Here is a 72089-nt window from a genome sequence, read left to right as displayed (position 1 = left end):
TTAGTACAGTGCGTCCTGCTCACAGTGTACAGCTAGATCCGTTCCTGTTATCTTCCTACTGACAGGCAGGCTTGTCTGGTTACAGTATATAAAGCTACCTGAAGAAAATTACAGGTGTTCTATTTGATCCTATTAGTACCACGGTCAGGCAGCTAGACTATTTACATTTAGTACAGTGCGTCCTGCTCACAGTGTACAGCTAGATCCGTTCCTGTTATCTTCCTACTGACAGGCAGGCTTGTCTGGTTACAGTATATAAAGCTACCTGAAGAAAATTACAGGTGTTCTATTTGATCCTATTAGTACCACGGTCAGGCAGCTAGACTATTTACATTTAGTACAGTGCGTCCTGCTCACAGTGTACAGCTAGATCCGTTCCTGTTATCTTCCTAATGACAGGCAGGCTTGTCTGGTTACAGTATATAAAGCTACCTGAAGAAAATTACAGGTGTTCTATTTGATCCTATTAGTACCACGGTCAGGCAGCTAGACTATTTACATTTAGTACAGTGCGTCCTGCTCACAGTGTTCAGCTAGATCCGTTCCTCTTATCTTCCTACTGACAGGCAGGCTTGTCTGGTTACAGTATATAAAGCTACTTGAAGAAAATTACAGGTGTTCTATCCCAGCTTAGTGCAGCTACAGGCCATTAGTATGTCTGGAAGGCCAAGAAGGAGAGGCAGACAGTCACAAGCCAATAAGAGAGGGCAAGCAGGCTCTGTGTCTAGTGCTGGTCGTGGAGACGGTGCATCCTCATCAGCACGTGGCCATGGGACACGCTTGGCCTTTTTTTCGGCAGCTGGCCATGTTGAGCCGCAACATGCGGAAGACTTGGTCGAGTGGATGACCAAGCCGTCCTCATCCTCCTCATCCTCTCTCACCCATGCCCAGGGTGCTTTGTCTGGCAAAGCAGCGGCCTCTTCCCTCAGCTCAATGTCATCAGTGACTCCTTCCCTAGCTCCACCATGTCCTCATGAGGATTCCCTCGAACTGTTTGACCACAGTGTTGGGTACATGCTCCAGGAGGATGCCCAGCGTTTGGAAGGCTCTGATGACGATACTGAGCTCGATGAAGGCAGTAACATGAGCGCGGACAGAGGGGGTGCCCAAGAAGGACAGCAATCTGGCAGTCATGCTCCCCCTGCTGCAGCATACTGCCAGGTTTGCTCCAGTGATGAGGAGGGAGGGGATGATGAGGTCACTGACTCAACGTGGGTGCCTGATAGAAGAGAGGAGGAGGAGGAGGAGGAGGAGGAGGAGGAGGAGGAGGAGGAGGCGGCAGCACATCACCAACGAGGCAGGATGCCCTCCAGGGGCCAGCCTAAGGGCAGCACATTGACTGCATCACACCCCAAAGCTCCACATGTGCAGGGCGCTGCAGTCTCTGCGCGTTATTCAAAAAGTTCTTTGGTGTGGGCCTTTTTTGAGACGAGTGCATCAGATCGCACCGCTGCTATTTGCAACATATGTCTCAAGCGTATCTCGCGTGGCCAAAATATCTCCCGCTTGGGTACCACATGCTTGACCAGACATATGTTGACCTGCCATGCAGTTCGTTGGCAAGCGTATCTAAAAGACCCACACCAAAGAACAAAGAGGATCTCTCCTTGCTCCTCATCAGCTGAGATTTCCAACCCCACTAGACCTTCAGTCCTCTCTGAGACCTGCAGTGAGAGGAATGAAGGTGTAGAATTAGGTGTGTCACAGCCAAGTACTTGTGGGCAATCTGCTTTTGGTACACCGACGTCAGATTGTACCAGGCAAATTTCCCTGCCCCAGCTGCTGCACCGCCGAAAGAAGTTTGCTCCCAGCCATCCACATGCCCAGCGGTTGAATGCTAGCTTGGCAAAATTGCTAGCACTTCAACTGCTGCCTTTTCAGTTGGTAGACTCTGCCCCCTTCCGTGAGTTTGTGGAATGTGCGGTTCCTCAGTGGCAGGTACCCAAACGCCACTTTTTCTCACGGAAGGCGATTCCGGCTCTCTACCGGCATGTGGAAGGCAATGTCCATGCCTCGCTGGACAGGGCGGTCAGCGGTAAGGTGCATATTACCGCTGACTCATGGTCCAGCAGGCATGGACAGGGACGTTACCTAAGTTTCACGGCGCATTGGGTGACTCTGCTGGCAGCTGGGAAGGATGCAGGACAAGGTGCAGTAGTGTTGGAGGTTGTTCCGCCACCACGCCTCCAAAATGCTGATTGTGACACACCTCTCTCCTCCACCCCCTCCTCTTCTTCTTCCTCCATGGCCTCTTCCTCGGAACCAGCGGTGCTCCGTAGGCGTTCAAGGGGCTACGCAAGTACGCAGGCCAAAAGATGCCATGCGGTGCTTGAGCTGGTGTGCTTGGGGGACAGGAGCCACACTGGGGCAGAGGTTCTGTCAGCTCTGCAGGGGCAGGTTCAGAGGTGGTTGACGCCACGCCAACTTAAGGCAGGAATGGTGGTTTGCGACAATGGCACCAACCTCCTCTCTGCCCTCCGACAGGGACAAATGACCCATGTGCCCTGTTTGGCTCACGTCCTTAACTTGGTGGTGCAGCGGTTCTTGGGCAGGTACCCGGGCTTACAGGATGTCCTGAGGCAGGCCAGGAAAGTCTGTGTGCATTTCCGCCGGTCATATAATGCCAGTGCTCGGCTGACGGACCTCCAAAAGGAGTTTAACCTGCCCAAGAACCGCCTAATCTGTGACATGCCCACCAGGTGGAACTCAACGTTGGCCATGCTGCAGCGGCTGCACACGCAGCAGAGGGCCATAAATGAGTACCTGTGCGACTATGGCACCAGGACAGGGTCAGGGGAGCTTGGTTTTTTTTCCCCACGCCAGTGGGCCATGATCAGGGATGCATGCACTGTCCTGTCACCATTCGAGGAGGCCACGAGGATGGTGAGCAGTGACAGTGCATGCATCAGTGACACTGTCCCCCTTGTCCACCTGTTGGAGCACACGCTGCGTGGAATAATGGACAGGGCACTTGAGGCAGAACAGAGGCAGGAAGAGGAGGACTTCCTTAGCTCTCAAGGCCCCCTTTATCCAGACAGTGTTCCTGCGTGCCCACCGATCACACAGGAAGAGGACGAGGAGGAAGAGGAGGAGGAGGAAGATTGTGTCAGTATGGAGGTGGAGCCTGGCACTCAGCATCAGCAGCAGTCTTTAAGGGATCAGTCCCAAGAAACACATGGACTTGTACGTGGCTGGGAGGAGGTGGCTGCGGACCATGTCGTTCTTAGTGACCCAGAGGACTCCGGACCGAATGCCTCAGCAAACCTACGCTGCATGGCCTCCCTGATCCTGCAAAGCCTGCGTAAGGATCCTCGTATTCGTGGTATCAAGGAGAAGGACCAATACTGGCTGGCAACCCTCCTTGATCCACGTTACAAGGGTAAGGTTGCGGACCTTATCTTGCCATCGCAGAGGGAGCAGAGGATGAAACATCTTCGGGAGGCCTTGCAGAAAGGTCTGTGCAACGCGTTCCCAGAGACTGGGAGGTTACAAACTCCTGTTTCTGGACAACGTGTTGCTGAGGCTTCGGTCAGTCAAAGAAGGAGCGGTGGAGAAGGTGGCCGTCTGACCGATGCGTTCAGACAATTTTTTGGTCCGCAGCCCCAAGGTATGATCGGTTCCAGCAACCATCGCCAGCGTCTGTTTTACATGGTGCAGGAATACCTAGGGGCAAGATCAGACTTGGACACCTTTCCCACCGAAAATCCTCTGGGTTACTGGGTCTTGAGGATGGATCACTGGCCAGAGCTTGCACAGTATGCAATTGAGCTACTGGCCTGTCCTGCATCCAGCGTTCTTTCGGAACGCACATTCAGTGCTGCTGGAGGCGTGGTAACCGATCACAGGGTGCGTCTGTCCACCGACTCGGTCGATCGGCTGACCTTCATAAAAATGAATGAGTCTTGGATCACCACCAGCTACCAAGCACCTGATGCTGATGTAACCGAATAATTTTTTTTGAAATCTCAGATCCCTTCAAAGACTGCCTATGCTGATGCTGAGTGACTATCCCTGAGTAATTATCCTCTTCCTCCTCAATCATCACGCTGATAGCTTGTTGCAGTGTTGTGGCACCAGCACCAGTGCCTAAGGCCCAATTTTTCTGCCCCTGTCTAACAGGGGCGTGTAATTACAATTTTTGATGCAATACTTTGCAGCAGGGCTCGTTCCTGCGTTCCAACTAGAGTGTCTGTGAGGGGTTGCAGTGTTGTGGCACCAGCACCAGTGCCTAAGGCCCAATTTTTCTGCCCCTGTCTAACAGGGGCGTGTAATTACAATTTTTGAAGCAATAATTTGCAGCAGGGCTCGTTCCTGCGTTCCAACTAGAGTGTCTGTGAGGGGTTGCAGTGTTGTGGCACCAGCACCAGTGCCTAAGGCCCAATTTTTCTGCCCCTGTCTAACAGGGGCGTGTAATTACAATTTTTGAAGCAATAATTTGCAGCAGGGCTCGTTCCTGCGTTCCAACTAGAGTGTCTGTGAGGGGTTGCAGTGTTGTGGCACCAGCACCAGTGCCTAAGGCCTAATTTTTCAGCTCCTGTTCAACAGGGGCATGTAATTACAATTCTTGATCTAATATTTCACAGCAGGGCCCTGTGAGGGCTTACAGTGTTGTGGCCACAGCAACACCTAAGGCCCAAATTTCTGCTGAGTATATAGGGCAGGACCCTACTTTCAAACATCTAACTTACAAACGACTCCTACTTGCAAACGGAAGGAGACAACAGGAAGTGAGATGAAATCTACCCCTAGGAAGGGAAATTCTCTCCTGTAAGAGTTAATATGGGAAAACAAGTTCTCCTTTCCACTGATGCTTTCCAATCCTTGTTCCACAAAAAAACCCAAATTTTCAAAAAACATTTTTCATTGGGACAAAAAAGTGAGGTGAAATCTTCTGAAGAGGAGGAAAGACAGCAAAACAAATGTCACAGGGGTGATAACCCTTCCCTATGTTTTCCAAAAAGCTTAGAAAAGATTTTTTGGCTGGAGCTAAACACGTTAAAAATGTTCAAAATTACAAACAGATTCTACTTAACAACAAACCTACAGTCCCTGTCTTGTTTGCACCGCCTGTATACTGCTGTTCAGAGTATATAGGGCCTGGTGGCCCCACACCTTTCCTTATTTTAATTTGGGTGCGGGGTTCCCCTTAATATCCATACAAGACCCAAAGGGACTGGTAATGGACTGGGGGGTACCCATGCCGTTTGTCTCACTGATTTTCATCCATATTGCCATGACCCGACATGACATTAAACCCGCAAGCAGTTTTAAATGAGATTTTTTCCTTTAAAAATGACATTTGGTGCAGGGACTGTTCTAAACATGGGAAACACGCGTCACTTTACAGGCATACTATAGACACCCCCCAGGTACGATATTTAAAGGAATATTTCACTTTTTTTTTTTTACTTTAAGCATCATTAAAATCACTGCTCCCGAAAAAACGGCCGTTTTTAAAAGTTTTTTTTGCATTGATACATGTCCCCTGGGGTAGGACCCGGGTCCCCAAACCCTTTTTAGGACAATACCATGCAAATTAGCCTTTAAAATGAGCACTTTTGATTTCGAACGTTCGAGTCCCATAGACGTCAATGGGGTTCTAACGTTCGTGCGAACTTTCGGTCCGTTCGCGGGTTCTGGTGCGAACCGAACCGGGGGGTGTTCGGCTCATCCCTACTGGCTGACCACTCCCAAAAGAAATCCCAAAAGCAGAAGAGGTGGGAGGAGGAGGATCAGTGGTGGTGTGTTTTCACTTTAGCAGTAGGTTTTCCCAGAATTGACACAGAGTTTAGAAGTCGGCTGGATAATTCAGGGTTCAGGAGCTTTAAAATGGAGCTGCTTGTCTAGTGGCCAACCGGACAGCCATACTACCCAAGAGACTTCAAGATTTCAGACAGCTACTCTCATCTACCAGTTTTAAAGATCCACAGCCCTCTTCCTCTTGATACGATCTGTCAGTATGTCCAGTTCTCTATATATCAGTTCCAGTATTAACTGTTGTGTAGCTTCCTTATTAACTTCTGTAGTGCTGGTGTTGCGTTGTAGTGTTTTCTCTCATTCATATATTAATCAATCCTATGCAGTGCTATTGGTCGGTGTATACAAATATATGTGCTTACAACTAAAAAAATAAATACATATTATACAATAAAAAGTGATATAGGAATGTGGTGGTAATGGCGCTGCTAGATATTAGTGTAATGGATTAAAGTGACATGTGCTCGTAAGCCTAACAATAAATGTAAACCAATGTGCAAACCCAAGACAACAAATACCTGTATGTGCTTTGAACGGTTTGGAGCACCTGCACCTATAAATATATTTACTTACCAGGCACAGGAGAGAAGAAAGTCACAAGTCACTTGATTTGTTGTGAAGGACTATCATTTATTATTAATTTTGAATACACTGCCATTCACTTTTCACTTTATTTTTATTATTATTTTTGTAATTTTCTCAGTTCATGGACATTTATTTTATGTTGGTTCATTAATTTATAATGTTTATATAGTATATAATAACAGCAATGGTATCACATTATGAAATTTGAACTGCACCAGTCACTTTTTGACAACACAGGTCACGCTTATATGATGATCCATACATATCCTTTTTTTTTTTCCAAGTAGCGGTAGCCACTTTTTATTATTGGATCATACCACTCACCAAGTTCACAGCACATGTCACTTTACATGTGCAATTCTACTGCAGAGTAGTTCCATATCAATTTTAGCACATATTTGTTGTCTTCGGTTTGCACATTGGTTTACATTTATTTGTATGCTTATGAGCACATGTCACTTTAATCCGTTACACTAATATCTAGCAGCGCCATTACCACCACATTCCTATATTACTTTTTTTTTTTTTAATAAAAGTTTTTTATTTTATTCCGTAAGAAAAGGATGTACATAGGAAGTACAGTACAAGAGAGTCAATAAAGTCACATTTTCAACAACAGAATGGGTTTACAGTCTTAGGATACAATTTGGTGGAACAGCCTGAGAAGACTCTATCATGAACTAAACTTGTGCATAAAACATAAAATCGTTAGGTGGAGGGTCTCTCTTACATTCTCACCTCCCCCTCCGCCCCACTACAGGGAGCCAAGCATGGGAGGTAGCTTAAGCGTTCACTTCAGGTCAAAAATGTGAAGGTATTGCAACCTAAGACAGCATATGTATTGACAGCAGACTAAACATGGGCAGGGACGGGGGTGAGAGGTGTTGTAAAGGTTCCAGTTGAAACCATGGCAATCAACCAACATAAGGGAAAGGGGAAGGGTAAAACCATATATAAAGAAGTAAAAAGAAAGAAGTAGGTTGGGTAAAAAAGGGGGGGCATAGTTTTGAGTGTGAAGGCGGAGAGGCGTGGGAGCAGAAGGAAGGACAGTGGAGCATTCTCGTGTGACTCCGCTCCCCAACCACCCCAAAATCCTCCAGTTCGTTAAGGAGGTCCAGGTTCACTTTTACGGGATCATTTTCATTTTATGGGACATATTGGTGGTATCTATCTGATGTTGTAAAGTGGTTCCAACATGTCCAAGTGACTGTAAATTTGTACATCCTATCTTGAGAGATATGGATTAATTCTTCCATGTTTTTTATGTTCGAGACCCTCGCCAGCCATTCTCTGGTTGTCGTTGTATTTTTAGAGAGCCAGTGATTTGGTATGCAAAGCTTAGCTGCATTCACCATATGCATGGCTAGCGATTTGTAGTAATTTTTTTTTTACTAGGGTTGTATGATGTAGGAGGAATTGTGCGGGTGAGTAATCTAAGGTAAATGTAGTAACATGGGTTATAATGCTGTGGACCTCTCTCCAAAAGGGTTGTATTTTTTTGCAATCCCACCAGATGTGGAGGATGGTACCCTCCGATTTTTCGCATCTCCAGCATGTGTTGGGAATGGTGGGGGAAAATTTATGAAGGTGGGACGGAGTCCTGTACCATCTAGTAGTTATTTTGTAACAATTCTCTTGGATGGCAACATTCATTGAACCTTTGTGACCGTATTCATATACAGCGTTCCAATCCTCCCTGGGTAGAGGTGTTGGCAGGTCCCTATTCCAAGCTAACTGTGAAAGAGGTGGCTCGTGGTTGGTCTCCTCCAAAAGGAGGGCGTATAGGAGGGATATGAGGTATCTCTGTGGTGTTTTAAGATGGCAAAGGTCTTCAAAAGGTGTGAGTTGTCTCGTCCAGTTGGTTTGGAGTGTATGGGTCCAGAGGAAGTGCCGCATTTGCCTAAAGGTCCAGAAGTTGAAAGAGATGGTCTTAGAGATTGTGTTTACTTTCTCAAGGGTGATAGGTGACCCACCCGAGAAAAACTGGAGGGCCAGGACATCTTCATAAGGCCATTCCTGATGTAAAAATTGTTGGGATTCACCTGGGGGGAAAGCCGGGTTTCCTCTTAAAGTAGTTAGAGGTCCTGGGATGGGTGCGAGTGTCCCATATTGTGATGCTTTTTTAAAGGCCAAAAGAGAGGGGTAAATGAGCAGATGAGACGAGATGTGAGATGGCCAGTGTTTGGGGAGAATCCAGGGGAGCAAATGAAGAGGAGTGGGTGTAAAAGAAATTTCAAGATGTATCCATTTCTTTTTAAGCGTGTGGATATTCCAGTCTGCTATTCTGGTAAGGTGGCACGCCATATAATATTTATTTAGGTCTGGGAGCCCGATGCCACCTTTGGTTTTGTGAAGTGTTAGCCGGGAGTATTTGATACGCGGTGGGGAGTTCTTCCATATAAAAGCGGAACAAGCTTTCTGGAAGCTCAAAAAGAAAATTGGCGGTAGGTGTATCGGTATGGATTGAATTAAGTATAAAATGCGTGGGAGAATGATCATTTTAATTAAAGCTGACCGGTCAAACCAAGAGACATTCAATCCCATCCAGTCCCTCAGGTGGTTTTGTGCCTTGAGGAGGGCAGTGTGAAAGTTTTTCATGTAAAGATCTGAAAGACCGGATGGGATTCTAATACCGAGGTACGTGATCACCTCCTTCTCCCACTTAAAGGGAAAGGAGTCTTGGCAGTGGAGTATTTCTTGCTGAGGAAGGGATATGTTTAAGGCTTGAGATTTCATATGGTTGATTTAAATATTGGACAGTGCACCAAAGATAGCAATATCTTTAAGAAGGTTGGGCAATGAGATTCAAGGGGATGTTAGGGAGAGTAGGATAAAAAATATTTTACAGCGCACACATACAAGAATGACATTTCCTGCAAGGCTAGTTAAAAACACCTGAACATATTCAAAAAATACGGGGGTTTGGTCACACTATATGGTCATATAGTGCTAAGCCCACTTACTGCGACAAAGTACCCCGAATCAGTGGGTCCTACTCTAGTAATAGAATGGAAGATCCTTTGTCTCAACCATGGGAGCTAAACTCCTCTATGTGGTAGAACTTTATTATTAAAGCATTAAAGGGAGCAACCTATTGGTTAGCATCTTCGCATAAAGCTTGATGTCCACATTTAGAGGGAGATTGGTCTGTAGCTAGCTACTTGTGTGGGGTCTTGCCCTTCCTTAGGGATAACAGATATATGGGCTGACAGCATTTTATCAGAAGATATAAGGGGGTCTGCTGATGCATTAAAAGTAGAGAGAAGAATAGGGGAGAGAACATCTGCAAACAGTTTATAATATTGGAGAGTAAAGCCGTCCGGGCCTGAGCTCTTACCCGGTTTCATTTGTTTAATAGCAGTTTCCAATTATATTCCCGAGAGAGGGTCATCCATCTCCTGAACCTGTTGGGGGGGTTAAAGTTTTGGGGCCATAATGGGATAGAAATTCTCTAATGTTTTTGGTGCGAGACTCGGCAGGGATCTGGTTTGTATGGCTTGTGCGTAGATTATAAAGATTTGAGTAAAATTTCTCAAAGTCGCTCGCGATATCTTCATTCCTGGCCAGAAGCACTCCCCGCGCATCGTGTACATGGTGAATTATAGAGGAGAAGAAATGGGTGAGACCTCGTGAGCTGCCAAAAGACTATAAACTACCGTGAACTAAAAACTGAAAAAGCTGCCTGCACTTCCCATACTTCTCCACAATGTGAAAAAACAAATGTATAAAAATGTGCCATGCTACTCCTAACCAACAATCAATACAACCTAAGCTGTAAAATAATCTGGATAATATGTGTAACATAAAACAGTGAATTACAAAATAATCCAATCATAATATAAAGTGTTCGTAAAATAATAATCCAATCATAATGTAAAGTGCTCGTGCTCCGTGAATCACACACAGTCCATAATGATATAAATATAATCAACACAGTCCATATAAAGTGATAAGGTGTCTTCATGCAATGTGCACTCCTCCCCCTTCAGTTGTACTCTCACCTGAAGGGCTTAGAAGATTTAGCAGATATTCTGGACCATCCTTCTATCTCCTATAAGTATACTGGCTGCTGTGTGCTGGTACTCCTCCCTGGTCACCTCCTGCTCCTGATAATAGCCCAGCTTTAAGAGGATACCAGTTTTCTCCTGCTCCATTCCAATAAGCCTCTTAGCATATGCCACATAGGAAGAATGATAGAGGCATACAATAGTGTGATACCATCTAAAAAATGTTTAATCTTAAAAAACTCAAAGTTCATACAACTCACATTTACATAGTAACAGAATGCTTCTAAAGTGCTGTAATGCTGTGGTGGTGAGGGGGGGATAGGGTCACCTGAATCCCGGATCTGCAGCCCCGGTTTCTCAGCGTGTATGCACTTTGAGTTTTTTAAGATTAAACATTTTTTAGATGGTATCACACTATTGTATGCCTCTATCATTCTTCCTATGTGGCATATGCAAGAGGCTTATTGGAAGTGACCAGAAGAAAACTGGTATCCTCTTAAAGCTGGGCTATTATCAGGAGCAGGTGGTGACCAGGGAGGAGTACCAGCACACAGCAGCCAGTATACTTATAGGAGATAGCAGGATGGTCCAGGATATCTGCTGAAAACATCTTTTGGCTTATTTTCTAAGCCCTTAAGGTGAGGGTACAACTGAAGGGGGAGGAGTGCACATTGCATGAAGACACCTTATCACTTTATATGGACTGTGTTGATTATATTTATATCATTATGGACTGTGTGTGATTCACGGAGCACAAGCACTTTACATTATGATTGGATTATTATTTTACGAGCACTTTATATTATGATTGGATTATTTTGTAATTCACTGTTTTATGTTACACATATCATCCAGATTATTTTACAGCTTAGGTTGTATGAATTATAGAGGAGGGTTTGGAAGCTTGGACCGAGCGGGCAAGTAAGTGACCGCTTTTGTCGCCATGCTCTTAGAAGATCCTCTGACCAAGAATGTAGCACCATTTAATGAGCTTACTTAATTCCTATAGGAGCATGGAACGAGAATAGATCAGTTCTTGAAGGGTAGACTGTGCTAGATTTAATTTATGAGCTAATTCTAGTGATTTGATAGTCTGTGTTAAGGCACTCATCTTTGCTTGGGATTCCTTTTTAGTATTTGCAGCTAAGGCCAGTAGTTCTCCGCGGATCACACATTTATGTGCTTCCCAGAGGGAGATAGGGGACACCTCTGAGCTATCATTTTCTGCAAAGTATTGGCGGATGCGTGTTAGACATGTGCACACTGAAATATTTTGTTTCGGAATTTTGTTTTCGTCCGAAAAATAAATTTATTTAGTTACTCCCAAAATTCATTTTTATTTATTTAATTTTCCGTTAAAAATTGCATTTGTCCGAAAATCCAAATTAATTAAGGTCAAATCTGTCATTGAAGGCTTATGGTGTCTGTCAAATGTTCAAAGAAGATTTGAAGGAGCAGCTAAACTTTATGTGTACATTTCTGGTCAAATTTTCCACCTACAAGCTAGCTGTAGTAGAATTCTAATGTTGTATGATTAGTAATAATTATATTTATTCATTATTTTACTAGTCAACCAACATTAGAATTTTTCTATAGCCTATGGGCGGATGCATTTGACCGGAAATGTACGATTGCAGCGTAGTACAGTTTAGCTTCTTAGAGCTTTCGACAGATCCCATAAGCCAAAGATTCAACGTTTGTATGTTTTTCGTTGCTTTGTCCAATCTTCATCGTTCATGTTGAATGGTCTACTCTACCCCAACAGTCAGCCAACTTTCACATTCGTTTCTCAATCTCCAAGTGCAATGGCGGGCGCGGCATCTGACGTTGTGTCAGATATTGATATGGCATTATAATATAGAATCTATAATAATAAATCCCCCCCCACAACACAGGCAGCCTCTGAGGCTATCACAACACTAGCAACACTAGTATCACTATCAAGTTTACAACACTAACACAATAGCAGCAGATTATTATGAAAAAGTTAAGTTGAACTGTGGCTTGCTTCACTATTATTCTGCTGCTGTGCTTATGCTTAATTGCTAAATAATTCAGGTTCTCTAACAAACGGACCAGCTAAGATTGACTGACTTCTGAAATGATTCAGTGTGTGTGTCTCTCTCTGCTAGCAAATCGTAAGTGAAAGTAAGTTGGCTGTACGTGTGTATTTAGTTCTAGCTATTTTACTGCCCCTCCTCTTTGGTTATAATCGGCCAATAACATTCATCATCATCATTATTTTTATTTTACTTCCCCCACCCAATTCCAGCAGCGATCTTTTCTCTCTATGTCAAATCTTTTTCTCTCTATGTCGAATCTTTTCTCTCTATGTAGAATAATCTTGGACTAATAGAGTTAAGGTTAGGCACATTCGACCACAGGTTCGATAGACACAGATTGTTATTGTCAGCGTCATGTCGAATCTCCTATCAATATCGAACTGTTGTCGCAACGAAAACAAACATAAAGCATTTGTTTATATCGGATCTTTCAGTTTTTGTATTCTGCACTTTCGTTATCGTTTGTTAAAACGATAAAGAAAATACCTGAAATTCGGACGAAAATGCATTCGAACGAAAACGAATGCACATGTCTAATGCATGTACGAAAGCGCTCAATAGTCGCAGGGTCTTTCAAAAGGGAGGGGTTTAAACGCCAGATTTTTGTTTTCGTGCAGGTCTCAGGGAAGGAAAGGGTGATTGTGATCGGGTGATGATCCAAGAGAAACATGGGTTTGATCGTGGAATATTAAAAGCATGGTAGGTCTGTTTGAGAAAGGAAGAAGTAGTCAATCCTAGAGTATTTCTGGAAAGGGGCGGAGTAAAAAGTGTAGTCTTTGGTAGAGAGAGCCAGAGTACACCAAGCGTCATGCAGGGTAAGTTTCTGGAGTTCCAATTTAATCTGGTGTAGGGCTTTAAAGGTTAAGCTAGAGGAGACCGTGAAGGCATCTAGTACAGGATTCAAAGGGACATTGAAGTCTCCTTCGAGAATTACTATACCCTTCCAAAAAAAGGATAGAAGTTCACAGGTTTTCCTGAAAAAAGTGACATGGTGCTCATTGGGGCAGTAGATGTTGGCTAGTGTTATTGGTTTGGTAGCATAGGTGCCCCTAAAAAAGATGAATCTTCCTTCAGGGTCAATGAGGGAATCAGACAGATGAAAGTCTGCGTGTTTGGATACTAGGATAGAGACCCCTTTGGTATTGGACTGAGGGTTTGTGGCATGGAAAGCAGATTGGTATATGTGATTGGACAATTTAGGTATAGAATCTGACCGAAAGTGTGTTTCTTGTAGATAAATGAAGTGTCCCTTGGGTTTCGTGAGAGAGGACAGCATTTGTGACCTTTTTCCCAGGAGATTAAGGCCTTTTGCATTTAGCAATAGACATTTCAAGGTTAAGGGGGCGTGACGAGAGATTTACTCTGCATATTTATTGATTAGTAGAAGGGATGTCCCAATATAAATTGTTGGGTGTCTAAAGGGAAGTGGACCAGAGTTGGGGAGGAGGACAGCCAAGTGGGGGCGGAGGCACACGAGAAAGACGCCTAGTGTAAGGAACAAGATAGGAAGGGGGAGGAAGGGGATATGCAGGGACCTTTGGGGGTGGGGGTGAGAAGAGATGTGAGCTAGCGGGGAATAAAGGTAGTCAGGAGAAAAGAAGAAAAAAAAAATGGGGGGGCAGCGTAGAAGATACTGAGATATGAGGGTAGGGAAATACCAGAGGTGATAGCAGGCAAGCTGCTTCACCTATATAGGGAGATGCTGGTGGCTTCAGCTTAGGTCCAAAAGGACCGCTGTGTGGGGACAAAAGGAGGGAGGAAGACCACGGGGCCTCCACGAGGGAGAAAGAGATAGATGTGTGTATGTAGTGGGGGACCATCTAGGTAAGATGACCTTTAACCAATTATTCTCCAAAGTATAAAACACATAAAACTTAAACGCTAATAATGATTCAGCCATCAGAACACATTGACTAATCAGAATATTTCAACAAGATATAACTTTAACCAAATAAGGTAGAAAGCTCATTGCCTTTAAATCCAGTAAGAGTGTTCAATTGTATCTCATAATGGTGAGCTAAGAGAGAACATGTGAACTAGAACGGGGAGGAGGGGGGAGAGGGGAGAGGGGAGGAGGGGCAGAGGAAGAGGAGGAGGGATAGGAGAAGGGAAGGAAGGGAGGGAAAGGGGGGAGAGAAGGGGGGAGAGAAGGGGGGAGGGGACAGGGGGGAATGAGGGGGAGGGGAAGGCAGCAGGGGGAGAAGAGAGGGAGGGTATTGGTAAAGGATGTGGGAAAGAGTGGATGGGAAGAGCAGGGACCGGAATAGCCCAGGACAATATAATGCACTACCGTCTTGATATGAATAGTAGAAGAAACTTTTCTCTTCCCCGTCCCCCAACCCAATATCTCGGGAGCCAGGGGTGTCATAATAACAAAGGATCACTGCAATCAGTGAATTTACGTGAGCTCAGATTTGCAGTATCGATTATATGATAAATATTTGGGGTACCTCCCCCTGACAATGACACTCCCCCCGGGAGGACAAGATATCGCATACTCCTAATATCTGTTGAGAACCCCAGACATGGGCAAAGTACATTATAAGCTATTAGACATACAAACTGCTTATGACGTGGTTGCAGAAAGATAATTGCATCTGTGACGTGTAACAGGACATCATATGGGTTGACCAATAAAGCCCATCGGTCATGTTCTGTATAGGCGGTTGGATGGGGTTGATATCTTCTGAGATAGGTGTATGCTGCTAAAAATGTGACTGTTAATGTTCCATATTATAATAGCAGATGGCAAGCAGGCCTTATGGAGAAGGTGCATTATCCACAGAAGCTAAGTTAGCTAAATCTGCTATAGGGGAGCATCTCAGGGGCTTGGAATAAAAGTCAAAGCCGATGAAACCATGCCGTGAGCTTTGATTAAATGGGAATCTACAGAGTGTCCGTGAGCTTGCAGAAAGTCAGGCTGTGTTTCACGCAAAGTTCAGGAGGACACATACAACTTGGGTGAGTAGGAACAATAGGTTAGCTTACCACAGAAATGTGGGTCAGATCACAACGGTACAAACCTTGGTGCAGGTCAAAGCTTCAGGGCTTGTTTGGTGCCAGTTTGCAGTCAAAGTATGTAAGATCTTGCTGCGAGTTCCCATCAAGGTGGAATTGTGAATAGCAAGCTTCCCGGGGGATCGTAGGTAATAGATGTAGGTGGCGTGGGGAAGCGTCTGTGAGGAAGGTTCGTCCTGGGCTACAGAACAGACTAAACCAGAGGAGAAGGAGTAGAGGGGTAGAGAAGTCAGAGGGTAACACTGGGGGTAAGGATAACAGGTGATGAAAGCACTTACATGTGTATGTTAGTCCGTGGCTGTGTGGAGAAAGGGCTCTCTAAACAGCAGGGCGGTCTCTCCTTGTGGATGGCGAAGAGGGCGAGCCCAGGCTGCGCTGGTAAAGGTCTCGACGGGATGAGGGAGGATTTGGTGAGTGTTGGTCTCCTCTTTGTTTGCGGGTTCACTGGCATTGAGCTCTCGGTGATGGGTTGAGAGAGACTGGGAGCCACGGTTCCTTTTGGTTCCTTTTTATTGTAGCGTTGGTAGATTTGCGATCTACCATCTGATAGGTAAATTTAGTAAATTGTTCGTTAGGGGAAGTTAGATTTGCCTCTGTTCCAGCTTGGCTGACGTTGCATGTGTTTCCATACTGGGCCGGTGGGTGTCGTTGTTACTATCGGCTAGTGTTGGAAAGGTAACGTGTCAAAGCGTATGGATGCTCTTCTGTCCCGGAGACAATTCGGTGGAGGTGGTCCTCTGAGTGGGATTCTGGGAGAGGGTATTTATGGGACAGACGCCATGTTTTAGGGTTGGCTCTCCTGGCCAACAGGTATGCGTTAGAGTGCTACCTTGTGGTCCTCCGTCCCGGAGGCCCGCGTCGCTGCAGCGCATGGGTGGGCCCAGAAGCATGTCTGGGGCCTACCACAGCAGTTGAGGAATGGTCCTGAGCTGTCTATCCAGAGTGAAGAAGCTGGACAACCGAGGAGATCCCAGGGGAGGACCCGTCATGGAAGGATCATGCAGAGTGCTGGTCTGGAGAGGGGCCTGGTGACTCGGTTGGAGGACGTATCCTAAAGTAACTTTACAGCATAGTGTTGACGGGTTTGGCTTAAAGGTTCAAGCACTGTGACTGACATTCACCGCAAAACCAATACATCCTGTGGCAGAGGATCATACGGGTTCATCCCAAGCAAGTCTGTGGCAGAGACTTTTGTTTGTGCTACATACTGGTTGCTAGGCAAGTGAGAGAGGCCTATCCAGGCAAGCAAAGAGTGTGTCCCACAAGGGGAGTGCATTCTACTATAATATTCAACCCTAAAGGACATTTGTCAAGAATCCTACAGAGAGGTATTTGAGCTTCCCTGCAATTTCCCTTCTGCCTCTTTCCTGCTACTTCCTTCGTTAACTGTTCAATAAAGCATTGAAAACGTACTCAAGTGTTGGTGCTTGTATCGTCCAGAAGTAAACTCAACGGAACCCTAGACCCGGTGTCGGTGAAACAGAGGGAATGAGAGTGAAGGTAACAAGCCCGCTTAAACCAGCAGCTCCGCCGAGAGTTATTGGTACATTATTATTATTATTATTTATTATTAATTTGTTTCATTCCATTTGTTTAGATGCGACATTTGTTATTTCAGATAATTTGTAACTTCAGATAAATTTCTCTGCCACAATTGCACTAATACGGCTACAATCACATCAAGCATGAAGATGTACAGACATTACTTGATTCTGATGTTGGATCTGAGGTAGAGGAAGGGAGTAACATGAGCCTACAGTGAGGGGAGAACATTGATAAACAACTAATTGGCATATGTTCCCCTAGCCACATTGTATTGCCAACATGGCTCCAGTGATGATGAGCATGGAGGGGATGATGATGATGTGACTTGGGTGCTGGCTAGAGCAGAGGAGGAAAGTGAGGGGGAGGTACAACCCAAACGAGGCATGATGTCCTCCAGGGGCAGCCATCATTGAAGAGTAGAAAGCAGCCACCCAATTCCATCAGATTGTGGAGCTGTTATCTCCCTGCTCACTTCCAACAGCTCAACTGTGTAGGCCTTTTTTACCACATGTGCAACCGATTGCACTATTGCAATTTGAAATCTCTGCCATAAGCAGATCAAGCATGGCAAAAACACCAGCCATTTGGGTACACATGCTTGACAAGGCATTTAACCTCCCACCACTCAGCCCGTTGGCAAGAGCACCTGAAAGCCACACACAAACGAAACAATTCTCCTCCTCCTCACTCCTCACCTTTCATGTCTACACCCACTATATGTCATGACCTCTCAGTATCCTCCACTGACAGGGATTATGGTATAGCACAGGGTGTCACAGGTCCTTGCAACACATCTGTCAGCAGCACACCACCAGTTGTAGAGTATAGCAGGCAAATTTCTCTGCCCCAGCTGCTGCATCGAAAAAAAAATTTACATTCCCTGACACCCACATGCCCAGTGTCTGTGTTGCATCTAATGTATTTTTATGTATATAATATACATAGAGATGTATGTATATACTGCAAGTGTACACTTGTAGAACAGATGTCCTGGTATGATTACACAAGATGTCCTCTCTACTTCCATTTTTTACACATGTGTTCTGGTCAACTCTAAATATATGTATGTGTTTAGCTTAAACTTTTGACATGGTTTACCTATGGCATGTCTATTACAAAAGAGCCCTCTAGTGGTTGAATTTGAGAATTTTACTATATTTGACATCAGTGTAGGGCAAAAAAAATGCGCCCAGGTGGGATTGTTTTATCAAAAACTTTCCAAATAAAAGCATAGAACACAAACTGAGAGCAGGACTCACCAAGGAAGGTCTTTGCCAGAACCTGAAGATGAACAGATGGCACAAAAGAACAGGAATGGAAGGGAATGTGGAAGTGAAGACCAGAGGTGAAGAGAAAACCAGGCTAGTTATCTCTAGGAAACAAATGTGGGTGGACCTAATAAAGACAGGAATACCTAAAGATGAGATAGATGGGATTTCTACTGCAGAATTGCTGAAGAGGTGGAAACAGTTAATGAGGATTACTGTCAGGGTTAAAAGCAACACTCCTAGTGAAGATAACAGCCAGAGTCAATGGCTTGGTATTTTGGACAGCTATTTTATCTAAGAGAAATTCCCAAAACATGGCCTGTTGGGGAGATTGAGGTTGAGAACCACTGATTTAGAGGAAACAGAACAGACCCCTCCAGTAAGCCCCAAACCAATTTCCAATATTACACATGAACAAAAACCCAAATCCCTTTATCCTGGGGAGGAGTTAGATAGACTCAGAAAAGGGAACTGGGAGGTTACTTATAAAGGGAAGGTGGGTCTCCTGTAATAGCAGTGAGGACGGTTACAGCAGGAGACTGATGCCCATATGCACCTGTCACTGTATGTGGGGGAAGTCATCTTCTCCTACACATCTGATGACTTGTGGATACTGGAGCTGAAGTTAAACTTTTGCAAGGAAATCCTTCCTATCACAAAAGAGAAGTGATTTATGTAGAAGGTTTGGGACGGCAAACCACACTAGCAGTTAGGACACGGGTCAAATTGGCTATTGGCAAGGGACCAGGATTGTGGACTTTTTTGTGACACTTTTTTGTGAATTGGCAGGGGTACAATGTACCCGTTACCTATTCATATAGGGGGGGAAGGATCTGGGGGTCCCCTTGTTAAAGGGGCCTTCCAGATTCCGATAATCCTCCTGCAGACCCACACAACCACTGGGCAAGGGTTGTGGGGATGAGGCCCCTGTTCCCATCAACATGGGGACAAGGTGCTTTTGGGGGCTACTCCAAAGCATCCTCCCCATGTTGAGGGCATGTGGCCTGGTATGGTTCAGGAGGAGGGCCGCTCTCTTGTCCCCCCTCTTTTCCTGCAGTCTGCCAGGTTGCGTGCTCAGATAAGGGTCTGGTATGAATTTTGGGGGGACCCCTATGCAATTTTTAAAAAAAAAATTGGCGCAGGGTTCCCCTTAAAATCCATACCAGACCTGAAGGGTTTGGTATGGATTTTAGGGGGACCCCTACACCATTTTTAAAAAAAATTGGCACAGGGCTCCCCTCAATATCCATACCAGACCTGAAGGGCCTGGTATGGATTTTGGGGGGGACCCCCACACAATTTTTTTTATATTTTGGTTTGGGGTTCCCCTTAATATTCATACCAGACCCAAAGGGTCTGGTAATTGACTGTTTTAAATGACTTTTTATCCTTTAGAAACGTAATTTTGCTGTGGTACTGTTCTAAACACGGGAAAAATGTGCCACTTTACAGGCATACCATAGACACCCCCCCAGGCACAATATTTAAAGGAATATTTCATTTTTATTGTTTCACATTAGGCATAAATAAAATCACTGCTCCTGAAAAAACTGCCATTTTTAAAACTTTTTTTGCATTGATACATGTCCCCTGGGGCAGGACCCGGGTCCTCAAACACTTTTTATGACAATAACTTGCATTTAAGCCTTTAAAATGAGCACTTTTGGTTTTTCATGTTAGTGTCCCATAGACTTTAATGGTGTTTTGCGGATTTCGAATTTACCGCGAACATCGCATAATGTTCGCTATTCAGCGAACACCCATATGTTTGAGTCGAACTTACATTCGACTCGAACATCGGGCTCATTCCTAACCATATGAAAGGATGGTGGGGGGTTGGAGCACATATTCCACAGCTGGAATGCAGAATTCAGTATTTAAGCAAGGTTCCTGAAAGAAAAGGGCTTAACTGGTACCAAGTTACTGCTTCCCATGACATAGAAACCAAAAATGACATATCTGAAGCTGAAGCCTATCTAGAAATGAGAGGGAATCTGGCAGGAAGGTTTGAAGTTATATTTGCATTGGCATATGAGCTTCAGGACAGTGGCTGGGACTCTGGTTAGTAGATACTTCTCATCAAGAGTGGAAAGTGAGGCTCTATAACATCAAATATTCCAAAATAAACAGCAATGATCATCATCTTATCAGTATATTTCCTTTCCTCCCTATTGATGTTCTTTGGGAGGATCAGAAGTGGATACAGGCAGGTGGCAAAGTGTTGGTCAGAGATCCAGGCAAGAAGTCAGTTAGAGGAGAAATTGTAGCAGAAGGGCCAGGGTCTACTGCTTATGTATTGTTGGAAGGCACTGATGATCTGCTTTGCTTCCCACTTCACAGACTGTCTCTGATTTGATCCATAGGAAGGCCGGAGAAAGAACAAGGCCTTTGATGTTGGATATGTTACAAGCCTGGAATTGCTTCTAATGGACTTTTGCTATAGACTGAAACATCTTCTTGGTGGCGGAAAATGGGAGGGGAGGGGGGCACACTCTTGGCTAATGAAGGTTTAAAATTAATGATGTTAAAAATGAAGTAATTTTTTCTTTTTTTTTATGAGGAGTCTGGGAGAGTCAAGGATGGAATGTGTTGCATCTAGTGTATTTTTATGTATATAACTACATATATATATATATATATATATATATATATATATATATATATATATATATATATATATATATATATATTCTTGTGACTTTTCCACACTCACACTCAGGGGGTGTTTGTTCAGCAGTTTTTCTTCAAGTGGACACTTGTCAAACAGATGTCCTGGTGTGATTACACAAGATGTCCTCTCTGCTTCTATTGATTATACAGGTGTTCTGGTCAACTCTAAATATATGTATGTGTCACTGTCTAGCTTGAATTTTTTGACATGGTTGACCTATGACATGTCTGATTCAAAAGAGTCATGGGCAGAAAAGGATACACCCAGGTGGGATTGTCTTCTCAAAATCTTTCCAAATAAATGCCAGGAACACAAACTGAGATCAGGACTCTATACACCAAGGAAGTCTTCGGGTCTTTGCCAGTACCTGAAGATGCTTTTCGCCCGATCTCCTGCAATCACCTGGGGTCCTCATTGCAAAGGGGATCGTGAAGTACCTTTAAGAGGAATTAAGTAACCTTTTCGTGTATTCTTATTGTATACAGACTGTAGTTTTGCTAGGAAGTAGGTAGTTTTCTTGTTATAGGTATATCTGTCAGTCTTGTATTGTATTCCTAATATTGTAATAGTTTTGTATGTAAAGAATTTTTGTATAGTAAAAGCACATTTATACACTGCAGAAGTCCGAGCTTCCTTGCTTATGCCGCAAAGTAACCTTAATAGATAAATGCAAGCATAACAGCGTCTAAATTCCAGCATGTCCAAATAAAGAAAGCTTGCAGAGAAAATCTATTTAAATGTTATTTTTTTTCTTTATAAATGTCAGTTCTGCTGCAGCAGGTTCTATGCATGGTACAAATGTTCCCCTTTACAGGCAGAGTAAGGGGACCCCCCCGCCACTATATTTAACCACTTGCTGACCAGGTCAGCTCTCCTGCACAAACTGCTGTAGCTGTATGGCGGCTTGTGCAGGCGCGATAGCGGGTGGGTGTGCACCACCAGCGGTGCTAACTCACACCTGCAGCGCATTGCGGGAGCGTGGCCGCCGGTCAGGCGGGCTCGATATCTGCTGGCCACCTGCGATCACGGTGAGGAGAGCAGGGAACTGCCTCTAAACAAGGTGATTCCCCGTTCTGCCAGATGACATGACAGAGATCTACTGTTCCCAGTGATCTGCCAGCCCATCCCCCCTACAGTTATAACTGCCAGCCCATCCCCCCTACAGTTATAACACACCCAGGGAACACACTTAACCCCTTGATCACCCCCTACTGTTAACCCCTTCCCTGCCAGTGTCATTTTTACATTGATCAGTGCATTTTTATAGCACTGCCACTAATCAATGTAATAATGTCATTACTAGTAAAAACATTTAAAAAAAGTCCCTAAATCTATCCCATAGTTTGTAGAGGCATTTGTAGATGCACACGTATGTAGAAGAATATAGAAGAATATATATCAACCTAAACTGATGAATAAATTAGTTTTTTTATATTTTTTTTGGACATGTATAATAGCAAAAACACATCAGGTCCAACACCACACTCAATACTCTCCTCCTTCTGCCCAGTTACCACCGATGAAGTTGATAAACTCCTCTCCATGGCCCACCTCACCACCTGTCCCCTGGACCCTGTCTCCTCACAATTACTGCGACCACCACCATCCAACTGTATCCTAAACTCCCTAACCCACATCTCCAACCTCTCCTTTTCCTCAGGCACCTTTCCTTCCCTGCTCAAACATGCACTGGTTACCCCCATACTTAAAAAACCCTCACTAGACCCCATCTGTTTGAATAACTTAAGACCCATCTCCCTGCTCCCATTTGCCTCCAAGCTCATCGAACACCTTGTCCATGACCGAATGAGCCGCTACCTCACGGACAACAACCTTCTTGACCCCCTACAATCTGACTTCCATCCACAACATTCTACTAAAACTCACCAATGACCTACTAACTGCTAAAACCAATGGCCATTACTCCATACTTATACTCTTAGACCTCTCTGCTGCCTTCCACACAGTTGACCACCTGCTTCTCCTCAGCAAACTACACTCCCTTGGCCTCTGTGATTCTGCTTTATCCTGGTTCTCCTCCTACCTATCTCAGCTCACTTTCAGTGTCACTTACAACTCCATCTCCTCTGCTCCTCTTCCTCTCTCTGTTGGGATACCCCAAGGCTCTGTCCTTGGGCCCCTCCTATTCTCGTGCTATACTTGACACCCAGATCTATCTCTCCACTCCTCAACTCACCCCCTCGGTCTCCTCACGGATCTCAAACTTACTGAATGACATATCGGTATGGATGTCACACCACTTTCTCAAACTCTATCTTTATAAAACCAAGCTTGTAATATTTCCTCCTTCCCAGTCCCCCCCCATGACTTTACCATTAAGATCAACGGCACAACCATTGGTCCTTCCACACATGAGAGGGTACTGAGCGTAATCCTTGACTCTGACCTCTCCTTCAGCCCCCACATCCAATCACTGGCTAAATCCTGCTGCCTTATTCTCCACAACATCTCCAGAATTCGACACTTCCTGACTAATGACACCACAAAGCAACTTATTCACTCCTTGATTATTTCCTGCCTTGACTACTGCAACTCTCTCCTTAATGGCCTACCCTTACGCAGGCTATTATGAATGCTGCTAGATCAATACACCTCACTAATCGATCTGTGACTGCTGCCCTTCTCTGCCAATCCCTTCACTGGCTACCCCTACCCCACCATATAAAATTCAAAATGCTAACCACAACATACATGGCCATCCACAACATTGCCCCCAGCTACATCACCAACCTCATCTGCAGATATCGCCCAAATCGTCCCCTCTGCTCCTCCCAGGACCTCCTGCTCTCTAGCTCCCTTGTTACCTCCTCTCATGCTCGCCTTCAGGACTTCCCTGGAGCCTCTTCCATCCTCTGGAATTCCCTGCCCCAGTATATCCAATCAGCCCCTAACCTGTCCATCTTTAGGAGATCCCTGAAAACTCACTTATTCGGGGAAGCCTATCCCACACCCACCTAACAACTGTCCCCGAGCCACCCCCCCATGAAATCATTCCCTTCATCTATTACCTTTTGTACCACCACCCCCTCCCTTTTAGAATGTAAGCTCTAAGAGCAGGGCCCTCCTGTCCCTTCTGTTTTGAACTGTACTATAATTGTGCTGTCCCCCCTCTACATTGTAAAGCGCTGCGTAAACTGTTGGCGCTATATAAATTATGAATAATAATAATAATAATAATAATAATAATAATAATAATAATAATTAAAGTGCTATAATGTACCATAAAGTGACATCACATGTGCAAAATTGCATATAAATGCATATAAAGTGACATTGCATGTGCAAAAACGCATAGAGTTGCTACATAATCACATATCCGTCCAATTACATAGAATAAGGTAAATAAAGGTGCTATTGCTAATGGAATAAATAAAAAATAATATCTCTGCACTACCAGGATATCAATACACAATGGAACACTAGCTGCAGTGCACACTGAATTGGTCAAACCGTACCAAGAAAAAGTAAATAAAAAATCAATATATAGTGTTGCACTCTAGTGAAAAATACTACCATAAGTAAAGTGCTAAATGAATTAAAGTGCTATATAAAGTGACATCACATGTGCAAAATTGCATATAAACGCATATAGAGTGACATTGCATGTGCAAAAACGCATAGAGATGCTACATGATCACATATCCTTCAAATTTCATAGAATAGGGTAAATAAAGGTACTAATGCTGACACAATATGGGGTAAAGTCCAACATTGCACATATATATCCAGAGAAAATTAAAGAATTAAAATGCAGTGAAGTGCTGTGTTCCAAGTGACAGTCAGTGAAAATGCAGTCTTTCAGTGCATAGGTAATGTGAATCCTCTTCAGTGTGGTAAACACCTCAAGTGTGCATTGGCTACCTTACCTTACCTTACTGCTGTAAACAGCCTCCAGGTCATAGAGTAAAGAGGAGAAGGGGGACCCAAATCATGAAGTATGTAATCACAGATATTTATTTGAGGTTACAAGTTTAAAAGTACTCACATAGTGAACAGATAAAAAAACTAGAACGAGCAGCGAGCTTGTGGCCTGACGTCACTTCCAATGCCCGTGTAAGCCAATCCAACGAGTATCGTCACGGTCACGTGACTTCATCAGGGTATCTTTATGCTGACCATTTTAATATTTGATGGCTCTTCAATTTTGTACCTCAGAGTGTTATAGTTTTCTCATTTTTTAAAATAATAATAAGTTGCTACTTGTGCATCTTATAGGAATGATTAGATGATGGAAGTGAACAAAGTTCAATCCTATTTACTAATCAAAATAAACATTCAGTTTGCAAAGGCAACATTCTCTTAGCTACATAAAAACAGTATCTATTCCTTTAATAAAGTAACACCTAAAGCTCCTTTCATACATGTGTGTCTTAGGATCTGACTTGTGAGACTCCAAGTCAAAGGACATGTGAAATGCCATGTATCTCTATGAGAGCCATTCCAAATTGCACTAGTAAAGTTGCTGCAACTTCAGAAAAGGTTCCTGTACTACTTTGATCTGACTTTGACACAACTTCAAAGCCAGAGAGCGTAAAAGTTTTATCAAAGTCAGACTCCAAAGTTGTGCTGAAAATCACACAACTTTATAGTTGGCTAGTATGAAAGGAGCTTAAAGCTGCGTACACATGAGCGGAATGTCCGACAGAAAAAGTCAGACAGAAGCTTTTCATCGCCTATTCCGATCGTGTGTATGCCTCATCGGACTTTTTTTTTTTGAAAATTCTGATGGACCTAGAAATGGAACATGTTCTAAATATTTCCGACAGAACCAATTCCTATCAGGAAAACCGCTCGTCTGTATGCTGTTCCGACTGACCAAAAACGACGCATGCTCTGAAGCAAGTACAAGACATAAGTTATTGGATACTGGCTATTGAACTTCCTTTTTCTAGTCCCGTCGTAAGTGTTGTACATCACCGCATTCTTGACGGTCAGAGTTTATTCCGACAGAAAAACCGGTCGTGTGCACGCGGCATTAGTGTTTTGAAGGGTTCCAAGAAATATTAAAGCTGAAGCTGCTAGGTATGGCAATTTTTACACTGTTACTATTAGGGCCTGGACTTGAACCTGTGACTTCTGCTGTGTCTGGTGATGACTCTTCTCAGAGATGCTGGACAGTGCGCTCTCTGATCCATTGAACAAGCCTTGTGCCTTGACTTCTGCTCAACCTTGAACTTTTTGCTTCTCCCATGAACTTCCTGATTTAAGCCATGTCTCTGCACTTCCTGTTTGCCAGATTATTGTGCTCCCTCCAGCCAATTTATGGCTCTCATCTTCCCTGCTGCCGGCCATATTGTGCTACTACTCGTTATCCGCCCTTGGCTTGTTCCTTGCCTGATGCCAACCTTCAACTACTCATTACTGACTATGCTTCTGTTTGATCCTTACCTACTTATCTACTTCTGGAGCCCCGGCTTGCTCACCTCCTGGTGGTGCGATCCTGAGGACCACGACCTGGTACTAACATGCAGCAAAATTCATCTCCACCATCAGGAGCTCTGGTGAACACTGGTTAGTAATTAGACTTCGCACCTCAGGTGAGCCCGCATCATCCACCAGGGTGACTGTCTGTATCTTGCTGGTCAGTGGTAGTCTCGCTACTGCTATAGCAACTGATCTTTGAGCCTGACCCCTGATCGTGACAGTTACATTGGTACAGTTTGAACCAATGTGGATATGTCTGTGCCATGCCTGTGAGATCCCTGTGTTAAGTGAAAATCACTGTAGTAGGCAGAGCTTGCTTGCTCAGCATGGGCACCAATCAGGGAATGCTTTACTTTTTCTTAATGAATGCAACATGTTTTCTGATTGGATGAGGTGAAGATTGTGATATGAGTGTGCTCTGAATGGCACCCCTACTAAACGAGCAACCTTCGGTGTTCATATTACACTGAGCAGCCACTCAGCAAGAGAACCCAAAAGCTAGTGGAGATCACTATAGCAGCGGTGCCTACTACCGTGATTTCCAGCTTCCACAGGAATCCAATAGATATGGCACAAATCAACTTACATTGTTCCAAGCTGGGCCAATGTAACTGTGTAAAAATTGTTATTCCTAAACTTCAACTTTAAAAGCCATTCTATATAGTAATGGTCATTCTATGTAGTAACAAAGGGGTCCCACCTCCTAAAGCCCCATTATTCAAAGTGTGACCAAAAATACATCTGTTCAGTAGGGAATATTATTCTAATGCCACGTACACACAATCGGACATTCCGACAACGAAATCCTGGGATTTATTTCCGACGGATGTTGGCTGAAACTTGTCTTGCATACACACGGTCCCACAAATGTTGTTGGAAATTCCGATCGTCAAGAACGCACTGACGTACAACACATACAACGGCACTATAAAGAGGTAGTTCAATAGCCAGTGCGCCACCCTTTGGGCTCCTTCTGATAATCTCATGTTAGTAGAAGTTTGGTGAGAGATGATTTGTGCTTTTCAGCCTCGTGCTTTTCAGATCATTACTGCTCTTCTTTTTGTGCTTGTGGGTTCGTATCTGGTTTTCAGTGCGTGTAGTCAGTTCACATCTGGTTTTCAGTGTGTATTTTTATAGTACGTATTTGATTTCCAGTGCGTTCTTGTCTGCTCGTTTCTGATTTTCAGCTCACTCTTCTCAGGCCTTTCTGATTTTTAGTGCGTTCTGTTAGTTTGTTCTGACCAGCCGACCATTTTGAAGCCATGTTGCAGGTATGTACTCATCGTAGAGTTCGTGCTGTGCAGGGGCTTGGTGTTGGGGTTCTTACTTTGACCCAAGCCCAGTCCATGAACAGGGTGGTGAGGAGTTCATGGACGAAGAATTGGTTGCTCCAGCGTGACCAATTCTCTCACATGCCTTTGTTGCAGGAGATCCGTGAGAATAATCCTGATGATTTCCGAAATTATCTCCAGATAACAGACCCCATTTTTTGCCATTTGTTGGCTTTGCTGTTCCAATATTTTATGAAGCAGGACACCTGCATGTGGCAAGCCATCACTCCTGAACAGAGGCTAGTCACCATGTTGCGGTACTTGGCGATGGGGAGAAGTCTGCAAGACATCAAGTTCTCGACAGCCATCTCCCCCAGGCTCTGGGAATCATTATTCCAGAGACCTGTTCTGCCATAATTCAGGTCCTGCAGAAGGACTATATTAAGGTAAGATTTCTCCTTTAACATCACATTATATGTATTTAATGTTTGCTATTGTATTGTATTTCATTCATCATTCCTAAATTACCATGACTGTAATATGCTGTGAATGTCCTCTTTATCCTCATGCATGCTGGAAGTTTTTCAAGTTCCTTTTTTGTCCTTCATGCATATTTGCCTTCACTAACCTCCCCAGCATGCTATCCTGAGCCCATACACACCTAGCCTAGCCACTTAACAATGTATTTTGTCAGCTCCATAGTAGTGCTTACCCTAAACACCCCCTAAAATGTGTAGAGATGTTATTTGTGTGCTTAAATTCAGGCAGAGTGCCAGAGTCTTTTTTTGGGGTCCCAAACTCATTTGGAACCCTCCCTCCCCCAACTGCTAAGTCAGCCGATACCAATCCTCTATCTGCTGACTTTGCCAAACCCATACACACTATACCCACCTCTTTTGTGGTCAGATTTATGGATGAAATCACCAAAGCATGTAGTGAAAGGGCCTGCCTGAATACTTTCAAATACTATTGTTTAAAGTGTTGTTCTCCTATTATCTTGATAGGTAATTGCAGAATGCAAAAATGTGCTTCAATTTGTACAGTGTGTATTCATATTTTTGGATTATGACACTTCTTACCTGTCCAGTGGGCTACCAATAGTGTAAGTAAGGAGGGGCTGGCCAAAGTAACACACATTATTATGTATCCATTCAGCTCTCAATGAATGGAGAGGGTTACCTGTACAAAACCCCCCCCAATTTTTACAAGCCCTTTGGGCTTGGTGAACACCTGATGAGGCCATTTCCCATGAGGACTCTCACCTCAAACCAGAGGGTTTTTAACTACTAACTGCCCCTAACTGTGGAGGGGCAATAGATGAGAAACACGTCCACATAGTCCCACCCCCAAACTCGGGGTCATACTATTACAACTATAAGGGGTTTAATAGTATTGTGATGTTGGCGGTGGTGTCGGCGACATATGAGTTTCTCTATGTGGACGTGGGGAAGAATGGCCAAATGTCGGATGGTGGAGTCATCGCCCAGACCGAGTTGTATGGATGGCTCCAGAGTGGTGGCTTGGGATTGCCACCTCCAGAAGACAACGTGGCTGGTCTGCCATTTGTCTTTGTCGCTGATGAAGCCTTTGGGCTGGTTGATCACCTAATGCGGCCATTCCCGATGAGGACCCTCACCCCGGACCAAAGGGTTTTAAACTACCGGCTGGCCAGAGCCAGAAGAGTGGTGGAGAATGCTTTCAGGATAATGGCCAGCCGGTTCCGCCTATTCCTTACGTCAATCAACATAGTGGAATATAAACGTAACTATATAATCCTTGCATGCTGCACAACTTTTTAAGGAGAAATTCTATGAACTATGGGGCCTCAGTTGGGCCTGAAGCCGGATTACAAGACCAAACCCTGACGGCGCTTGAAGCTGGCCATTCTGGCTTGCCCCCTCAAAGCACCCGCGAGGTCTGTATAAAATATATGGAGTACTTTGCTGGTAGGGGGGGCCATTGATATGCCAGAAAATGTTTAAAAAACGTTTTTTAAATAAATTTTTATTTTAAACTGAAATAATATTTCCTTTAATTTACTGCTTGTGTTTCTTTTACCTGTCTCCTAGGTTATCCAATGGGCTTTTCTTTTTGGCCATTTTCTTCAATAGTGCAAATGTAATTTCTTTGATACATGAGGTGACAATCTCTTCTTCAGCTAACTATTATGTTGTGGGTCTGCTACACACACAACTTGTTTTTATTGTTAACATATGTAATGCATTACTGATAAAAATATTCATCATTTTCAGCACCATGAATTAATTTTTGGAGTGACGAAATGGCCTGATTGTTGCAAATTATAAAACAATTTGTTAAATTTTGGTGTATTTTAGATTCAGCCTAAAATATCAATGATGTTTTTGAATCTTCTTTCAACATCATTGATGTCTTCCTTGAACTTCTGTAAATCCCTACTGCACACCATGATCTCCTAGATGAGGATCTGTGCACTTGCACTTGTGAAATGTGTTTCTTCTTCCACAACATCCACATCACCTAAAATAAAAAACATACCATGTATTATAAATATGCAGGCATCCATCTATTACCTGAAGCTGTGGTCTTAGACACTTACCTGTTGTGGTCACTATTTTGCCCACTTCATAAACCTCTCCTTCCTCCACATCCTCTGGTTGTGGTGTGGGGATTTCCCCTTCTTTAGGAGGTTGGGGGGCCCTGGTGTCCTCTGATGTCCTGATTCTTTTCTCCTCTATATGAATAAAAAAAGGTATACTTAGCACACAGATATTTGAGGGCAGAAATAGTAATATGAAACATTGCTTGGAAGTGTTGCACAATTGTCTGTTTTGGCAGAGTTCCAAGCTGAAGACATGATTTTTTCCCTTTCTTAAAGCTGGAATACTTACCTTTTTTGGTAAAGTTTCACACATGGAGACACTCCTAGTATCCACTGGAGCACCTGTGTGGGACACCCTAAAAAGTTTGTTCTGGTGTCCCACACTAGTGCTCCTGCTGAGTGTCCTCTCCTTACACTGAATCAAGTTTGCATTTTATGCTATGCACAAACCCATCTAGACAACAATGTACTAAACTTCTTTTAAGACGAATAGGCCTGAACAAATGTAGTTAACCTGTATTTGCCAAAAAACATTGTATTAGTGGGTGAACAAACGATGTTTACTATGAACAATTACAGTGCCCACGATCCTGAAAGTTGCCATTTTAAACAGTACAACAGTAAAGAAAAGCACATGGAGCAGCATGCAAGTAATAATAATAATAGGAACACAGGACAATTACTTACTTTTTTGAAGAACTCTCTTGATCCTACTGTACTGATCATGCTCCCTCAATTTCAGGTCTGACCAGCGTTTCCTCAATTGATCCTTGGATCGCCGTAACCCAAAATTCCTGTGCAGACTTTTCACAACTTTAGTTATGATCTTGGCCTTTCTCACATTTGGGTTTAGGTAAGGTCCATGCTTACCATCATAGTTGGTCCTCTTCAAGATGTCCACCATCTCCACCATCTCTACAAAGAACATATTTGAGGCCTTAAATCTCCTCCGGGATCGGGACGTTTGCAGCTCCGGGCTTTTTTCATTGCTGCTGCTGTCTTCATGCACTTGTTCTTTCTCCGCCATGTGCTCTCCCACTGTGCCAAAAGAGAAAGGGCGGGGAAAATACTAGAAAGAAGGTCAGGGGCGGGCGGAGTTTAACACATGTGCAGTGTATATAAAGCATAACACGCGTGCATTGTACGTACAATCTGTGAGCGGAGGAAGGAGTAGCGGAAGCGCCGATTGTTCTAACAAAGGTATAATTTTAACTTGGGGCATCAATGGCCTATACTGCTTATAGATTGAGGCCTATATTGGGACAAGATTAGGAGGGTTTGTCTTGTGTTGTGTCTTGCAAATAAAATGGATCGATTTAACGATCATGAGTTCCTCCCTCAATTTATTGATTTGTACAGAGAGCTGCCCCGTCTGTGGCAGACAAAACACCTCTTTTATACAAATCGACTAAAGAGGAAGGCAGCACTGGATAAATTGCTGGAATTTGTGAAGCCACAGATCCCCATGGCAGGCATCAACTATTTGAAGTGCAAAATTGGTGGCCTGAGGAGCACTGTCATGACTAATACTCACCGAGGCCAAGATGCCGAGAGCGGCTCGCCCTTACAACCATGCGCACCCAGACCCCTGGAATTGATACAGGGAGCAGAGGGCACGCAGAGGCACGGGCTTCCGGTATATGAGAGATCCGAAGGTGGGACTGAAGGCCTGGTAGCAGACTTGGTTTGCTGGCCGGAGGTGCACCGGCAAGTATTGTGCAGAACCAGGGAACTGAGGAACTGGAAGTCCATTTAAACAAGCAAAGGTCAGAACCGGGTGATCAGGCAGAGCAAAGTCCGTTACACAAACAGGGGTCAAAACCGAGTGGTCAGGCAGAGCAAAGTCCATTAAACTAGCAGAGGTCAGAACCGGGTTATCAGGCAGGGCAAGGTCCGTTAAACTAGCAAAGGTCAGAACCGGTTTATCAGGCAGAGCAGGATCCGTTAGGCAGGCAGAGTTCAGAACCGGGTAGACAGGCAGAGCAAGATCCGTTTAACTAGCAGAGGTCAGAAGGGTATCAGGCAGGCAGAGGTATCTGTATTCACAAGCCAGGGGTTCAGCACAGGTAACAGCAGGCAGACAAGGATTGCAGAGGTACAGGAGACAGGGGAAGCTGACGACAAACCAGCAACCCGACTGGGCGCTGGAGTAGTCAGAAGTAGCTCCCCCCGCGCGCGCGTCAGCGTGACGCACTACCGGGCACCCGCATGGGCGACTGCCCGCACATGGGGACCACCATGCACCCGCACGCGCCGCACCATCGGGCCGCGGACGGGTGTGCATCGAATCGCCAGTCCACTGTGCATGCGCCCCGGAGCCCGGCGAATTTCATACACAGGAAAGCCTCAGCCAGGAGGAGGCTGTGGAAAGTGTCAGCCAGGAGGTGGCAGGGGAAAGTAGAGGCAAGGAGGTGGCAGGGGAAAGTGGCAGCCAGGAGGTGGCAGGGGTAAGTGGCAGCCAGGAGGTGGCCAGGCCCATTAGCCTGACCGAATCCCAGGTCCCTCCCCTCCGCCTTCAACAAAAAAGGCCCAGAAAGGGGAGGAGCGTGGAGGAGTCAGCACTTGGGTTCATTCGGCAGGCTTCTGCAGCCCTCAGAACCCCCCCAGTCTACTTGAGGCCTGGAGGTGGGCCAATGCCTCTTTTGTGAGGAAGTGATATATATGGCCCAAAACTCACCTGTGTGAGTTGGACCATTCTCCTCCTCCTCAACCTCCTCCACCTCCTGCCACAACTCCAACACCAGAGCCACAGCCTGGAAGCAAGCATGGAAGCAAGCGTGTAAGGAAGACAAGAGAGTGATGGCCTGGGTTCGGTCTAGTCTGGCAAAAGACGCAGGCTGTTGTAAGACCACAGCCTGGAGACATATATGTCACCTGCTGCTGTTCCTGATCTTTTGGAGTCCTGGACCGGATTTTGCTCCCTATTAAATGGACTCCTCAGGCTACCAATTTTGCATGTCAAATAGTTGATCTGTGCCCTGGGGTACATTTTGCTATTTTCACCAGTTTATCCAGCATTGCCTTCCTCTTTATTTTGTTATGACCCCTTAATAAATGTCTATTTATTTACAAAAATCATTAGCTATGTGTTTTAATTAAAAAAGAACAGTTTGTTTGTGAGGAGGCAGGTACATTTCAAAAATACTATGTCAAATTAACAAGGGACACCAACACCAACCAATCTCCCTGAGGTTAAAAAATACAAGATAATAATGGTGTTGTGGTAACTTGACACACAAAATGACAAAAAATATTATGGAGATCACTATAAAAAAGGAGATCTTGATAAAAAAATAATTAAAAAAAGATCACTATAAAAATAAAATCGAAACATTATTTTGGAGATCTGACGAAAAAAATAAAAAATATTCAGGAGATCATGAGAAATAATAAAGAAATCAGTTCGTGAGAACTTTGTGTGAATATGAGCAGCAAACAACTTCATTATTCTAGCATTATAAATAAGAAGAGAATGCGCTGCATTAAAAGATTATTAAATTTGCAGCGTGACGAATGTGCTATCTCCATTATGAACGCTAGTTTTAGCAGACCGAGCGATTCCGTCTCGTACTTGATTCAGAGCATGCGTGGTTTTGGTGCGTCGGAATTGTCTACACACGCTCAGAATTTCTGACAATGGATTTTGTTGTAGGAAAATTTGAGAACCAGCTCTCAAATTTTTGTTGTCGGAAATTCCGACAAAAAATGTCTGATGGAGCCTACACGTGGTCGGAATTTCCGACACAAAGCTGCCATCAAACATTTGTCGGAAATTCTGATTGTGTGTATGCGGCATAAGGCTGCCCATACAGTAGTTGGATCAAAATTCAACCAGTTCAGCAGGGACTGGCCGGATTTTGATCTACATATGGCAGTTCGAGCACTCTAAAGATCGACTTCTTGCAAATGGGACTGTTGGAACAATTTTATTGATCAGCAGGCTGCAGCCACTGATCAGTGTATTCTGATAGTAGAAGAGTCCCGCTGTCAGAATACAATGTCACAGCAGGAAGAAGTCCTCAGTCTACCTCACAAGTGCGGATGGGAGAATCCGTTCATTTTTTTTCTATCGGCCCTCTGGCTTACCAAAATAAAACAAGACATCTATGGCCAACATAAGACTCTGTAACAAAAACATTTAAAATCTCAGGTCCTAGGTTTTCAAAGATCTGCAGTTATATCAAAGATCTGTTAAAGTGTAATTGTTCCCTGTTGTTTCAAGTAGACACCATGGCTATCGTGAATTACACACATATTTCATTTTGGTTCCTTAACCACAGTACCTTCTCATGCTTTTTAAACAAACATAAACTAATATTATTCAACTTTTCAGCATCACTTTTCTGATCTTCTGTGTAAATCTTGTTTCAGCACAATAATTTGCAAACAACAAAGTAATTGGCTTGCCTAAGCAAATGTAATCTTCCTAATGGCAAACATTACTTTGTCTTTGGCTTCTGTGAAAAGCTGATTTTGTGTCAATCAACCATTCTTCTTTTTCTTGACCCATTTACTTCCTGTCATAGACAGCTGCCAAAGAACTATAGGTCAACAATGAGATAATGAGTTTGGCTAGTCTTGTCTTCAGAGGTTCCTCTATTTAAACAACACCACACAATTTGGCAGACAGCAAGGATTGGAAGATAAGATAGCATGATGTGGCACTGTGAAGGTATAACATATTGTTAACTATCTACCCAAATAGGTAACCAATAAAATATTTTCCTAAAATAACATTAACAAAAATCACAACAATAAATACCATGATACAAATTACAACAATAAGCATCTACTTGTAATAAAAAAAAACTTGTACTGCATGTTGTATGATAGTTTTTCCAGTTTTACAACATTTTCATCTATCTACATTTACCCCACGAGGATCAGTTCTGTAATATACAGCCCTGGGTTTTTTTTTTAACTTATAAGCAAAGCCTAGAATGTGGGAGATAGGACATGGTTGCTAAGGAAAGTCCTGTCACTGTGGCAACAGTATCCAAAGAAGTCTAGCAGTATTAATGTAAAAAAGAAAAAGAAAACAGAAGACAGAGGATGAGATCAGGATGTTGAGAAGAGATTGAAAACATGTACTGTATACTAAATGAGGAAATTAGGCCACATACAGATCCCTGGCAAAGGTGGGCTACATCCCACTAAAACGTCTGTCACAATAATAACATATTAAAGTGAAAGTAAACTCATTGACATAACTGTTTCAGAAAACAGTTACATTTCTGGAATGCCGGGAATGCTAACTGTCACATTTGCTTGTGCTGTCCACCAAACTGTCAAACCATCCAATGGCTGGTGTCATAACTGATCACATGTGTAGCATCATGGCTGTTGAAGGTTAAACCGAAGCCAAGATGACAACTTCCTTGGCTGAAAACAATAAGAGGGTTTACTTCCACTTTAAGTCTGTTTGATATCTATTTATCTTTCTTTATCTCTCCTTCTGTTTTATATATATATATATATATATATATATATATATATATATATATATATATACAGAGGCGACTCTCTAATTAGGCAAATTAGGCGATCGCCTAAGGCCCAGCAGTCAGAGGGGCCTCGTGGTCGGCTAATCTGCCTGTGATCAATCACTGATGCTGTCAAGGTCCCATCCCGGTCCGGTGGTAGCAAGTGCGGGGAGCGGGACAGTAGAGGCCTCTAGGTGGCGGCAGCGGCTGGATGATAGCACCCGGCTCCAAGGCATGCAGGCGGCATGTCCATGTGGGACCTGTAGCCGAGCTGCTCCTTCTGCCTGTGCCGCTCACCCGACCTCTCTGCACCTGCCTCCTATTTGGTTCTGCAGTCGGGGCCGGGGGGTCACTGAAGCTATCCCAGCTGAGCTGAAGTGCCCCATGATTGTGAGGAGGAAGGAGCTCTTATGCTGCCTGGCCGACCGGAGAGAAGGTGAGTGTCCGTGCAGCCTCCCTGTGTGTCTGAATAGGAGAAGCAGTGGGGAGACTGCACATAGTGGAATTGATTTTTCCATATTACTCCATGCAGCCGCTGAATAATCACTTCTCCCCCTCTCCTTCCTGCAGACATTCAGCGGCTGCATGGAGTAATATGGAAAAATCAATTCCACTATGTGCAGTCTCCCCACCGCTCCTCCTATCTAACTTTTTCTGCATCCCCGTGCTCTCCGGCCCCTCCGTGCACTACCTGGCTCCACCCCTCCTGCTCTCCAGCCCATCCTTGTCCTCCCTGGCTCCGCCCCCATTTCGTCAGCACCCCCTGCTCTCCACTCCAATTCTTTCTCCCCCCTCTCAAGCCCCCCCCCAGCGCTCTCCAGCCCCCTCCCCTCCAGTGCTCTCCACCTTTCCCAGCACTCTCCGGCCCCCACCCCCCAGCACTCTCTGCCCCCCACCCCCCAGCACTCTCCAGCCTCCACCCCCCAGCACTCTCCGGCCCCCCAGCACTCTACAGCTCCTCCCTGCTCTTTACCCCCCCAGTGCCTTCACAGACTGGGACATGGGGCACAGGAAGGGCTGCAGACAGGGACAGGGCTAGAGATCTCTCTCACCCCCTGTTCCTCACCCCCCTCTTTCTCACCTCCCCTCTCTCTCTCTTACCCCCTGTCACTCCCTCTCTCTCTCCTTCCCCCCTCTTTCTCTTGCCCCCTCTCCCCCCTCTCTCTTACCCCCTCTCCCCCCTCTCTCACCACACTCCTCTCCGGCGCTCTCCCCAGTCTCCCTCTCTCTCCCCCCTCCCTCCCTCCCCCCTCTCTCTCTCCCCCTCTCTCTCTCTCCCTCCCCCTCTCTCTCTCCCCCCTCTCTCTCTCTCTCTCCCCTCTCTCCCTCCCCCTCTCTCTCCCCCTCTCTCTCCCCCCCTCCCTCTCTCCCCCTCTCTCCCTCCCCCCTCTCTCTCCCTGCCTCCCCCCTCTCTCTCCCCTCCTCTCCCTCCCCCCCTCTCTCACTCCCCCCTTTCTCCCTCCCCCTCTCTCTCCCTCCCCCCTCTCTCTCCCTGCCTCCCCCTCTCTCCCTCCCCCCTCTCTCTCCCTGCCTCCCCCTCTCTCTCCCTCTCTCCCTCCCCCTCTCTCTCCCCCTCTCTCCCTCCCCCTCTTACCCCCTCTCCCCCCTCTCTCTCCACACTCCTCTCCGGCGCTCTCCCCAGTCTCCCTCTCTCTCCCCCCTCCCTCCCTCCCCCCTCTCTCTCTCCCCCTCTCTCTCTCTCCCTCCCCCCTCTCTCTCTCCCCCCTCTCTCTCTCTCCCCCCTCTCTCCCTCCCCCTCTCTCTCCCCCTCTCTCTCTCCCCCCCTCCCTCTCTCCCCCTCTCTCCCTCCCCCCTCTCTCTCCCTGCCTCCCCCCTCTCTCTCCCCCCCTCTCTCCCTCCCCCTCTCTCCCTCCCCCCCTCTCTCCCTCCCCCCTTTCTCCCTCCCCCTCTCTCTCCCTCCCCCCTCTCTCTCCCTGCCTCCCCCTCTCTCTCCCTCTCTCCCTCCCCCTCTCTCTCCCCCTCTCTCCCTCCCCCTCTCTCCCTCCCCCCCTCTCTCCCTCCCCCCTTTCTCCCTCCCCCTCTCTCTCCCTCCCCCCTCTCTCTCCCTGCCTCCCCCTCTCTCTCCCTCTCTCCCTCCCCCTCTCTCTCCCCCTCTCTCCCTCCCCCTCTCTCTCCCTGCCTCCCCCTCTCTCTCCCTCCCCCTTCTCTCTCCCCCCCTCCCCCCCCCTCTTCCCCTCCCCCTCTCTCTCTCACCCTCCCCCTCTCTCCCTCCCTCCCCCCTCTCTCTCCCTCCCTCCCCTCTCTCTCCCTCTCTCTCTCTCTCCAAATCTCTCTCCCCTTTTGCGCACCCTTTCTCTACCCCTCTCTCTCTCAACCCCCTCTTGCTCACCTTCTCTCTCCCCCCTCTCTCTCCCTCCCTCTCTCCCTCTCTCCCTCCCCCTCTCTCTCCCTCTCTCCCTCCCTCCCTCACAATGTCTTGCTCCCCTTCTCTCTCCCTCCCCCTCTCTCTCTCCCCCTCTTTCTCCCTCCCCCCTCTCTCTCTCACTCTCCCCTATTGCTCACAATCTCTTGCTCCCCTTTTCTTGCCCCTTTTTCTCTCTCTCCCCCTCCCTCTCTCCCCCTCCCTCTTCCCCTCTTTCTCTCTCTCTCCCTCCCTTTTCCTCCACTGTGCTGAGATCCCCCCACTCTACTTCCTCTGTGGATGTGGAATGACTCAGTGACAAGACACGGGAAATTCTTAGAGGGGTTGCCACCTTGCTGGGCCCCAGATGTTTTATTGGCTGCATATGTCTGATGGGTGAGTAGGGTGCCCTGGAAGTGGTGCTGATGAACTATGTGCTAGATCTGTCCATCTTTTTGCAGCCATTTTTATTGCTTGAATTTTTTTCCCATTATGGGCGTGATTGGGGCCTCACGTATAAGTTTTGCCTAAGGCCTCACAAAGCCTAGAGCCGCCTCTGTATATATATATATATATTAACCCCTTTCCATCTGCGCTATAGCCAAATGATGGCTATAGCGCAGACCTACTTTGCTGGGAGGGGGCGTCAACAGACATCCTCTCATGCTAAAGCGGCGTGTGCACCCCCTTCAGGGCGTGCACGGCGCACTCTGTGATCAGCAAGTCTATGAGACTTGGCTGATCACAGATCGGAGTAAGGGGTCGGTCCCGTGGCAGGTGCCATGTTGAACTTCCAGTGACCAGTATGAGATAGTGAGGGCGATAACACTAACACACCTGCTCCCCATTCACACCTGAGACCTTGTAACACTAACGAGTCACATGACACCGGGGAGGGAAGATGGCTAATTGGGCCCAATTTGGACATTTTCACTTAGGTGTGTACTCACTTTTGTTGCCAGCGGTTTATACAAGCTGTACACTCACTACTTTACATTGTAGCAAAGTGTCATTTCTTCAGTGTTGTCACATGAAAAGATATAATAAAATGTTTACAAAAAGGTGAGGGGTGTACGCACTTTTGTGAATAACTGTATATACAGTATCTCACAAAAGTGCGTACACCCCTCACATTTTTGTAAATATTTTATTATACTTCACATAATATAATATAGTTTTGTTTGTATTTGTTTTTTAAACCTGTTGCCGCCTGCCCACCATCATATGATGGCAGAGCGGTGCGGCTCTTGTTCTGGGCCGCCGTCATATGACGGCGGCTAATTTACACAGGGCATGCACGCGATCCCGGGCGCGCAGCCCTGCTCTGTCGGTGTCGCCGTGTCCCCAGGACACAGCGCATCACCGACAGGGGTGAACAGCCATTGGGCATGGCTGTTCACCATGTGATTGGCCGCAATTACGTCATGGCTGATCACAAAGGGGTATTCCCCGCTTTAGACCATGCATGCGCGTGATCGGGAGCGCACAGCGCGGTCACGTCGGTGGTGGCGTGTTCCCAGGAACACTGCTCATCACCGACAAGGGTAAACAACCAATGGCTGGCGGCTGTTTACCACGTGATCAGCTGTGATCCATTCACAGCCAATCACTAAATGTAAAAAAAGACCGGTTACTAGCTGTTACCGGCTCTTCTCTCCTCACACACCGTTACCAGTGTAAGGAGAGAAGAGCCAGGAGCAGTGAGTGACCGATCTATGTTTGTACTGTACTGCACCAACACCACAAATAAAAGAGAACCTGTCACATCGCCCCCCCCAATTACAGCTGTCACCCAACAGTCACCACATCAGTGCTTATAAAAGTGCACCTGTCACCCATCAGTGCCCACAAAATGCACCTGTCACCTATCAGTGCCCACAAAGTGCACCTGTCACCCATCAGTGCCCACAAAGTGCATCTGTCACCGTCAGAGACTGCCGTCAGTGGTGCACCTGTCGCCCATCAGTGACCATCATCAGTGACCATCATCAGTGACCGCCATCAGTGACCATCACCAGTGACCCATCTGTGACCCTCATCTGTCCCTATCAGTCCCATAAAGTGCACCAGTCACCATCAGAGACTGCCATCAGTGACTGTCACCTGTTACCTGTCACCTGTCACCCACCAGTGACCGTCGCACGTCACCTGCTACCCACCAGTGACCGTCACACGTCACCTGTCACCCATCAGTGACCGTCACCTGTCACCGATCACCTGTTGCCCATCAGTGACCGCCACCTGTAACCCATCTCCTGTCGCCCATCAGTAACCGTAATTTGTCACCTGTCGCACAGCCCATCAGAAAAAATGTCCAAAAGATTCTATACAGGTGAGGAGGCGTTTCATATCCTCTCCATGATTGATGAGAGCAGCAGGGAGTTCTCATCAGATTCAAATGCCAATTCCGATTGTGAATCAAATTCAGCATTTGAACCGATCGATAGTAGTGGATCGGCAAACGAATAAGAGGAAGAATGGATCCCTCCTAAAAGAGCACGGTGCTCTGGAAACCAGGCAGCCACCAGCAATATACCCCAGGATCAAATTCCCAGGCACAGTACCAGCGCTGCTGCCAGTGATACACCCCAAAACCAAAGGCCCAGTACCAAAGCTGCCACCAGCGAAAGGCCACAAGAAATGCCTAGTACCAACACTTCCGCAGCATCACACCAAAATGCCAGCACAGGAACTCCAATTACCAGCACTGGAGTGCCATGTCCCCCAATAGCCAGGGCTGCTACGTATCTCCCAGATGGTCTTGCCAATCCAACATGGCTGCCTTCCGACTCAGGATCAGCAAGAATTCCCCCCTTCACCGCACAGCCAGGTGTGCAGGCCAATACCCAAAATTTTGCTCAAATTGATTGTTTTAATTTATTTTTGCCCAACACTTTGCTGCAACTCATCGTGGACCAGACCAATTTATATGCCCAGCAGCATATTGCCAACAACCCCCAATCTTCATACGCCCGTCCATTCAAGTGGAAGCATTTGACTCTGGAGGAGTTCAAAATGTTTATGGGCCTCATCATAAACATGGGGCTTACAAAAAAAATGAAGGACATGCCTATTGGTCCACCCACCCCATTCACCACATGCCCATTTATTCTTCTGTAATGTCCAGGTCCCGATACGAGATGACAATGCGCTTTCTTTATTTCAGTGACAACACCCAGTGCCCTCCCCACAATCATCCAAATTATGATAAATTATATAAAATTCGCCCACTCATTAATTTCTTTTCTCAATGATTTGCAGAACTCTATGTCCCCGATAAGCATATATGTGTAGATGAGTCCCTGGCACCCTTTTCAGGCCGGCTAGGAATAAAACAATACATTCCTAGCAAAAGGGCCAAATACGGAGTGAAATTTTATAAGCTTTGTGAGAAAGTCACGGGATATCTGTATGCGTTCCGCATATACGAAGGAAGAGATTCGCAGCTCCAGCCCCCTGAGTGCCCGGCCTACATGGGCACAACTGTTAAAATTGTATGACACTACAGTTGAAGTTCAGAGAAGTCAAGGTCCCATTGTAAAGCCAAAATGTGTACAAGATTACAGTCTGTACATGGGGGGGGGGTGGATTTCAATGACCAAATGCTTCAGCCCTATTTAGCAATAAGGAGGTCCCGTTTCTGGTACAAGAAAGTAACACTCTATTTAATTCATTTGGCCACACAATTTACACTAAATCCACCGAAAGCCCTGCCCACTTCCTAAAATTCATTGAAGAAGTTGTCACGTCCCTCATCTACCATCAAGGACCCCCTCCAGAAAACTTTCGCTCTGATGCTTTTAGCCGACTTCATGAACACCACTTCCCGGACCACATTCCACAATCAGAAGCAGGCCGAAGACGCCAAAAAAGATGTCGAGTATGCAGCAGTAAAGGATTTTGAAGAGATACCCTACCATTGTCCCCAGTATCCCCTTGAACCTGGCCTTTGCATTGGTGAATGCTTCAGACTATATAACACATCCCTAAAATATTAGCCCATATTCTTAACCATTTCCCCATTTTCATCATCTGTGCTGACCATTTCCCATGCTTCCTCAAATAACCATGCCACTGCCTTCTACGTGAACTGACCCTGACCTGTTTTTTGACTATGCCTCTGCCAACCGTTTGGACTGCTTACATGTGAACTGACCCTGGCCTGTTTTACCAACTACACTTCTGCCTACTGTTTGGACTGCTTACATGTATACTGACCATGGCCTGTTTTACCAACTACGCCTCTGCCTACCACTTGGACTGCTTGCACATCATCTGACCCTGGCCTGTTTTATGGACTATGCTTTTGCCTACCGCTTGGACTGATCTGTTGCCCTGCTACTGTGGGACACAGGGGTCTCACATGTGAGGGGCTCCAGAAATGTATTTCCGGATGGAGAAAACAATTTTTTTGTTGTCTCCGGGTTTCGTAATTTCTGGATTAGGGTCTGGAGTCCGGAGGCTTCATAGAGATTTGGGTGGGTCAAAGCCTCTACCCCTGTGCCCCTGTGCACAGGTCTTACCTGATTGTGGCCCTCAGCCTGCTGCTGACTTACTGCCGCCATCCCCCTGCCTGCAGCATAAACTGACCACACCTCTGCCTGCTACCTGGACTATGGAAATAATTAGCTGTAGCAAGAGGCAGTATGTTTACGAAGGGCTGGAGAGCTGTACAATAATGAGTGCAGGGAGGTAACGGTGTACCAGGCCCAATATTATGGCTGTGCTGGCTGTCTCTGCCTGGGCAATTTCTATGGACAAATGCTTTGGCTGTGCTGATGATATCCTTGTGCTGACTATAGACAATATTCCAGCCTGCTGCCTGGATAATTACTATTGTTGCTAAGCACATCCCTGCCTGCTGCCTGCTGCCTGCACCAATTCTCTCCTCTGGGGACACTACTAAAACCACAGGTAAAACTGTTTTTTTTTACCCTTTCCTCAATAGAATTTATTTTGGAGTGTAATTTTTGGTATGTAAATGCTATGTGTTAGTAATATAAGGGCCTTCAAAAATAATAGGTTGTCAGGAAATTAGATGTGTAATTTATGCTTGTAGAACGCCTGAAGGTGCTACTTCAATGGTGGGCCACTGTATGTGGTCTAAAAATCTGACACATGTGGTATTGCCATACTCAGGAGGAGTAGCAGAATGTATTTTGGGTAGTCATTTTTGCTATGTACATGCTATGTGTTGAAAATATCTTAAAAATGGACAACTTTGTGGAAAAAAAATGCGTTTTCATTTTTTTTCCACATTTTCCAAAAACTTCTGGAAAAAAATGAACAGTTCAAAAGACTCATCATGCCTCATAGATTATACGTTGGGGTGTCTGATTTAAAAAATGGGGTAATTTTGTGGGCATTTCCATTGTCCTGGGGCTCCAGGCCCTTCAAAACTGTAATAGGTGGTTGAGAAATGAGATGTGTAATTTATGCTTGTAGAACGCCTGAAGGTGCTACTTCCCTGTCGGGCCTCTGTATGTGGCCAGGCTATGTAAAAGTCTCACACATGTGGTATCACCATACTCAGGAGGAGTAGCGGAATGTATTTTGGGGTGTCATTTTTGCTATGTACATGCTATGTGTTGGAAATATCTTAAAAATGGACAACTTTGTGGAAAACAAAATGCGTTTTCATTTTTTTTTCCCACATTTTCCAAAAACTTCTGAAAAAATGAACAGTTCAAAAGACTCATCATGCCTCATAGATTATACGTTGGGGTGTCTGATTTAAAAAATGGGGTAATTTTGTGGGCGTTTCCATTGTCCTGGGGCTCCAGGCCCTTCAAAACTGTAATAGGTGGTTGAGAAATGAGATGTGTAATATATGCTTGTAGAACGCCTGAAGGTGCTACTTCCCTGTCGGGCCTCTGTATGTGGCCAGGCTATGTAAAAGTCTCACACATGTGGTATCACCATACTCAGGAGGAGTAGCGGAATGTATTTTGGGGTGTCATTTTTGCTATGTACATGCTATGTGTTGGAAATATCTTAAAAATGGACAACTTTGTGGAAAAAAAATGCGTTTTCATTTTTTTCCCCACATTTTCCAAAAACTTCTGAAAAAAAATGAACAGTTCAAAAGACTCATTATGCCTCATAGATTATACGTTGGGGTGTCTGCTTTCCAAAATGGGGTAATTTTGTGGGCGTTTCCATTGTCCTGGGGCTCCAGGGCCTTCAAAACTGTAATAGGTGGTTGAGAAATAAGATGTGTTATTTATGCTTGTAGAACGCCTGAAGGTGCTACTTCCCTGGCAGGCCTCTGTATGTGGCCAGGCTGTGTAAAAGTCTCCCACATGTGGTATTGCCATACTCAGGAGGAGTAGCAAAATGTATTTTGGGGTGTCATTTTTGCTATGTACATGCTATGTGTTGGAAATATCTTAAAAATGGACAACTTTGTGGAAAAAAAAATGCGTTTTAATTTTTTTTCCACATTTTCCAAAAACTTCTGGAAAAAAATGAACAGTTCAAAAGACTCATTATGCCTCATAGATTATATGTTGGGGTGTCTGCTTTCCAAAATGGGGTCATTTTGTGGGTATTTGAACTTTCCTGGCTTGTTAGTGTCTCAAGAAATGAGATAGGTCTTCAGTACATCAGGTGTGATCAGGTGTAATCAGGTGTGATCAGGTGTGATCAATTTTCAATGATTTGCACCATAGCTTGTAGACTCTATAACTTTCACAAAAACCAAATAATATACACTAATTAGGGTTATTTTTACCAAAGATATGTAGTCGCATAAATTTTGGCCAAAATGTATGAAGAAATATTACTAATTTGCAAAATTTTATGACAGAAACAAAGAAAAAGGCATTTTTTCACCAAATTGTTAGTCTTTTTTTATTTATAGCACAAAAAATAAAAAACCCACTAGTGATTAAACACCACCAAAAGAATGCTCTATTTGTGTGAAAAAAAGGACGCAAATTTCATTTGGGTACAGTGTTGCATGACTGAGTAATTGTCATTCAAAGTGTGAGAGCACTGAAAGCTGAAAATTGGTCTGGGCAGGAAGGGGGTGAAAGAGCCCTGTAGGCAAGTGGTTAAACAAGTCACTAAAATTATATTCTTCCACAATGTACATTGAAGAGGGTCAATGACAGAAAACACTAGAACTGGGACACACATTTAGTGAGCCTAGGGCTTCTCTTCATATGCATTTACAGATTACAGATCTTCTGTCCTCTGATGTTCAGTGAATATAAGAGTTACATATTACAAAGTCATCTGGCTAGAAAAGTCTTGCATTAAGCAGTGAGATAGTTCACAAGTATGGTTATAATGAGTTAGTATAAAATTAACCAAAGTGTCCTATTTTAGGCCGGGTTCACACTGTAACCTGCTGCAGATCACACAGGAGTGCTGTGTGTCCCTGTTCCCCGTTTCAGGGACGAATCAGGGCCGAATTTATGCCTGAATTTGGCCCCGAAACGCAGCCAAAGACGCACAGTGTTTCTGTGCAGTGCGCTCCACAGCCGCAACGGAGATATGTGAACTGGCTCCATAGGGAGCCAGTCACATTGTCCTGCTATGCGAATTGGATGCGGGGAAACCCGCATCCAATTAGCATAGGTGTGAACCCGGCCTTAAACATTGTGAAAGAGATCACTTCTTAAAATTAATTGATATTTAAATGTTATTAAGAAAGAGCAGATTGATTCACCAGTTTACTCCAAACCTACTACCCAATGATATCGCAGGGAACAAGCACTCTTGCCCTATAACGCCATGTGGCATTAACCACTTAAGGACTGAGCCTCTTTCTGAGATTTGGTGTTTACAAGTTAAAAACTTGCTAGAAAATTACTTAGAACCCCCAAACATTATATATGTTTTTTCTAACACCCTAGAGAATAAAATAGCGGTCATTGCAATACTTTCTGTCACACGGCATTTGCGCAGCGGTCTTACAAGCGCACTTTTTTTGGAAAAAATACACTTCCTTGAATTAAAAAATAAGTTAGCCCAATTTTTTTTATATTGTGAAAGATAATGTTACGCCGAGTAAACTGATACCCAACATGTCATGCTTCTAAACTGCACCCGCTCGTGGAATGGCGAGAAACTTTTACTCTTAAAAATCTCCATAGGCAACGTTTAAAAAATTCTACAAGTTGCATGTTATAGAGGAGGTCTAGAATTATTGTTCTTGCTCTACCAATCGTGGCAATACCTCACATGTGTGGTTTGAACTCTGTTTTCGTATGCAGCACTGCTCATGTATGCATTCACTTCTGCACGCGAGCTCGGCGGGATGGGGCACATTTAAAATGTTTTATTTTTTCTTATTTATTTTACCTTTTATTTTTTATTTTTACACATGTAAACATCCCTTGTAATAGAAAAAAAGCATGACAGGATCTCTTAAATATGAGATCTGGGGTCAAAAAGACCTCAGATCTCATATTTACACTAAAATGCAATAAAAAAAATAATTAAATGTCATTTAAAAAAAAAAAAAGTCTCTTTAAGAGCTATGTGTGGAAGTGACGTTTTGACGTTGCTTTGACCCTGCAACAGTATGGAGATGGGTGGGGGCCATCTTCCCCTCACTCGTCTCCATACCAAGCCAAGGAGAGGACCCGATCGCCTCCTTCGCTACCGACGGCTCTGATAAGCGGCTGAGGGCACCGGAAAGCAGCGGGGGGCCCCTCTCTCACCGCCAATAAAAGTGATTTCATGGCGAATCCGCCGCAGAGACCACTTTTATCTGAAACCGGACCGCTCACTGAAGAAGAGAATAGCCAGGTTATGGTAGCTAGCTGCTGCCATAACAACGATATCCCTTTTCAAAGTGCCAATGTATATTGGCACAGGAGCCCTGGTCCTGTTGATGGAGAATTAAATGGTAAGTGGATGTTTGGCCAACTATTTTCCAGTTCATTAATTGGTAAAGCAAACTTCATAAAGGACACTGCTCTGCCAAATCACTAGTTAAGCAAAATTTCCATATTTTCCTTACTTTGCATGTTATATCTGCCATAAAAATGCATGCAAGGGGTCTATTCCACATTTAAGGATAATATGTACAGTATGTCTATGCAAATATTTTCTCTTAGCCTCTGTGGCAAGCTATGCTTCTATAACCACTAGGTTACATCGCAGGCACAACTTAAAATATAAAACTATATATACAAAAAGACAGGACCATAAAGATGGGAAGACAATGTCTAAAATTAAAATCATGTTGATTGAATGAACCAGTGGAGCTTTCATAAATACATCAATTAATTGTAAACCTGTAACAAATTTGGGAAATTCAAACACATTTTCCTGATGAAGAAACGCACAAGCAGAGATGTGCTTCATAGACATCAACATATCAATATGATTAGAACAGCCGCAGACATAGGCAACTGTAGCTGTGTGCAAACCTTGACTTTTTCTGTAATTGTCATGCTTGGTCTCATCACCCTGCTAGAGATTCCCTGTTGAACTATTATTCCGCGTACAGACGATCGGAATTTCTGACAACCAAACCGTGGATTTATTTCCGACGGATGTTGGCTGAAACTTGTCTTGCATACACACGGTCGCACAAATGTTGTCGGAAATTCCGATCGGCAAGAACGCGCTGACGTACAACATGTACGACAGCACTAGAAAGTAAGTTCAATAGCCAGCGCACCACCCTTCAGGCTCCTTCTGCTAATCTCTTGTTAGTAGAAGTTTGGTGAGAGACGATTCGCGCTTTTCAGCCTTGTGCTTTTCAGTAGACATGTGCACACTGAAATATTTCGCTTCGGAATTTCGTCCGAAAAGTAAATTTATTTAGTTACTCCCGAAATTCGTTTTTATTTAATTCGTTTTTCGTTAAAAATTGCATTCGTCCAAAAATCCAAATTAATTAAGGTGGAATCTGTCATTGAAGGCTTATGGTGTCTGTCGAATGTTCAAAGAAGATTCGACGGAGCAGCTAAACTGTACGTATACATTTCCGGTCGAATTTTCCACCTACAAGCTAGCTGTAGTAGAATATTAATGTTGTATGACTAGTAATAATTATATTTATTAATTATTTTACTAGTCAACCAACATTAGAATTTTTCTATAGCCTATGGGCGGATGCATTTGACCGGAAATGTACGATTGCAGCGTCGTACAGTTTAGCTGCTCTGTCGAATCTTCTTAGAACTCGACAGACACCATAAGCCAAAGATTTGACGTTTGTATGTTTTTCATTGCTGTGTCGAATCTTCGTCAATCATGTTGAATGGTCTATCCTACCCCAACAGTCAGCCAACTTTCACATTCGTTTTTCAATCTCCAAATGCAATGGCGGGCGCGGCATCCGACGTTGTCTCAGATATTGATATGGCATTATAATATAGAATCTATAATAATAAATCCCCCCCCCCCCCACAACACGGGCAGCCTCTGAGGCTATCACAACACTAGCAACACTAGTATCACTATCAAGTTCACAACACTAACACAATAGCAGCAGATTATTATGAAAAAGTTAAGTTGAACTGTAGCTTGCTTCACTATTGTTCTGCTGCTGTGCTTATGCTTAATTGCTAAATAATTCAGGTTCTCTGACAAACGGACCAGCTAAGATTGACTGCCTTCTGGTTACAATTGGCCAATAACATTCATCATCATCATTATTTTTATTTTACTTCCCCCACCCAATTCCAGCAGCGATCTTTTCTCTCTATGTCGAATCTTTTCTCTCTATGTCGAATCTTTTCTCTCTATGTAGAATAATCTTGGACTAATAGAGTTAAGGTTAGGCACATTCGACCACAGGTTCGATAGACACAGATTGTTATTGTCAGCGTCATGTTGAATCTCCTATCTATATCGAACTGTTGTTGCAACGAAAACAAAAATAAAGCATTTGTTTATGTCGGATCTTTCGGTTTTCAGAATCTGCACTTTCGTTATCGCTTGTTAAAACGATAACGAAAATACCTGAAATTCGGATGAAAATGCATTCGGACGAAAACAAATGCACATGTCTACTTTTCAGTTCATTACTGCTCTTCAGTTTGTGCTTGTGGGTTTGTATATGTTTTTCAGTGCGTGTAGTCAGTTCGTATCTATCGACCGTTTTGAAGCCATGTTGCATTTATGTACCCATCATAGAGTTTGTGCTATTCAAGAGCTTGGTGTTGGGGTTCTTACTTTGACCCAAGCCCATTCCATGAACAGGGGGAGGAGGAGTTCATGGACCAAGAATTGGTTGCTCCAGCATGACCAATTCTCGCACATGCTTTTGTTGCGGGGGATCCAGGAGAATAATCCTGATGATTTCAGGAATTATCTCCGGATGACAGACCCCGTTTTTCACTGCCTGTTGGCTTTGCTGTCCCCCTATATTAAGCAGGACACCTGCATGTGGCAAGCCATCACTCCGGAACAAAGGCTAGTCGCCACCTTGTGGTACTGGGCGACGGGGAGAAATCTGCTTCTCCCCCCAGGCTCTGGGAATCATTATTCCAGAGACCTGTTCTGCCACCTCAGGTCCTGCAGAAGGACTATATTAAGGTAAGTTTTATCCTTTAACATCACATTATATGTATTTAATGTTTGCTAATGTATTGGATTTATTTCATCATTCTGTCATAAACCAGATGTGACCAGAACTGTGTGACTGCGACAGAGTGAACCAGACATAAATAGGTGAAAGTAAGTTTATTAAGGTAAATGCATATACATGTGAGCACACCACCAATACAGAGTGAACAAACCAAACAACCAAACAGTGATAATAAACCAACAAGCATATGTAGCAAAAGGGAGTACCAGAATCGTAGTCAAGCCAGGCCAGGGTCATAAACAAGAGATCAGTAGCTGGGAAGGGAAACAAGCAGGACAAGAGAGGATGGATGGATCACAGGAAGGATGGGTCAGGTACAAGGCTCGGGGTCCAGGGTTCAGGTAACAGACAGGAAACAGGATCGACAGGTTCCAGGAATCAGGTTTCAGGATCAGAGTAACAGGATACGGGCTGCAGGTCAGGGCTCAAGGACAATACCAGGGCAAGATGTGTGTGCACTTGCCGGGTATTTATACTGCAGCTGCTAATTAAGGTCAGGTGACACCTGTCTGCAGAGGGGAATTCCTGCTCCATACTGCCAGGATTCCTCCGCTGGTGGACACCAGTACTGCGGCCCAAAGGTGACAGAATACCAGCAGGAAAAAGCTCTTCTGACAGGTCCAAACTTCCAGGAGACACCTGCTGGTGGACCTCAGTACTGCACGCCAAATGATCCATATTACCAGCGGAGGGGACCTTTCCTGACAGTGCCCCCCCTCAAAGGAGTGACCTCCAGAAGCTCCAACTAGCTGTTGCTGGCGAAAGTCCATGGTGTCCAGCCGGGCAGCAGGCACTTCAAGCTGGGCAGCGGGCAGTGGCACATCAGGCTGGGTAGCAGACAGGAACACACCAGGCTGGGCAGCAGACAGGAACACACCAGGCTGGGCAGCAGGCACAGGCACTTCAAGCTGGGCAGCGGGCACTTCAAGCTGGGCAGCGGGCAGTGGCACATCAGGCTGGGCAGTGGACAGGAACACACCAGGCTGGGCAGCAGACAGGAACACACCAGGCTGGGCAGCAGGCACGGGCACTTCAAGCTGGGCAGCAGGCATGGGCACTTCAAGCTGGGCAGCAGGCACGGGCACTTCAAGCTGGGCAGAAGGCATGGGCACTTCAAGCTGGGCAGCAGGCACTTCAAGCTGGGCAGCAGGCACATCAAGCGGGGCAGCAGGCACGGGCACTTCAAGCTGGGCAGCAAGCACTTCAAGCTGGGCAGCAGGCATGGGCACTTCAAGTTGGGCAGCAGGCACACCAAGCGGGGCAGCAGGCACATCAAGCTGAGCAGCAGGCACGGGCACTTCAAGCTGAGCAGCAGGCACTTCAAGCTGGGAAGCAGGCATGGACACTTCAAGCTGGGCAGCAGGCATGGGCACAGGCACAGGCACATCCAGCTGGGCATCGGGCATGGGCACAGGATGGGCAGCAAGCTCCGGGTCATCAGGCTGGGCAGCAGACAGTGGCACATCAGGCTGAAGAGTGGGCACATCAGGCTGGAGAGCGGGCACATCAGGCTGGAAAGCGGGCTCATCGGGCTGGAAAGCGGGCACATCAGGCTGGAAGGAGGGCTCATCTGACTCGAAAGCGAGCTCATCAAGCTGGAAAGTAGGCACTGGCCCCTCCGGCTGGAACACTGGCCCCTCTGGATGGAACACTGGCTCCTCCGGCTGGAACACTGGCCCCTCTGGCTGGAACACTGGCCCCTCAGGCTGGAACACTGGCCCCTCAGGCTGGAACACTGGCCCCTCAGGCTGGAAAGTGGACATCAGGACATCGGACTGGATAACAGGCACTGGGACGTCAGACTGGATAACAGGCACTGGGACGTCAGACTGGATAACAGGCACTGGGACGTCAGACCGGATAACAGGCACTGGGACGTCCGACTGGGTAGCAAGCACTGGGGCGTCAGACTGGGTAGCAAGCACTGGGACGTCAGACTGGGTAGCAAGCACTGGGACGTCAGACTGGGTTGGATTAGGTGGTACAGAGGCAGGTTGGGTTACTGGCAGGATCACCTTGGTTGGCAAAAACTTTCATTTTTTCTTTGGTTTAGCCACTGAAGCTCTGTAGGTGAGGGGTGCAGCAGATGGGAAAGGAGGATTGGGATATGGCAGAGAAGAGGTAACAGTAGCTGGGGGAAGTTCCTGTGGGTTTGTAGGCAGTGAGAAGAGGCAGGTGGGTTAAATGCAGGATAGGTACAGGGAGCAGAGACCGGATATGAGTATTTGGTTGGGAGCAGTGTATACTGAGCTGCAACTGAGGTTGACATGGTTGATAGGGAAACATACATTTGGGTAGGCTGGTGTTTGGTGGCACAGGTGGTTTGTTTGGCTGGAGCTGATTGCACCATGTCAGACCATGCTGAAAGTATAGGTTTTACAAACTGTGCTTTTAAATCTCCCTGTCTAACAAAAGACTGAGCAGACACAATGCACTCAGCAATCACCTGTGGGGAACAGGCTGAGTAGTGCTCACAAAAATCGGTGGGATCATCTTCAAAAAGCCATACTAGGGATACAAACTGATTCATTTCAAAAGAAGGAGTGAAATCACCATGGCCCTCTGGAATACAGGGCAGGGCCAGCTCAGTACAGATCTTGATCAAAGACTGCACCTCCCCAAACAATATATAACCCTGATCGACCAGTGAGTGAGCCAAACGTATAGTTGCAAACAACTGGTCACTAGACCATCCTTTCAAAGCCTGGCGGCAATTATCACCACTTTCAGATGCAAGCAGAGAAAAATAAATAACCTCATTGGCATTCATGTTTGCAACTAAACTGAATCAAAATGGTTCCCCTGTGCAGCCATTTCCGGTCAGGGATGGCCCTGGTATTCTGTCATAAACCAGATGTGACCGGAACTGTGTGACTGCGACAGAGTGAACCAGACATAAATAGGTGAAAGTAAGTTTATTAGGGTAAATGCATATACATGTGAACACACCACCAATACAGAGTGAACAAACCAAACAACCAAACATTGATAATAAACCAACCAGCATATGTAGCAAAAGGGAGTACCAGAATCGTAGCCAAGCCAGGCCAGGGTCATAAACAGGAGATCAGTAGCTGGGAAGGGAAACAAACAGGACAAGAGAGGATGGATGGATCACAGGAGGGACGGGTCAGGTACAAGGCTCGGGGTCCAGGGTTCAGGTAACAGACAGGAAACAGGATCAACAGGTTCCAGGAATCAGGTTTCAGGTTCAGGAATCTGGTTTCAGGATCAGAGTAACAGGATGCAGGCTGCAGGTCAGGGCTCAAGGACAATACCAGGGCAAGATGTGTGTGCACTTGCCGGGTATTTATACTACAGCTGCTAATTATGGTCAGGGGACACCTGTCTGCAGAGGAGAATACCTGCTCCATACTGCCAGGATTCCTCCACTGGTGGACGCCAGTACTGTGGCCCAAAGGTGACAGAATACCAGTAGGAAAAAGCTCTTCTGACAGCTCCAAACCGCCAGGAGACACCTGCTGGTGGACCTCAGTACTGCATGCCAAATGATCAATATTACCAGCGGAGGGGACCTTTCCTGACACATTCCCTAAATACCATGATTGTAACATGCTGTGAATGTCCTCTTTGTCCTCATGCATGCTGGAAGCTTTTAATAATCCTTTTTTGTCCTTCATGCATATTTGCCTTCACTAACCTCCCCAGCATGCTATCCTGAGCCCATGCACACCTAGCCTAGTCACTTAACAATGTATTTTGTCAGCTCCATTGTAGTGCTTTACCCTAAACACCCCCTAAAATGTGTACAAATGTTATTTTTGTCCTTAAATTCATGCATAGTACAAGAGGCTTTTTTGGGGGGTACAAACTCATTTGGAACCCCCCCAACCGCTAAGTCAACCGATACCAATCCTCTATCTGCTGACTTTGCCAAACCCATACACACTACACCTACCTCTTTTGTGTTCATATTTATGGATGCATTCACCAAAGAATGTAGTGCAAGGGCCTGCCTGAATGCTTTCAAATGGTACTGTTTTTACAAGCCCTTTGGGCTTGGTGAACACCTGATGAGGCCATTTCCCATGAGGACTCTCACCCCAGACCAGAGGTTTTTTAACTACCGGCAGGCCAGAGCCAGAAGAGAGGTGGAAAATGCTTTTGGCATAATGGCCAGCCGGTTCCACCTATTGCTGACGCCAATCAACATGGCGGTATATAAACGCAACCATATATCCTTGCCTGCTGCATTATGCACAATTTTCTAAGGAAAAATGCTACTAACTATGTGGCCTCAGTTGGGCCTGAGGCCGGCTTTCCAGATCAACCAACCCTGATGGCACTTGAATCTGGCCGTTCTGGCTTGCCCCCCCAAAGCGCCCACAAAGTCAGACAAAAATATCTGGAGTACTTTGCAGGTAGGAGGGCCATTGATATGCCAGCAAATGTTTGAGAAACATTTTTAAAATACATTTTTATTTTAAACTGAAACAATATTTCATTTGATTTACTGCTTGTGTTTCTTTTAGCTGTCTCCTAGGTTCTCCAATGGGCTTTTCTTTTTGGCAATTTTCTTAAATAGTGCAAACGTAATTTATTTGATACATGAGGTGACAATCTCTTCTTCGGCTAACTATTCCACTGTGGGTCTGCTACACACACACATTGTTTTTTTGTTAATGTATGTAATGCATTAATGTTAAAAATAATCATCCTTTTCAGCACCATGAATTAATTGTTTTGAGTGCCTAAAATGGCCTGATTGGGGACAATTTTAGAGCACTGTGTAGATTATTTACTAAAAGCAAATACACTTTGCACTACAAGTGCACCTGAAAGTGCACTGAAACTGCACTGAAAGTGTACTTGTACTGCAAAGTGGATTTGCCTTCAGTGAATAACCCCCATTGTCACTGTAAACACCAACTTATTCCAAAAAATGGTGTTGAGCATTGAAAGAAGAAGAAAAAAAAACAAGAAAAATAGCCCTGGGACTTTAGATGAAGTGAGAGAGGTTTAGCCAATGTCCACAGCAAACACTGAGACAAAATCAATTTATTTGTTTCAAAATGTTATGTAACGGAGCAGTAACAATGATTGTGAGTTACCAGGCATGATAGCCAATGTACACAACAGAGATGAAAGTAAATATACAAAGATTTATTTTAAATGTTATACATCAATGAGCAACAATAAAACTTGAAAGTTGCTGGGTTAGTAAATACACATACAGAATAAGAAAATAAAATGTACATACATGTGGACAGGGAAGTATGTAAACATAATGCAGACAGACATCAATAATACCCAGTATGTACTGGCATAAAACAAGCATCAATAAAGCCCTATGCATTTCGCGAGACCCTGCTCGCTTCTTCAGGGGCGATTGCATGAATGTTGTATCTGCAATGTAAGCAATAAGATCAATAAATGTATGTTGTTGATAAATGGGGGCAGGTGGAATTATTGGCAAGAGAGGTCTGAAACAGATACCTCATACTTACCGAAGGTCTGAGATAAATCGCCAAACGCTGGATATCAAGATGGCAGCAGTATAATGCATCCAGCTCAGGAGCTGAGGAGGCGGAACAAACAAAGGCCACAATAGGGGAACATCCAGAGGATCAGCACGGTCTGGATAGAGGTATTTCTTACTGTGGTCTTCACTTAGCCCCTTAAAATTGTGTCTGGAAAATGTCTGCAAGGATGCACATATATCAGAGGGCATCATAATTGCAAAATGAGCTTATTGTATAAGGTTCTAAAATGTAATTTATATATACATAAAGATGTAAATAAGTGAATTAAGCTTATAAGAGTATGTTGGTATGAAGGACTATCTGAGATATAGAATATGGTAAATGCATGAATCCAGACCAACATGGTTATAAAGCTGGTATGGGCAGAGAGACTACGGGGCAATCATTCCGCCTACCCCCATTTATCAACAACATACATTTATTGATCTTATTACTTACATTGCAGATACAACATTCATGCATCTGCCCCTGAAGAAGCGAGCAGGGTCTCGCAAAATGCATAGGGCTTTATTGATGCTTGTTTTATGCCGGTACATGCTGGGTATTATTGATGTCTGCATTATGTTTACATACTTCCCTGTCCACATGTATGTACATTTTATTTTCTTATTTTGTATGTGTATTTTCTGACCCAGCAACTTTCAAGTTTTATTGTTGCTCATTGATGTATAACATTTGTAATAAATCTTTGTATATTTACTTTCATCTGTGTTGTGTACATTGGCTATTATGCCTGGTAACTCACAATCATTGTTACCGCTCCCTTACATAACATTTTGAAACAAATAAATTGATTTTGTCTCAGTGTTTGCTCTGGACATTGGCTAAACCTCTCTCACCTCATCTAAAGTCCCAGGGCTATTTTTCTTGTTTTTTTTGTGCACTATTAGGGATGGATGTGTCAGAGGGGTCACACCAGACCTTAATCTCCTTTTTTTGATTGAAAGAAGAAGCCACACATTGGGGGTTATTTACAAAAGGCAAATCCACTTTGCACTGCAAGTGCACTTGAAAGTGCACTGAAAGTGCACTTGGAAGTGCAGTCGCTCTAAATCTAAGGGGTAGATCTGAAATGAGTGGAAGCCCTGCTGATTTTATCATCCAATCATGTGCAAGCTAAAATGCTGTTTTTTATTTTCCTTGCATGTCCCCCTCGGATCTACAGCAACTTTACTTCCAAGTGCACTTTCAGTGCACTTTCAAGTGCACTTGCAGTGCAAAGTGGATTTTCCTTTAGTAAATAACTCCCATTGTTTGGTATAAAACATTTTACTCTGTGCACATTCACATGTGCATTAGAAGAGGGTTTTTGAACTAACCAACATCTTTGTTTTTATGTTTGACATCAGAAATATTAATTTTTTGGTTAAACAGGCATATTTCAAACCGTAACATACACAACTCATGAACTTATAAAGTTCAACTTTGAAAAAGTGAAGACAATATCAGACATTAGTATGTCAAAACTGTGTTGACTTCATCAAATAGGGTGATGTAAAAGCCAAATTTTGAAGATGCACACAAATTGAGAGTGAAAATGTGGATTTCCCTCCTGATCCCATTTCTAATGTCAACATGTGCTAGCTCCAATCATAGGGGATCAATGGACATGTTTCGGGGGTGCAACCCCTTCCTCTCACCTACTTGAGTTGCGAGGAAGGGGTTGCACCCCCAAAACGTGTACCTTGATATTCCGTGATGGCAGACAGTACATGTTGACACACTGTGTGCATCTTCAAAATTTGGCTTTTAAAATTCTTTTGAACTTGAATTAAAATAAAAAAAGTCCTCGACAAAACGGTACAATTTTTGTGTGTTTTAGATTCTGCCTAAAACATCAATGATGTTCTTCATTTTTAGTTGAACATCATTGATGTTTTCCTTTATCTTTTCTAAATCACGATTGCACACCATGATCTCCCTGATGAGGATGTGTGCACTTGCACTTGTGAAATTAGTTTCTTCTTCCACAACATCTACATCACCTAAAAATAAAAAAACACACCATGTATTATAAATATGCAGGCATATATCTATTACCTGAAGCAGTGGTCTCAGACACTCACCTGTTGTGGTCACTATTTCAACCACGTCATGAACCTCTCCTCCCTCCACATCCTCAGGTTGTGGTGTGGTGACTTCCCCTTCTTTAGAAGGTTGGGGGTCCCTGGTGTCATCTGAAGTCCTGAGTCTTTTCTCCCCTGTGTGAATAGCACACAGATATTTGAGGCAAGAAATAGGAATATGAAACATTGCTTGAAGTGTTATACAATTGTCTGTTTTGGCAGAGTTCCAAGCTGAAGACATGATTTTTTCCCTTTCTTCAAGCTGGAATAAGTACCTTTTTTGGTAAAGTTTCCCACATGGAGACACCCCTAGTATCCACTGGAGCACCTGCGTGGGACACCCTAAAAAGAGTGTTCTGGTGTCCCACACTAGTGCTCCTGCATCCAGATGTGTAAGCAGCTGTTAAGTGTCATCTCCTTACACTGAATCAAGTTTGCATTTCATTCTAGTTACAAACTCATCTAGACAACAAACTTATTTTAATACAAATAGGCCTGAACAAATGTAGTTAACCTGCACCTGCCTAAAACATTGTATTAGTGGCCGAACAAACAATGTTTACTATGAACGATTACTGTGCCCACGAACCTAAACTTGCCATTTTAAATGCAATTTTTAACCATACAACAGTAAAGAAAAGCACATGGAGCAGCACTAAAGTAATAATAATAATAGGAACACACGACAAAATACTTATTTTTTGCAGCACTCTCTTGATTCTTCTGTACTGATCCTGCTCCCTCAATTTGAGGTCTGACCATCGTTTCCTCAGTTGATCCTTGGATCGCCGTACCCCAAAATTCTTCTGCAGACTTTTCACAACTTTACTCATTATTTTGGCCTTTCTCACATTTGGGTTGCTGTACGGTCCATATTTCCCATCATAGTTGGCCCTCTTCAAGATGTCCACCACCTCCACCATTTCACCAAAGGACATATTTGAGGCCTTAAATCTCCTGGATCAGGACGTTTATGGCTCTGGGATTTCCTCGTCGTTGCTGCTCTCCTCTGCATGTACATGCTCTGTCTCCACCATGTGCTCTCCCACTGCGCCGAAAGAAAAGGGGCGGGAAATATACTAGAAAGAAGGTCAGGGGCGGGCGGAGTTTCACGCATGTGCAGTGTATATAAAGCGTAACATGCATGCATCGTACGTACGATCTGTGAGCGGAGGACAGAGTAGCGTAAGCGCTGATCATGAAAGTACAATTTTAATTTGGGGCATCAGTGGCCTATACTGCTTATAAATTGAGGCATATATTGGGACAAGATTAGGAGAGTTTAGCCTGACATTAGGTTTTGTCTTGTGTTGTGTCTTGCAGAGAAAATGGATAGATTCAATGATCACGACTTCCTCTACAATTTCATTGATAAATACAGGGAGCTGCCCTGTCTGTGGCAGGTGAAACACCCTTTTTATAATAATAAAATAGGAAAGAGGAAAGCAGCGCAGTGATTCCGACAGCAACCATCCCCTATTTGAAGTGCAAAATTGGTGGCCTGAGGAGCACATATAGTAGGGAGCGCAGAAAGGTCCAGGATTCCATGAGATCAGGAGCAGCAGCAGACGACGTTTATGTCCCCAGGCTGTGGTACTATGACAGACTGCGGTTTTTGTCAGACCAGACTAAAATCAGGCCATCACTCTCAACCCTTTCTTCCACTCTTCCACGTCAGATGAGGCTTCAGAAGTCCAACCTGGGCCTTCCACCCAGGAAGATGTGGAAGAGCCCAGCTTGAGCCAGGTATAGCATTGTTCAACATATTTCTTGTCAAAAATTAATGATGTTAACTATGATGTTATTATTAATCACTAATTTCTGATTTAACAAAGTGGTTTACATATCAATAGACAGTAGTAGCCAAAAATTATTGGGACAAGAATGACAAATGCTGGGGTCAGAAGGATAGTCTTTTCTATTTGTTAACATTCAATTTGCAATAGTCATGAGCTCTAAATTGTGTGTGATTGATGACTAAAAAACTAAAACTATGCCCCATTTTCATACACAGGAAAGTCTCAGCCAGAAGGAGGGCATGGAAAGTCTCAGCCTGGAGGAGGGCGTGGAAAGTCTCAGCCAGGAGGAGGCCGTGTAAAGTGGCAGCCAGGAGGTGGCCATGGAAAGTGCAGCCAGGAGGTGGCCATGGAAATTGGCAGCCAGGAGGTGGCCATGTCCAGTAGCCTGACCAAATCGCAGGTTCCTCCCCTCCGCCTTCCAACAAAAAGGCCCAGGAAGGGGAGTAACGTGGAGGAGTCAGCACTTTCCTTGATTCGGCAGGCTACTGCACCCTCAGAACCACCCCCAATCTTCAAGAGGCCTATGCCTGCATGGCACCCAGCAATTAGCAGGAAATGGAGGTGGGCCAATGCCTCATTTGTGAGGAAGTCATGTATCAGGCCCTAAATAAGGGGGTGATGGGTGAACTCACAAAAAAAGTCACATATGTGAGTTGGACCATACTCCTCCTCCACCTCCTGCCACAACTCCAACACCACAGCCACAGCCTGGAAGAAAGCATGGAAGGAAGACAAGAGTGTGATGGCCTGGGTTCGGTCTGGTCTGGCAAAAGATGCAGGCTGTTGTAAGACCACAGCCTCAGGACATACATGTCATCTGCTGCTGCTCCCAATCTCTCGGAGTCCTGGACCATATTGTGCTCCCTATTAAATGGACTCCTCAGGCTACCAATTTGGCCTGTCAAATAATTGATGTCTGCACTGGGGGTTTATATAGCGTTGCCCTCCTCTTTATTTTGTTATGACCCCTTATAAATGTCTATTTTAGTTTCACAAATACTTGGCTATGTGTTTTAGTTCAAAAGGACAGTTTGTTTGTGAGTAGGCAGGTACATTTCAAAAATACAATGTCAACTTAACAAGGGACACCAACACCAACCAATCTCCTTTAGGTTAAAAAATATAAGATAATAATGGTGTTGTGGTAACCTAACACACAAAACGACAAAAAATATTATGGAGATCACTCGAAAAAAACATTCATAAAAAAAAATAATGATATCTTGATAAAAAAAAAGATCACTAGAAAAAAAAAATAGAAACATTATACTGGAGATCTGGCGAAAAAAAAAATAAAGATTATTCAGGAGATCATGAGGAATAATAAAGAAATAAGTTTGTCAGAACTCTGTGTGAATATCAGCTGCAAAACAACTTCATTATTCTAGCATTATAAAGAAGAAGAGAATATACTGCATTAAAGGATTTTAAAATTTGCAGCGTGATGAATGTGCTATCTCCATTATGAACGCTAGTTTTACCAGACCGAGCGCTTCCATCTCGTACTTAATTCAGAGCATGCGTGGAATTTTGTGCGTCGGAATTGTCTACACATGCTCGTAAGTTACAACAACGGATTTTGTTGTCGGAAAATTTGAGATCCAGCTCTCAAACATCTGTTGTCGGAAATTTCGACACAAAATGTCTGATGGAGCCTACACATGGTCGTAACTTCCGACAACATGCTCACATCGAACACTTGTGGTCAGAAATTCCGATCATGTGTACGCGGCATTACTTTGAAAAAGTGATCTCGCTGAACAAAAAAAGAGGCTGAAGAGGTGGAAGGATCTAGGCTAACATTTAGGGTGCTAAATGGGCTATTTTGTGGTGCACTTGCACAAGAGGACAATGATGGCTCCTGGAAGATGATGTGTTGCTTTCAAGTGATACTAAAATCTTGCAGCTCTGTGCGCCCATTTAGACATGGAGCCATGGTTTGCCCCCGCCCCTCTCTCTCCTCATTGGCTAACTGACTTTGATTAACAGTTTTGGGAGCCAATGGCACCACTGCTTTGTCTTAGTCAATCAAGATGGAGAGTCCTGGACAGCCGAGACATTCTTACATATCGTCGGATTGGGGCTCAGGTAAGTAGTAGGGGGGCTGACGGGGGCTGCTGCACACTGAATTTTTTTTTTATCCTAATGCATAGAATGCATTTTGGTGCATCAGAAAACACCTCATCCACCAAAGGGAGAGGATGTCCATTGAGCACTGTTCACAGCCTGCTCAGAGATTATAAACTTATAGACTCAAAGGAGAAAAAGAACATTTGAAGAAGACTCCCCTTTATGTGTCTTTGCCCTTCAATAACGCTTCAGGCCTGTTAACCCTTCCTCTCTCTTATCCCTCTTACCCATCCACATCGCACCTGTTGCTTGTTGAATTTATTGAAATGTTTAAACTGGTTTCTTTTGGTGCAGTGCCATGTTGGATGTGTAACTCAGGCACTGCATGTCTGACATTCACCAATAGGCATCTCAGTGGTATCATAGAGGCCACATAATGCTTACGAGTTAAGGTGGCATCATACTGTACATGACATAATGGTTCAGAGAACTTTTCTCCACATGTTAGTCATCATAGGGCTGAGTGAATGTAATGTTTGTTTGTGTGATTGGAACTATATTGTAATGTAATATATCCATGTACTCCAATTAAGTACTTGTTTAATATATCTATATATATATATATATATATATATATATATATATATATATATATATATATATAGATATATACTTTTTAAATAAAAAAGTAAGCTAAGCATTCTAAATCTCTTCTAACTGCCAAGTGGCAACTAAATGTTGGGAAAATGGGAAAAAGGTAGATAAAAACAGTTATGCAAGTATTTACCCTAAATAAATCACTTGTATGGGGGAACTCAATTGAATATTGAAGAAAGTAGGTTTTACCATCAGTGAACAATGTAGGAAGGTACTGTATTCTTTATGTTAAGAGTAAATAAGGTGTGAAATGCTTAATAGTGGAAAAAAAGTATTTGAACTAACTAAAGTGATTCTAAAGGGGTTTTATTAAAAAAAATAACAAACATGTCATACTTACCTACTCTATGGAATGGTTTTGCACAGAGCAGCCAAGATCCTCCTCTTCTCAGGCCCCCTGATGACGCTCCTGGTATTTCTCCCTTGCCGAGTACCTCTATAGCAAGCCGCTTGTTATGGGGCACTCTAGCGTGCTCGCTCTTGAGCCAGCTCTATAAGTCTCTTGACATATAGAGTGCAACTCTGCCCCTCCTCCCACTCCCTTCTCACTGACTGTGATTGACAACAGCAGGGGCCAGTGGCTGCCTCTCTGGAAAGTGATGTCAGAGACAGCCAAGAGACTTGCTTCTGTTCCACACATTGCTGCATTGAGATCGGGCTCAGGTAAGTATAAGGGGGGAGGGGCTGTTTGCAGAAGATTTGTTACCTAAATGCATAGAATGTATTAAGGTAAAATAAAACCCATACCTTTAGAACCATTTTAATTGTATTCAGAGTTATAGTTTCTAGAAATTTCTTTTACCCAGGAAACTAATGAGTGCATTTAGTGGTCATAAAGGCAAAACCTGATGCTAGTAGCTTGGGAGGGGATATTTTCTTGCCATTATCTGGACCAAAACTGTTGAAATTTACAAAAAGTTGAAGTAGATGGATGTATGTATTTCTACCTTACTATGTATTAGAAAATGGAACTCTAGGAAAGAAGCTACATACACAGTTGACATGTCATGACATGACAGGCATATTTGTAAAGCTTTGCCTTCCAAAACATGTTTTATTAATTCAGAAACCTCTGCTATACAGCACAGCCAGGTCCCCAAATGTAAGTGCATGTAAACCATACAATCTGGTCAAGAACCCTCCACAAAATTAATGAATGGACAATGAAACAGTAGCACCCTGATAAAATAATCATTGTAAGCCTATCCACAATGTAAGACTGACAGCACGGTCCAAAGAACAAGAGTTTACCCTTACTCTCCCAGTCTGAGTCATGCCGTACAAGTTATTCCAAGGATCTAAATAAAACACAGAATTGAGATACTTACATTAGTCACATTTAAAAATGCATTTAATGTTTTTTTTTTAATGAATGCACACCTGAATTAAATGTCTAAACCTGCTGGAATACAGCTTTAAATTGCTGCTGCATAATCAGCAACTGTTGACAGATCTATGGGCAAGGTGGGCTTCATATTGGACACGCATGCTGGTACTGTAATACTTAATAATACCCTTTAATTAAACAGCTATAAATTCCAAGTGAGCTAAATCAAAATTGCACTCAATTCAAAGCCCTGCAAACCGAGTTACACACTAGGGAGCTCGTAACATAATTTAGCACTTTATACAGCTAACAGGTGAGAAATATAAGTAATTTGTTTTACTACACAGAATAAATACAAGTGTTTTCAGTGAGAGATCAAAGAAACAGAAACATAATGTTCCTGCCTTGAAGAGCTGGTAATGTAATTAGGTCAGAATTGTAAGAAAACATTAAATGGCAAAGGAAGTATGTTAAAGGGAAAATAGGACTGATGTCTGCCTGTCTAGAGGACCTTTTTAAGGCCAACTTATCTGGGATAGAGCTAGATGCATTGGGGGTTATTTACGAAAGGCAAATCCACTTTGTACTACAAGTTCACTGCAAGTGCACTTGAAAGTGCACTCATTGTAGATCTGAGGGGGACATGCAAGGAAAATAAAAAACAGCATTTTAGCTTGCACATAATTGGATGATAAAATCAGCAGAGCTTCCCCTCATTTCAGATCTCCCCCTCAGATCTACAGTGACTGCACTTCCAAGTGTACTTTCAGGGCACTTGCAATTGCAGTGCAAAGTGGATTTGCCTTTAGTAAATAACCCCCTTTGTGTACCATTACCTGTCTTTAAAAAATGTTACTCAGTATGGACAGGACCTCTTCATAGGGACTACATGATCTTTATTAAAGACTCCTTCCTAAGAACCTGCTGTTTTATACATTTAAAAGAAGGGAAGAAAAAAGATTAGAATTTTGTGCATTTGTAAAATGTTTACTGAGGCAAAAAATTAGGAATAATAATAATAATAGCCTTCTTTAAAAAAAACACCACACACAACATTTACATATTTACTGCAATTGGGTTTAAACAATTAAAGTATGTAAAACCTATAAAATAATGTAATATTGAAATATATTTGTAAATGTATGCAAGAAAAACCTCTGTTCCTAACCGGAGATGTTTAGTTAGGTATTTTGTGCTGGGGAATTTTTGTACTATGTACATAAAAAAACAGTATCCTGCAAATCCCTCTCACTGGCTGCCACTCAGAAGGGCTCCTTGAAATGCCTGTAATGACGTCACGAAGGATAAAAGTTTTAATATCTCTGTTCCTAAGCTAGGCAACAGAAATCATTTTAATTAATGTTATGCAGATAAGGAGGACGTTTTTTATTTGTCTTAACTGTAGATCAGCTTTAAGGCCACCATAAAAAATACTATTTGCAAGGAAGAAAAAAAGGTTTAATCACAATGTGCAACATTAATTGTTTACAGTAAAGGCTGTGAAAATGTGAAACATTCTTCCAAAGTAAATAATTGTAGAAAATCCAGTAGATTGTTTTCAAAAAGCAGTTTGATGCTTTTATAAAAGCAAGAGATATAAACAGCTACTAATATTTATGAAAGGGAACACCATGGCCTGTTGATACAAAATGTTATGTAGTGGCATTTGGAGATCAGAAAAATATTTTTTGCTATTTTGCATATTAGACCAAACTTTAAAAGAGGGTTATTGCCTCCCTCTGGATGAGTGCCAAGCCATCCCCTGTACCCCCTGTACCTCATCTGTGGTCATTGGTTATTAAAGAGTGGTGTTCATGGAAAGTTACACATAGGAAGCCAAATTCATCTAAATATAAAACATTTGAATCCCTCTCAAGTTTGCAAAAGAGCACATGGATGGTTCACAACACTATTGGAATAATGTTCTGTGAACATATAAATTAAGTGCTAGATTTGGAGAAACAATTTTCAACTATAGAGCATAGTGAGTGGAAGATTAACGGTGAAGTTGTGCTGCTGTTTCATGGCAGTAATGAATTCCAAGTTGCATCCAGGTATTCCAAATTAAACTGTGCCTATCTATGAATAAAATCCAAAAGAAGTTGGGTTATGCAACATAACAATGATCCAACACAGTTGGCCAAAAAAAAAAAAATAATCTTTTATGTAATACAAAGCTTTCGGAAAGCCCTAATCTCAATTTCAATGACATTCTGTGGCATACTTTAGAAAGGTAAGGAGTGCTATAGAATATACCAGGAGAAAAATATGGCAATAAAAGGGGCAGCTTGGGGAGCCAGTCTGTATGATGAGGCCACAATTTACTGCACTCGGAACAAGATTTTTTGGATAAATTCTGGTCTTTGGATATAAGTAACAGATGTGGAAAAATTGGACTTTGGGCGTTGGTGGTACCTTCACACCATAACCCTATAGAGGTACTGTTGATGAAAGCAAGAATTGATGTAACAAATTGAAATGATATGCCCCAGTCAAACAGTGGCAGAAAAATTGGGCTTTGGGTGTTGGTGGTGCCTTCACGCTGTAACCCTATAGTGGTACTCTTAATGAAAGCAAGAATTGGCCTTGCTGTAAAAAATTTAAATTATATGCAGCTGTCAAACAGGTCCTTGGATGTTAATTGTCCCATAAAACCTTTACCAAAAATGTCTTCCAGATAAAATTAACACCCTCAAAGCTAGTCAGCCTAGAAAGTCTTGCAGAGATTCCATATCCCAAAAACACTTTATCAGCAACATCGGCATCAGGGACTTGATAGCTGCTGCTAATCCAGGTATGATTAATTTTGATAAATGTCAGCCGGTCAACAGAGTCTGTGGACAGATGCGCTCTCTTATCTGTCACAAAACCTTTGGCAGCACTGAATGCCCATTCAGAAAGCACGCTGGATACAGGGCAGCCCAGTGGCTCAGTTGAATACTGGGCAAGTTCTGGCCAGTGTCTATTCTCATGACCCAGTAACCCAGTGGATCAGCAACTGGAAAGCTCTCCATGTCTGTTTTTGCCCCTAAATAATCTCCCGCCATATGATGCAGACGCTGCTGATGGGATGTGGAAGCTGACAACCCTGGGCATCAAGGAGTAAAAAAAATTGAAATGCATCACTGAGGTGACCCCCTTCTCCACCGCTCCTCCTTTGACCAACAGTAGCCTCAAAGCTAACTTTTCCATGAGACTGTAACCTACCAGAGTCTGGAAAGTCATTACATAATCTCCTCTTTAAGTTGTCCTCAAGGTATTTCATCATCTGCTCCCTCTGTGGGGATGGGATGAGTTCTGAGACTTTTCCCTTGTAACGGTGATCAAGGAGGGTTGCCAAACAATAATGATCCTTCTCCTTGATGCCACACATTCTCGGGTCCTTTTGCAGGCTTTGAAGAATAAGGGAGCCCATGCACCACAAGTTTGCAGACATGAGAATCAGAGTCTGCGTGGTCACTGAGGATTACAGTATCTGGAACTGCCTCCTCCCAGCCATGTACTACTCCCAATGATTCTGGGGACAGGAAACCATCTCTTAAGGTTTGTATGTCTTCCTCTGCTTCAGTGCCACCAAAACTGCCAAAATCCTCCACTCCTCCTCCTGTAAAAGTGCGCTGATACGCTACAATGTACTGCTCTAAAAGTGCGCTGACACACTACAATATAAACCAGTATAAATGCACTGATACAATACAATATAATGCAGTAAAAGTGCACTGACACACTACAATATAATGCAGTAAAAGTGCACTGACACACTACAATATACTGCAGTAAATATGCATTGACACACTACAATATACTGCAGTACAAGTGCACTGACGCACTTCAATATATTGCAGTAAAACTGCCCTGACACACCGCACTTCAATACACTGCAGGAAAACTGCTGTGACACACTACACTGACACACTTCAATATACAGCAGTAAAAGTGCCCTGACTCACTCCACTGACACACTTCAATATACTCTAGTAAAACTGCCCTGACTTACTCCACTGACACTAAAGTAAAAAAAGGAGGTCACACTACACTGATACTGCACTATATTCACACTATGCTAACACTCTACACTCACAAAAGAATCACAATAGCACACTAACTCACTTGTAGCAATGAATACAGCTTGTTACAGTTTGTAATTTTGAAATGGTACATTTTTAAAGTGTAGCTCCAGCCAAAAAATCTATTTTTAAGCTTTTTGGAAAATATAGGGAAGGGTTATCATTTGTTTTGCTGTCTGTGCACCTCTTCAGAAGATTTCACCTCACTTTCTGTCCCAATGACAAATGTTTTTTGACAATTTGGGGTTTTTAGTGAAACAAGGATTGGTGATAAAGCATCAGTGAAGAGGAGACATGTTTTTCCCATATTAACTCTTGCAGGAGAGAATTTTCCTGCCTAGGGGTAGATTTTATCTCACTTCCTGTTATCTCCTTCCGTTTGCAAGTAGGAGTCGTTTGTAAGTTGGATGTTTGAAAGTAGGTGCCTGCCCTATATACTCTGCAGAAATTGGGGCCTTAGGTGTTGATGTTGCCACAACACTGTAAGTCCTCACAGTTACTCTTGGTGGGCACTGGAACGGGCCCTGCTGTGAAATATTATATCAAGAATTGTAACTACATGCACCTGTTGAACAGGGGCAGAAAAATTGGGCCTTTAGTGGTGGTGGTGGTGGTGTTGTCACAACACTGTAAGCCCTCACAGTTACTCTTGGTGGGCACAGGAATGGGCCCTGCTGTGAAATATCAAATCAAGAATTGTAATTACATATCCCTGTTGAACAGGGCAGAAAAACTGGGCCTTAGGCATTGCCACAACACTGCAACCCCTCACAGATGCTATAGTTGGAGCGCAGGAATGAGCCATGCTGCAAAGTATAGCATCAAAAATTGTAATTATACGCACCTGTTAAACAGGGGCTGAAAATTTGGGCCTTGGGCACTGGTGCTGGTGCCACAACACTGCAACCCCTCACAGATACTCTAGTTGGAGTGCAGGAATGAGCCCTGTTGCAAAGTATTGCATCAAAAATTGTAATTACACGCCCCTGTTAAAAAGGGGCAGAAAAATTGGGCCTTGGCCACTGGTGGCGGTGCCCAGAACCAAAAATGTTCTTACGAGCTATCAGCATGAAAATTGAGAAGGAAGAGGATTGTCACTCAGCATAACAGGATAGTCACTCAGCATCAGCATAGGCAGTCTTGAAGGGATCTCACATTAAAAAAAACAATCAGTTACATCAGCATCAGGTGCTTGGTAGCTGGTGATCCAAGACTGATTCATTTTTATGAAGTTCAGCCCATCGACCGATTCGGTGGACAGGCGCACCCTGTGATCAGTTACAAAGCCTCCAGCAGCACTGAATGTGCGTTCCAAAAGAACGCTGGATGCAGGACAGTCCAGTAGCTCAATTGCATACTGTGCAAGCCTGGCCAGTCATCCATCCTCAAGACCCAGTAACCCAGAGGATTTTCAGTGGGAAAGGTGTCCAAGTTGGATCTTGCCCCTAGGTAATCCTGCACCATGTGAATCAAACGCTGGCGATGGTTGCTGGAACCGATCAGACCTTGGGGCTGCGGACTAAAAAATTGTCTGAACACATCGGTCAGACGGCCACTTTCTCCACTGCTCCTTCTGTGACTGACCGAAGCCTCAGCAACACGTTGTCCAGGCGGACCAGAAAATTGTAACCTCCCGGGCTCTGGAAACACATTGCACAAACCTTTCTGCAAGGCCTCCCGAAGATGTTTCATCCTCTGCTCCCTCTGCGATGGCAAGATAAGGTCCGCAACCTTACCCTTGTAACGTGGATCAAGGAGGGTTGCCAGCCAGTAATCATCCCTCCCCTTGATACCACGAATACAAGGATCCTTCCGCAGGCTTTGCAGGATCAGGGAGGCCATGTAGCAAAGGTTTGCTGAGGCATTCGGTCCAGAGTCCTCTGGGTCACTAAGGACGACATGATCTGCAGCCACCTCCTCATAGCCACGTACAAGTCCATGAGTTTCTTCGGACTGTAAATGATCCCTTGAAGACTGCTGCTGATGCTGAGTGCCAGGCTCCACCTCCATGCTGACACAATCCTCCTCCTCCTCCTCCTTGTTCTCTTCCTGTGTGATCGGTGGGCACACAGGAACACAGTCTGGATAAACGGGGTCTTGAGAGGTAAGGAAGTCCTCCTCTTCCTCCCTCTGTTCTGCCTCAAGTGCCCTGTCCATTATTCCACGCAGCATGAACTCCAACAGGTGGACAAGAGGGACAGTGTCACTGATGCATGCATTGTTACTGCTCGCCCTCTTTGTGGCCTCCTCGAATGGTGACAGGTAGGGATGAGCTTCGTGTTCGAGTCGAACCCATGTTCGACTCGAACATCGGCTGTTCGATCGTTCGCCGAATTGCGAACGTTATGGGCCGTTCGCGCTAAATTCGTGTGGCGCGTCACGGCCCATAATTCACTGCGGCATCGCAGTGCATTGCTGGCTGATGATTGGCCAAGCATGCACTATGACCCGCATGCTTGGCCAATCACAGCGCTGTCAGTAGAGAGAGCTGTAATTGGCCAAAGCCAGGGTGGCTTTGGCCAATTATGGCTCAGGGGATTTAGTACACACCCCACACTATATAAGGCCGCCTGCACGGCGGCCCTGTGTAGTGTGTGTTCCGGTGTGCTGAGAGATAGAGAGAGAGAGAGACAGTGTCATTTGATTTGAGTTAGATAGATTAGGCAGAACAGTCAGTCAGTTAGCTGCACTTACAGTGTATTGTGTATATATATGCATCCCAGGTGTTGCATATATATATATACACTGTATTCAGTTTAGCTAGATCTGTTCCTGTTATCTTCTATCTAGACTATTTACATTTAATGCAGTGCGTCCTGCTCACAGTGTTCAGCTAGATCCGTTCCTGTTAAATTCCTACTGACCGGCAGGCTTGTCTGGTTACAGTATATAAAGCTACCTGAAGAAAATTACAGGTGTTCTATTTGATCCTATTAGTACCACGGTCAGGCAGCTAGACTATTTACATTTAGTACAGTGCGTCCTGCTCACAGTGTTCAGCTAGATCCGTTCCTGTTATCTTCCTACTGACAGGCAGGCTTGTCTGGTTACAGTATATAAAGCTACCTGAAGAAAATTACAGGTGTTCTATTTGATCCTATTAGTACCACGGTCAGGCAGCTAGACTATTTACATTTAGTACAGTGCGTCCTGCTCACAGTGTACAGCTAGATCCGTTCCTGTTATCTTCCTACTGACAGGCAGGCTTGTCTGGTTACAGTATATAAAGCTACCTGAAGAAAATTACAGGTGTTCTATTTGATCCTATTAGTACCACGGTCAGGCAGCTAGACTATTTACATTTAGTACAGTGCGTCCTGCTCACAGTGTACAGCTAGATCCGTTCCTGTTATCTTCCTACTGACAGGCAGGCTTGTCTGGTTACAGTATATAAAGCTACCTGAAGAAAATTACAGGTGTTCTATTTGATCCTATTAGTACCACGGTCAGGCAGCTAGACTATTTACATTTAGTACAGTGCGTCCTGCTCACAGTGTACAGCTAGATCCGTTCCTGTTATCTTCCTAATGACAGGCAGGCTTGTCTGGTTACAGTATATAAAGCTACCTGAAGAAAATTACAGGTGTTCTATTTGATCCTATTAGTACCACGGTCAGGCAGCTAGACTATTTACATTTAGTACAGTGCGTCCTGCTCACAGTGTTCAGCTAGATCCGTTCCTCTTATCTTCCTACTGACAGGCAGGCTTGTCTGGTTACAGTATATAAAGCTACTTGAAGAAAATTACAGGTGTTCTATCCCAGCTTAGTGCAGCTACAGGCCATTAGTATGTCTGGAAGGCCAAGAAGGAGAGGCAGACAGTCACAAGCCAATAAGAGAGGGCAAGCAGGCTCTGTGTCTAGTGCTGGTCGTGGAGACGGTGCATCCTCATCAGCACGTGGCCATGGGACACGCTTGGCCTTTTTTTCGGCAGCTGGCCATGTTGAGCCGCAACATGCGGAAGACTTGGTCGAGTGGATGACCAAGCCGTCCTCATCCTCCTCATCCTCTCTCACCCATGCCCAGGGTGCTTTGTCTGGCAAAGCAGCGGCCTCTTCCCTCAGCTCAATGTCATCAGTGACTCCTTCCCTAGCTCCACCATGTCCTCATGAGGATTCCCTCGAACTGTTTGACCACAGTGTTGGGTACATGCTCCAGGAGGATGCCCAGCGTTTGGAAGGCTCTGATGACGATACTGAGCTCGATGAAGGCAGTAACATGAGCGCGGACAGAGGGGGTGCCCAAGAAGGACAGCAATCTGGCAGTCATGCTCCCCCTGCTGCAGCATACTGCCAGGTTTGCTCCAGTGATGAGGAGGGAGGGGATGATGAGGTCACTGACTCAACGTGGGTGCCTGATAGGAGAGAGGAGGAGGAGGAGGAGGAGGAGGAGGAGGAGGAGGAGGAGGCGGCAGCACATCACCAACGAGGCAGGATGCCCTCCAGGGGCCAGCCTAAGGGCAGCACATTGACTGCATCACACCCCAAAGCTCCACATGTGCAGGGCGCTGCAGTCTCTGCGCGTTATTCAAAAAGTTCTTTGGTGTGGGCCTTTTTTGAGACGAGTGCATCAGATCGCACCGCTGCTATTTGCAACATATGTCTCAAGCGTATCTCGCGTGGCCAAAATATCTCCCGCTTGGGTACCACATGCTTGACCAGACATATGTTGACCTGCCATGCAGTTCGTTGGCAAGCGTATCTAAAAGACCCACACCAAAGAACAAAGAGGATCTCTCCTTGCTCCTCATCAGCTGAGATTTCCAACCCCACTAGACCTTCAGTCCTCTCTGAGACCTGCAGTGAGAGGAATGAAGGTGTAGAATTAGGTGTGTCACAGCCAAGTACTTGTGGGCAATCTGCTTTTGGTACACCGACGTCAGATTGTACCAGGCAAATTTCCCTGCCCCAGCTGCTGCACCGCCGAAAGAAGTTTGCTCCCAGCCATCCACATGCCCAGCGGTTGAATGCTAGCTTGGCAAAATTG

This window comes from Aquarana catesbeiana, linkage group LG04, assembly GCF_042186555.1.
Source record: "Aquarana catesbeiana isolate 2022-GZ linkage group LG04, ASM4218655v1, whole genome shotgun sequence".
Lineage (NCBI taxonomy): Eukaryota > Metazoa > Chordata > Amphibia > Anura > Ranidae > Aquarana > Aquarana catesbeiana.
The sequence above is the reverse complement of the archived record's forward strand: the minus strand, read 5'-3'. Positions refer to the sequence as shown.